The sequence below is a fragment of the Lolium rigidum genome, chromosome 4, assembly GCF_022539505.1.
Source record: "Lolium rigidum isolate FL_2022 chromosome 4, APGP_CSIRO_Lrig_0.1, whole genome shotgun sequence".
In the NCBI taxonomy this organism is placed as follows: Eukaryota; Viridiplantae; Streptophyta; class Magnoliopsida; order Poales; family Poaceae; genus Lolium; species Lolium rigidum.
The window spans coordinates 115,572,848-115,644,936 of NC_061511.1; the positions used below are offsets into that span (position 1 = coordinate 115,572,848).

The 72,089-nt window shown below is 46.3% G+C and overlaps 2 protein-coding genes across 2 annotated transcripts; both read right to left on the reverse strand.

The window, feature by feature from the left end:
• Positions 1–1,518: 1,518 nt before the first annotated feature.
• On the reverse strand, positions 1,519–2,247 carry LOC124648953 (uncharacterized protein K02A2.6-like; the record flags this gene model as incomplete). Its single annotated transcript, XM_047188632.1, has 1 exon — positions 1,519–2,247. A coding segment is annotated over one exon (729 nt), but the record flags the coding sequence as incomplete, so codon positions are not given.
• A 49,374-nt stretch (positions 2,248–51,621) lies between these two features.
• Positions 51,622–52,494, reverse strand: LOC124647429 (glycine-rich cell wall structural protein 2-like). The gene has a single exon (XM_047187378.1). It carries the CDS (start codon positions 52,492–52,494, stop codon positions 51,622–51,624), a length of 873 nt encoding a protein of 290 aa, XP_047043334.1.
• Between the last annotated feature and the right edge of the window lie 19,595 nt (positions 52,495–72,089).

Here is a 72,089-nt window from a genome sequence, read left to right on the forward strand (position 1 = left end):
CGCCAGTCTTACTTTAGAGCTTCGGGATCTCCATCTTCAGGCTGGGGGCAGTCGGTTCTTGCCGGCTGCCGCCAGTTTTTCTTAACTTCGAAAATTTGCATTTTTCTGTCTTCGATGAGCTTCTAACTTGCTTTTTCCTTGCAGCGGCCTTCCCTGAGGCGCAGGATGCGGCGCTAGCGGCAGCCGGCAGGGCGCGGGATGCGCGCCGGCAGGCTACCGGGGAGGAGAGCTCGGCCTGCTTCTCCATGGACGACTATCTGGCGTCCATGGCCGCCCGTGTCGAGCCTATCACGAAGCTCGGCTGGGAGCTCCGGAAGGCGGCGGAGGAACTGATCCGGTTGTTGTGGCCGACTGAGACGCTGCCGCAGGACCTCGCCAACCTCATCAAGTGGTTGGAGACGGCGCCGGATCGCTTCGCTGACTGGAAGGAGTCGGCTGCGCGTGCCGGTGCAGACATGGCTCTCTCCTTCGTGCTTTCCTGGTACGACGAGGTTAACCTGGATCAGCTGGAGAGCCGGCGAGCCGGCGTGGAGGAAAACCTTCCGGCGGAGAACAAGACCGCTCGGCTTGCCCGCGCCTGCGCCATCGCCGACTTTGTTGACAAGCGCATCTTCATCGAGGACCCGAACCCGGCGTCGGGCGACGAGGAGGAGCTTGAAGACGAAGAAATCGAGATGGAGTCTCCGCCACCTGCTGTTGATCCGACTGGTCCTCCTCCAGCCGGCGCTTAGGCTTTCCTGTTTATGTAATCTTGCTTTTGCAAAGACAAATTGTTAAATCCCCGGGATGCCGGGCGCGCATGTAGTGACAATATTATCGCCTTTTTATTATGGTGCACTTTTAATGTGTTTGTTAATCATTTGTGTACCGGCTTGCTTTCTTCTGGCTTGCTCGCTTTTTCCCATCCGCCCCACTCTTTGGCGTTGCCCTTGCCGATCGTACGTCCGACTTGCGGTCCGTCGCCGGATCAAGAGCGTGCCGCTGGGTGAGGCCGATAGTATTTCAGTCGAACGAGCCGAGTTCGGCAATCCGGCACTTTTATGAAGAGTTGTGTAAATCAATTCGCTTTCACTCTTTCTCTTAGTCGTCTTTCGCGTGCCGGCTCCCTAGGCTCTTACCCCCGCCAGCCGGACAGCCGGGTTGCGGTCTGTAGCTGGTCGGAAGTCGGCTGTCGGAAACCGGATCACGTTACTGAGCCGGCCGCGTGAGAGGGTGTTAGCCAATTGGCGAAAACAAGAGTATGCGAAAAATTTGTCGAAATCGGCGCTCTCAGCGCTTGCCTTTTCATAGCTTACAAAAGGAGTACAAGGGATACATACATTCCTGCTCTCAAGTGTAAAATGGTCGAAGCAACCCGACATTCCGGGGACGTTTTGTCTCCTCGTCGGCTTTGCTCGCCTTGTTCTTTTTGGCCTCTTGGGCATCTATGAGATAGTAGGAATCATTGCCTACTGCCTTGCTCACGATGAAGGGACCCTCCCATGGGGATGCTAGTTTATGCTGTCCGGCTGTCCGTTGGATCAGCCGGAGTACTAGGTCTCCTTCTCGGAATGCTAAGGGCTGCACCTTCCGGCTGTGATAGCGTCGGAGGCTTTGCTGGTATATGGCTGATCTGGACTGAGCCAGCAGCCGGGCCTCTTCGACCAGGTCGACTCCATCTTCACGAGCTTCTTTGGCTTCAGCTTCCGTGTAGAGCTTGATCCTTGGCGCGTCGTGCTCGATATCGGTCGGCAGGACGGCTTCGGCCCCGTATACGAGGAAGAATGGCGTGAAGCCGACGGAGCGGTTTGGCGTGGTGCGCAGACTCCAAAGCACGGAGGGCAGCTCTTCTATCCAGCAGCCGGCTGAGCGCTCGAGCGGCTCTACCAGCCGGGGCCGGATGCCGGCTAGGATCAAGCCGTTTGCCTTCTCCACTTGGCCGTTGGTTTCTGGGTGCGCCACTGATGATAGGTCCATCCGGATCCCCATCTCCCCACAGTAGCGCTTGAATATGCCTTCGGCGAAGTTGCTGCCGTTGTCGGTGATGATGCTGTGGGGGTAGCCGTACCTCACAATTATCTCCTTGAGGAATGTGACAGCTGTGGAGCCGTCCAGCTTCTTGATCGGCTTGGCTTCAATCCACTTGGTGAATTTGTCAATCATCACCAAGAGGTGGGTCATGCCGCCTCGGGCTGTTTTGAACGGGCCCACCATGTCCAAGCCCCATACGGCAAATGGCCAGGTAATGGGGATGGTCTTCAAGGCGGAAGCCGGCGTTTGCCTTTGCTTTGCGAAGCGCTGGCACCCGTTGCACTTCTTCACCAGATCTTCTGCGTCTCTTAGCGCAGTCGGCCAATAGAAACCGTGTCGGAAGGCTTTGCCCACTATGGCTCTTGAGGAGGCGTGATGGCCGCACTCTCCCCGATGGATTTCCCGGAGGAGTTCAATCCCTTCAGTTGGCTCGACGCACCGCTGGAATACCCCACTTACGCTGCGTTTGTACAGCTGGTCGTTGATGATTGTGTAGGCCTTGGCCCTTCTCTCAATCTGCCTGGCTTGAACCCTATCATTGGGCAGCACACCATCGGTGAGGTAGGAGAGGAATTCTTGTGCCCATGATGGTACGCATTTTATCTCGAATACGCTAACCATCAGGGCCTCCATCTTCGGAGCTTCCGGGTTCGACTGCGTGGTCGCCGGGTTCGGCTGTTGAGCCGGCGGGTTCGGCCGATAAGCACCCGACTTGGGCTGATGAGCCCCTGGGTTTGGCTGAGAAGCCCCCGGGTTCGGCTGTGGAGCCGGCGGGTTCGGCTGAGCCCCCGACTTTGACTGCGAAGCCCCCGGGTTTGGCTGTGAAGCCCCGGGTCAGCCGGCACGAATATGGAATCCGAGTCCGGGGAAGGTGTGATGGACGGCTTGCGCAGGTGCTGCAGGGCCACACCCGGGGGAATTGCCTACCGGGTTGAGCCTATCTTGGACAGGGCGTCAGCCGCCTCGTTGTTGGCCCTTGGCACGTGGTGAAACTCGCAGCCCTCGAAGAAGCCAGCCAGCTGCTGAACATGGAAGCGGTATGATGCCATGTTGGCATCCTTCGCGTCCCAGTCGCCAGACGCCTGCTGTATGACCAGGTCGGAGTCGCCGAAGCAGAGGATGCAACGGACGCCTATTTCTTTGGCCAGCTTGAGCACATGGATGAGCGCTTCATACTCCGCCACATTGTTGGATGCGGCGAAGTGGATCTGCAGGACGTAGTCCAGCCTGTCCCCCTTAGGAGAGGTGATGACGACTCCGGCTCCCAAGCCGGTGCGCATCTTCGAGCCGTCGAAGTGCAGCTTCCAGTGCGTGGAGTCCGGCACAGGCGGCAGATATTGCATCTCGGCCCAGTCGACGAAGAAGTCGGCTAGGATCTGCGACTTGATGGCTGTTCTTGGCTCGTACTAGATGGCATGGGCCGCCAGCTCCAGCGCCCACTTGGCGACCCGGCCGTTGGCGTCTTTGCTGCCGATGATTTCTGCCAAGGGCGCTGTGGCCACCACCTTGATGGGGTGTTCTTGGAAGTAGTGCTTGAGCTTCTTGGCTGCCATGTACACGCCATAGGTGACCTTCTGGTAGTGGGGGTAGTTTTGCTTCGACTGGGAAAGCACTTCACTCAGGTAATAGACTGGGCGCTGGACCGGCTGCTCCTTGCCGGCCTCTTTGCGCTCCACCACCAGGACAACGCTAACCATGGCTGCGATGTATAACAGCATCGGCTCTACTGAGGCCGGTGATGCCAAGACGGGCGCAGTCGAGAGCATGCACTTCAGATCGCGGAAGGCTTCATCCGCCTGCGGCGTCCAACTGAAGGAGTTTGTCTTCTTGAGCAACTGGTATAGGGGCAGTGCCTTCTCCCCCAGCCGGCTGACGAAGCGGCTCAAGGAGGCCAGGCATCCGGTGAACTTCTGGACGTCCTTGAGGCACTGCGGCAGTTCCATCTTCTCAATGGCACTGATCTTCTCCGGGTTGGCTTCGATTCCTCGCTGAGATACGAGGTAGCCCAGGAGTTGGCCGGCTGGCACGCCGAACGTGCACTTGGCCGGGTTGAGCTTCATCCGGAATCTTCGCAGATTGGTGAAGGTTTCTCTCAGGTCATCAAGGAGGGTAGGCATCTCCTTGGTTTTTACAACGACATCATCCACATACGCGTGAACATTTCTGCTGATTTGATCTTGCAAACACTTTTGCATGCACCTTTGGTAGGTGGCGCCTGCGTTTTTCAAGCCGAATGGCATAGTCGTGTAGCAGTAAGCCCCATACAGGGTAATGAACGAAGTCTTTATTTGATCAGCCAGATTCAAAGGAATCTGGTGGTAGCCTGAGTAGGCATCTAAAAAAGACAACAGTTCACAGCCGGCAGTCGAGTCTATGACTTGATCTATGCGCGGCAGGGGGAAGGGGTCCTTCGGGCACGCCTTGTTGAGGCTGGTGTAGTCGATACACATGCGCCAGGAGCCGTTCTTCTTCAACACCAGGACTGGGTTCGCCAACCAGTCCGGGTGCAGCACTTCCATGATGAAGCCGGCAGCTAGGAGCCGGGCGATTTCTTCACCGATGGCCTTCCTTCGTTCTTCGGCGAAGCGCCTGAGTGGCTGCTTCACCGGCTTGGCTTCTGGCCTGACGTGGAGGTGGTGCTCAGCCAACTCCCTCGGTACACCCGGCATGTCCCTTGGAGACCATGCGAAGATGTCTCGATTCTCACGGAGGAAGCTGGTGAGCTCGCTTTCCTATTTGCTGCTCAAGCCGGCACCGATGGTGACGAACTTGTCCGGCTGCGCCGGGTCGAGCAGGATCTTCTTGGTGTCGTTGGCCGGCTGGAAGTGAGTCGTCCCAGCCGGGTTGCCTACAGCCGGCATGTCCGCCTGCGCGGCCTTAGCCAGGGCGACGGCGTCGTGGATGAGCTGCTTCTCGGTGGCGATGACCAGCGTCTGGGCCATCTTGGAGCTCTGCGTGGCGCAGTCCATGGAGCGGCGGTAGTCGCCGGCTACGGTGATGACCCCCTTCGGGCCTGGTAGCTTCATCTTCAGGTACCCATAGTGGGGCACCGCCATGAACTTGGTCAGGGCCGGCCTGCCCAGGAGCGCGTGGTAGGGACTCACGAGGTCCACCACCTCGAACTCCATTCTCTCGGTGCGGAAGTGATCCGGCTTGCCGAACATCACCTCCAGCGTGATCCGGCCGATCGGCTGGCAGCAGTGTCCTGGCACGATGCCATGGAAGACGGTGGGGGTGGGGCGCAACTCGGCCTCCTGGATGCCCATCTTGCGGGCGGTGTCGCGGTAGAGGATGTTGATGCTGCTGCCCCCGTCGATGAGGACACGCGAGAAGCGCACGCTGCGCCGGGTTGTGCCGATGGTGGGGTCGAGGACCATGGCGTAGCTGCCCGGCTTCGGCAGGACAGCCGGTGTGTCGCGGCGATCGAAAGTGATGGCCTGCTCTGACCAGTTTAGGTACTGGGGGACCGGCGGTATGACCGCGTTGACCTCGAGGGAACGGCTCTGCTGGCTCGTCTTGTCCTCGGGCTCGGAGGTGAAGATGATGTAGGCGGCGTCCTGGGCCAAGTATCGGCCGCCATGGTGCACTTGGTTAGCCTCGTGGTGCTCGAGGTTGGCGTTCTCTACCCCGGCTTGGCCACCCGGCCCGCCGGCTGGTGGAGGCGGGGGTGGAGGCGGGAGAGGTTCACCGCTTGTCAGCCGCCTCATGAAGTGGCAGTCGCGGGTGGTGTGGTTGGAGGGGTTCTTGCCGCTGTGGTACTTGCACGGCGAGTCGAGCATCTGCTCGAAGGTGTACTTCGGCTTCCAGGGCCGGTCTGTTTGCTTCTGGCACCGGCTTCCGCCAGCCGCCGCGTGGTCTGACACGGCTGCCACATGGGCGGAGCCGTACCGGCGGTCCGGCTGGTCACTGTGCCGCTTGCCGCGGTAGTTATCCCGCCGGCTGCTATGCGAGCCGCCCTCGGCCGGCTTATCGTTGTTGTCCCGCCTGGCGGGGGCCGGCGAAATCTCAGCCGGCGCCTTGTCGGCTTCCTCAGCCAGCGCGTACTTGTCTGCGATGACCATCAAGGCGGCCATCGACTTGGGCTCGCTGCGGCGCAGCTTGTGCCACAGCATGGTGTTGGGCCGGCAGCCTCCCATGAAGAAGCTGATGGCTTGCATCTCGTGCACGCCCTCGCAGGAGTTGCGCATTTCGCACCAGCGCGTCAGGTACGCGCGATCCGTCTCGTCCGGGCCCTGCTTGCACATTTCCAGCTGTTGGGGCCGACCCGGCCGGCGGTAGGTGCCGGTGAAGTTGCTGATGAAGGCGGCTTCGAAGTCCAGCCAGCCGTTTATGCTGCCGGCTGGCAGGTTGTTGAGCCATGTGCGGGCGGAGCCGAGCAGCATGAGGGGGGAGTAACGCACAGCCCAGCGCTTGTTGCCTTTGGCGATGCCGACTGCGGTGGAGTAGTCCAGCAGCCAGTCTTCCGGCTTGGCAGTGCCGTCGTACTTGGGGGTGTCGCGCGGGAGCTGGAAGCCGTCGACCATGGGCTCGTTGAGGATCCGCGGCCCGAAGCACTTTGGGCCGGCTGGTTCTTCTTCTTCCGCGATGCGGGATTGAACCAGCCGGTCGAGGCGGTCCCGAGCGTCGGTTGGCTCGATGCGCGGGCCCAGCCGGGAGTGGGCCGGCTGGCGGTAGCCGCTTGCCTCTGGGGCAGGTCGGTGTTGGCGTCGGGGCTCGGAGTCTTGCTCCTGATGCCGGCTTGGAGGTGGGCGGCTGCGGCCACTGATGCCACTCGGCGGGCGGCTCGGCCGGCTCGAGTTGGTGTGCGTGGCCCGGGAGTCGCGGTGCCGGCTTGGTGCTGGGGAGGCGGACACGGCCGTGTCCTTGGCGCCCTCCCGGTCGTTGCCTGCAGCGCCACGAGCGTGAAAGCTCTGGGGGCATGGGCGTACCTGGGGTCTTGGGCCTGTCGGTTGGCCGCCTTCAGCAGCTCAGTCACCCGCTCAGTTTGGCGGCGTAACTCTTCGCCTTCAAGGCGGTGCAGCTCTTCCGCGGCGGCTTCGGCCGCGAGCATGTTCTTGTCGGGGGTATTGTAGACGGGTTGCTCCGCTGATGGAGCCGGCGAGGGGGCGCCGTCGCGGGCGATCTCGGCGCCCAAGTCACGGCCCCTGCGGCGGATCTGGCCGGCTCGGCTAGGGCCGTCGCCGCCTGGAGTGAGGCCGTGGGCGCGGTTGAACTCGCGCTGGGTGATTTCCCACTGGCGCTTTGTAGCAGCCAGTTCTTCGGTCTGCTTGAGGAGGAGCTGGCGGTGCGCCTCCAAGTCCGCTTCGATGGTGGCGGGGTCAGCTCCAGGCGTGAGCGGGGTGCTCAGCTTCGCCCGGACTTCCTCCAGCCGGGACGGTGGTGGCGGTGCCTTTGCGCCCGAGGCGGACGCGCCGGCCGCGGCATGGCGCTCCAGCTCTGGGCCGCGGACGCGCGTGGACTTGGCCCCGGCGTCGTCGCCGGCTGCCATGACCTCGTGCATGACGCAGGGGCTGGCGGTGTTGAGGCTGGCGCCGGCTCCGGGAGGGGGGCTTGCGCAGCGCAGGATCTGGCGCGGATAGCGCGGTGGTGCGATGGTGGCGACGTAGACGTCGAAGCCGCCGAAGCTGATGATGTTGCCGCCGGCAGGGAACGGCCAGTCGGCGAAGCAGCCAGCGTTGTCGCTGATGCAGTCGAGGGAGCCGAATCTCCAGATCAAGCCTGAAGCGACCCGCTCGCCGGTGGTGATGGTGAGGCCCGTCCGGATGAAGACACCGGCCGCGGACGCTGAAGGCCCCACGGTGGGCGCCAAATGTCGTGGTATCGTCACGGCATATGCCATAGGGTGGCTAATCGAAGTGGTTCCTAGGTGGTCTCACGGTGGTATCCGGATGCGGGTATGGGCACGAGCGACACGGCGACGTACCCAGGTTCGAGGCCCTCCGATGGAGGTAACACCTCTACTCCTGCTATGAGTGTATATGATGGTATCACAATACAATGGTGCTCCTAGAGTTGTATCCGGCTGCTCCTGGGAGGCTAAGGTAGACGAAGGTCTCTCTCACAGGGCAGCGCTAAGACTAGAATGAATGAGAAGTGATCGATCGTCCCCCGCACGAGGGGGGTAGCCCGGCTTATATAGGCACCGGCACTTTACATATAAGTCCCTATAGTCTAGTGGCCGGCTTGCCGGCTCCGGCTCCCGCTCCTTCCCGAGGCGTTGACGTCAGGGAGCCGTTGAGCGTAGTGGCACGTCCCATCCGCCTGCTCAGGTCAGCGGTATGGCGAGGTGGTGTCGCTGTCGCCATCATGCTCTGTAGCTGGTACGGACCGACGTACGCCATGATGGCCTGTCTAGCGCGCGGCACCTGCTTGCTCTACGGTGCCCCGTGCTTTACGGGAGATGAGGTCGGCGTGGACCTTTGAACCCGGACCACCTACCCGGTTCCTTCCGAGTGCAAGACTCGCCAGCCTCGAGTCGGTCCGAGGTACAAACCCCAGTTGGATATGGCTTGTAGAAGCCGGCCCAGCTACAGCGTTGAGGGCCGCAGCCAGGCCGACCAGGATTTAGAGCTAGCCGGCTCCCGAGGCAGCCGGCCACGGCTCCAGCCGGCTGCTCCTCAGCCGGCCTTTGCCGCGAGCCGGCCGACCTCAAGCCGGCCGCTCCGCGTCCATTGCCCTACCCGGGGTCTTCCCCCCGACATATATAGGTACAGGGGGCAGCCATAGGCGGAGTTGTTGAATCTAGTCTAGTTCTAATCCGCAGATTGCGGTGTCTAGGCGTGTTGCCTCTAAAATTATGTTTCTGATTGTGCTTGTCTAAGGGGTGCCCCTACCTGGCTTTATATATCAGCCAAGCTAGGGTTTACAAGAGTCCTAGTATGATTCATGTTGGAGTCTTCTTTCCTTGTAGTCCAAGTTGAGGCGCGTGCAGGTCCAGCTCGTCGAGTCCTTGTGCTGGTCCAGCTTCATAGTTTGCACCGGGTATGGCAATGTCGAGTACCCGAAGGGTTATGCCCACGTCAGTAGAGCAATAACAGTTACCTGAAAGGTAATGCCCACGTCAGTAGCCCCCGAGTGTCTAGCCGAAGATATTTCGGGTAGAGACTAAAGCATGCCTCCACCGAATGTTCTCCTTTCTTGATAAATCTTGTCCTTCTTGTAACAGCATCATCTTCTTCTATCGGGTGCACGTTCAGCGCTCCCGATGGGAGTAGCCCCCGAGTTTAGGTACGGATGCTTGCAACCGTGCGTAGACTCAAGTTGTGCCACTCGAATGTTTTCTTTTGTCGAAGCTTCCTGCAGGCCTTAATAAGTCATCCGATACATTTATATCGGGGCTTCAATTTTTCAAACGAGGTTTAATGCGTAAAGGATATCGAGTAACGTGCCCAGCTTTGCTGGTTAACTGCCGATGGCAAAACAACGCTATCCTACACAGAATCAAGTCCCCGGGCATGATCCTGGAGTACAAAAAAGTTTCGTCGGGTGCGCAGTCGGCACTCCCGATGGGTGTAGCCCCCGAGTCTGGTCGCGGGTGCTTGCAACCGAGTGCAGACTTAGGCCAAATGATTCGAATATTTCAATCTTTCTTCAGAAACTTCTGTCACACTCTTCCTTGCAAGAAAGTCTTTGAGTCTAAATTTATCGGGTGCGCGTGCAGCGCTCCCGATGGGAGTAGCCCCCGAGTCTAGGTACGGCTGCTTTGCAACCATGCGTAGACTCAACTTGATCCACCCGATGGTTTTAATTTTTCTTCGGATGCTTCCAACGCCCTTTATGACATCACTGATGACGTAACTACTGTTGCAGTTTTGACTGACGGGACGTGACCTGACTGGCCCATCCTACCTCTGCGTGGTTCTGTTTAGGAAATGACCCCTACTTCCGCTCAATTACCAAGGTGACTCCTCGATTTTTTATAATCTCAGAGGGTAAATTCTCCCCTTTCCACGCTTTCTTCTCGTAACCTCTCTTCCTCATTCATCCTCCCTGTTCTCAACCGCTGCGCCACCGCCGCCGTTTTCTAGATCTTCTTCAGATCTCGCAATGGTGAAAAAGAAGAATCCTATTCTCGCCACCAGTGGCGCCGCCACCAAGACTCCTCCAAATTCATCGAGGAGAAGCGCATCAGATGCTCCTCCCCCAGCTCTGGCGCCGCCTGCACCGGAAAACTCCACAGTTGGGCCTATGCCTGGCGATTGGCCAGTTTCTACTACCACGAAGCGCGACGAGAAGAAGGCCCAAAGCCTTGAAATAATTTCTTCTGATGAGGGGAACGTCATTCTTCCAGGTGCGACTTCGCGGCCCAATCCCCCTGCCGGTTTTACTGTGATGTTCTTATCCTTCTTGTATCGAGGTCTTTCGCTTCCTGCTCACAAATTTCTCCATCACCTCCTTCGCGTGTATGAGATCCAACTGTGGCAGTTGACTCCCAATTCAATCCTTCATCTTGCCAGCTTTATCACCCTCTGTGAAGTGTTCTTGGGCATCGAGCCTCATTTTGGTTTGTGGAAGAAAATTTTCTTCGTAAAGAGATACAACTGCAGTGGTGGGTCTTTCGTCATTGGCGGAGTTGGGTTTGTCGTCCGTAAAGAAGTTAACTACTTCAACTTTCCAATGAAAGAATCCGTTCAAGGGTGGAGGCTGAAGTGGTTTTATATCGGAGACTCATCAGCAACCGACACCTAGCTCCCCCAATTCTCTGATGTTCTAGAAGCTGAGCCTAAGAAGTCTTGGAAGAACATCCTTTCACCCGATGAAAAACCAACAGTCGATAGATTATTCGAGAAATTCCTTCGAATCAAAGAATCCGACGGCCAAACCATGATAGGTACTGAGGTAGCTGCTGTGTTCTTAAAACGTCGAGTCCAGCCGATCATGTCTAGGGCCCACCCGATGTGGTTGTATTCGGGCTCCAAGGATGAAACCAGAGTAAATGTTGCCGAGTTATCCAAGAAGGAGCTGCTTGATGCGTCTTACTCTTTTTAGCCAAGAAGACTCGATCCCACTCATATCTCCCCAGCAGCCATTTGATGCTGACCACCTACCAATCGAGGTAAATATTTTCCTTCGTGTTCTCGTTGACCCGTTTCTTTCGGTCTTTTCAGTTTTCATTGTTCTTACTTGATTACTTCGACAGATCCCTACAGCTTCCGAACGTTTGCAAGACCTGTCGAACGATGCTTCCGAGAAAAAGAGATTCTTCGATCCCCGTGGGATCCCATGCTGAAGGAAATATAGACCCAGAAGATGAACACGAAGATCCAATGAATCCTGAAGCTTCTTTCATCAATCCTCAATCCCCTGCCGATGATATAAGTGATACAGCGGGGTCGATCCATGATGACGACACTGATCGTGCTGCCTTTGTTGATGCAGCTGCGGAGAAGGCCGACGTGCTACCTTCAAAGAGATCATCCGGCGCCTTTGCCGATGAAGACGATCTTTATGATTTGTAAGTCCTTACTACTTTCTCTAAAATTAGATTCTGATGATGCCCATCTGTGCTCGATTTTTTAATTTATCAATTTCTCACTCTTGTAGTGAAGAGGGTTTCGTCGAACCTCCGTCCAAGAAGGCTAAAACTTGCACCAACAAGCCGAATCCAGCAGCCTCCAAGGCTTCGACTCCTGCTACAGCCCCCGTGGCTCAAATTTCGACAGCTTCTTCCCTCTCCAAAGGGAAGGAGATTCCTTCGATTGCCGCAGCTACAGCTCCTCCTGATAAACTTGTGAGCCTTTCCTGCTTCAATAATATATCCATCTCTGGTATCTCCTGAGTGGGTCTTTATAAGCTTTATGATGATTGATTATTCGTTTAATAATAATCATCTTTTACTTGTTTACCCCAGGATTTTTTCGAGTTGTTATCTCTTCTCTGGAGGCCTTCGCCTCCCAGTATACTTCTCTTGAAGCTGATAAGACCCGGCTGCAAAAGGAGGTCGAGTCTTCTTCTTCAAAGCTGGAGGGTGCAATTAAAATTGTTGCCGAGGCATGCCAGGAGATCGACTCCTTGAAGGTTGAACTCGAGGAGCTGAAGAGGAAGCTGAAGGACGAAGAAACATCTAGGCTTGCTACCGAAGCTCGAATGATCGAAAAGGATGATCTTCTTCGCAAATCTGCTTTGGCCTTGCTCCGTAATTATCATGTGGCTTTCTTTTTGATTTTCACTTTATTGATTCAATTTTTAGTTAGTGAACTCTTCCTTTTCGTTCCTTGCAGAAGCTGCCGATATTCCTGCTGAAGCTTTGGACAAGCTCCCGAAAAATTCTCCGGCAAATGCTTTGTCATTGACCCTTGAGTCTCACAAGCTTGTTCAGGCCCTTCTCCATAAGGGCAAAGGAGCCATGCCGAGGATGCACTCGATGATCTTTCCCAAGATTGACCAGAACAAAACTTTGGGACAGCTGATCGATGCTTTTGTTGTCAACACGAAGGAGGTTATCGAGGTATTCAAACGTACTTCGCGCACCTATGGTGCCCTCCTAGCTTTTCAGCTTATGATGGGTCACTGTTTCAAAGTCGATATCGAAGAAATGTCCAAGGAACTGCCGAAGGACCAAGATGGACGATTTGTTGACTTGGGTGACTTTAAAACCTAAGCGCTTAAGTGTGCTCGCCAGCTTCTTGAATTGGTCTCGGCAAAGAAATCATCCACTGGACCAAGCTTGTCAAACCAGACCCAAGCTCCTTGACTTGATTTTTGTAATCTTGCTTGATTGAAACAATTTCTCGTCATGAGACTTTTGTGATTGTACCAAATTTCGTACTGGCAATGTTGCTAGTACCCTCTTGTTATAACACTTTTACTTGCACGCTCCCAATGGGAGTGAATTCCAATGCTGAACCCATATAATCCATCATGCTTCTGAATAACTTTTTGCAGGTTTTTCCTGTGCCTTCGTTTACCGATGATTCTTTGGGTGCTTGTTCTGAGAATGATCGACTCCAACGCATGAAGGATCGAATTGCTCAGATGGAGAAGGATATGCGCAGTACTTATGCTTTGGCTGCTATTATCAAGAAGAAGAACGAACTGGCGGCTGACGCAGAACGCTATGCTCTTGCTGAATTGCATAGAGCCACGGAAAGTTTGAACTGTAAGTGCCCTTAACTTCCTGCTCCTTATCTTCCATAAAAGGTATCTTCTCATCTTTCTTCGTTTCTCCTTCTAGTCATAGCTTTGAACCCAGCGGAGGAAAACACGCGTATCCATGAACGCGTAAATGTGTTGACTCAACTATCATCTTTAGATGAGGTTTTCTGGAAGAACCAATCAAAGGCATCTACTGTCGCGAAGTTCCAAGATCGGGTTCAACAGGTCGACCGATTCTTCGATAAGTGCTATAAAGGATTGAGAATAATCTGGAAGACAATGTTCCCTTTGAACGAGGTTCCTCCCACGTTGTTGACTTTAATGTCAAACTTCAGTAATACCAGGAAGGTCCGCAACTTGATTCGAGCACAACTTGTCGCAGGAGCTAAAGCTGCGTTTGCCCTTGTTCTTGTGCGTCATCCCTCGACAAACTTGATGACAATTTCCAATGTTGACGGTGAATTAGAGCCGCTTTACCCAAAGGTGGAGGTTCCTGCCGCCATTGTTATCGAAAGGCTTGAAGAATCCTCAACAGCAGCCGAAGAAGTGGAGGCTCCGCAAGAGTAGTTCAGAAATATACTCCCGTTGTAAAGAAAATACCCGATACTTGCTGCATCCGAATGTTCGGATGATTAGGGTTAAACTAATTTATCGGCAGGTGTATATATGTACCTCCTTTTTGGTAATGCCGTTGGCAAAATTTGAAGGAGTAAATCTTAATTACTCGTTTTACATATGTTTGTCGGTAGCAAATTATTTGAGTGATCAGCTCGTGTTGCAGGTTTTGCTAAACCTGTTGTATTTGCAACTTTGCTTTCAACCGATGCATGTCTTGACAGCAGCTCCCGAATGAATCGGTGGAACTAGATCTGCCGATGACTCCGTCGCTCTTTAGTACTTCTGTATTTTAAAGTACCAGACATGAGTCGTTTCCGTACGTGTTTCATGATCCTTGCTATCTGCGGCACTCTTTGAGGCATCTGTAGCGAAGGATAAAAAAGCAAGATTCCTGTCGATTTTGCATCATAGCGCCCGTAATTTTAGAGGCTTTTTAGAGTGCAATCTTTGGGAATATTTTCAATTAAACTGATGTTCGCTGTAATATACGAACAAAGTTCTTGATGGTGTTGTTCGGGTGTCCCGAATTACTGCAATACAGAGAAACGAAACTTGAGTCTTCATTAATATAATAAGTGAGAACTAAGGGGCTAGAAGACGAAAAGTGCTTTTGACTTCCGAGCTCCAATGCTCTCGCTATTTTTAAAAAAATTAAAAATATTTATTAGTTATCAAAAAATCTGAAAAAAAAATTCTGTAGATTGTTAGTGATACATCTCACAATCATGAAAAATCTCAACCCAAAATTTTTTTTTACTTTGAGCCAGACAAAAATAACAAATCTGACATGTTTTTGTAGATTTGAAAATGTCTACTTCAGATCTGCATTTTTGTCTTTTTTGTGTAGCTTAAAATATAAAGTATTTGAAATTAATATTTTACACGTTTGTGGGATACATTATTGGCTATATGCACTTTTTTAGAATTTTATAAAACTCAAAAATATGATTTTTAATTAATTTTAAAAACGAGATCACTAGTGCCCATGTGCACCAAATCTCTATCTGCTAGAAGTAGGGCTGGACAAAAAGCTCGAAGCTCGGCGAGCTAAATTAGTGCTCGTTTGCTCGACTCGTTTGAGCTCGGCTCGTTTTGTTAACGAGCCGAGCTGAGCAGCAATTTTTGCTCGTTAAGGTTAACGAGCTAAACAATCAAGCCGACTATATTCGCGAGCTACTCGTTAAGATCGGTAACAAGCTAGACTTCACAAGTTTCGACAGCGACTCACTTTAGTTATCTCAAACATTTGACAGGAAGGGGCCAAGCAAAATAGTGCTCTTTAGCCATGCTTTAAACTTCTACAGTAGGATCTAAAAATCTATGATTCCTCTATTTCTCACCAGGCAATGCACACATGTTTGCTTTGCATTGCCTCCTTAACGATCCTTAACGAGCTGCTCGTGAGCGCTCGTAACAACATAACGAGTCGAGCCGAACAATGGTTTCAGCTCGTTATTCTTAACGAGCTTAACGATTCAAGCCTTAACGATCACAAGCTTAACGAGCCGAGCCTTAATGATCCGAGCAGCTCGTTAGTCCACCCCTAGCTAGAAGGGCCCTATTAAAAAGAGAAAAAACTAAATATAATGCTACCCATCCTTTTAAACAAGAGGAGGGTTCTTCTTATCTTCGAGCTTATCCGACGTGCCAGTGGCTTTGGAAGCGTCACTGGTTTCATCAGGAGTTCTTGCGGCGGGTGCCGGAGTTTTGTTTTCTTCTATAACGGTCTTGCCGTCAGCTGCCGAAGGTTTTGCTGTCGAAACTTCCAGGGCAAGATCAGCCGGTTTCTTCTTCAGTTTCTTGACGCGTTCATCTTCCTTAACATCAAGTGCTAACGATTTTGAAGGGAAGTCGTCAGGTTCTTGCTTTAATCCAAACTTGGCAGCAATCCTCTGAAACTCGCGATCACAACTATCTGAGCGTGAAAAACTTCCATAGACTGTGATGTTTGTTCCATTGTTCCCAGGCATCTTGAGCTTGAGGTACGCATAATGTGGCACAGCCATGAACTTGGCATAAGCTGATCTCCCGAGTATAGCGTGGTACTGTGATTCCCAGTTTACTACTTCAAACTCGATCTTTTCCTTCCTGAAGTTGTCGGGTTTCCCAAAGACAATGTTCAAGTAAACTTTGTCAAGAGAGTACGCCGGTAAGGTGGGGAGAATCCCGTGGAAACAAGTATCTGTTTCTTCCAGCATCCTCATTGTAATTCCCATGTCTTTGATTGTGTCGAGGAATATCAGATTTAATCCGTTTCCACCGTCCATGAAGACCTTGCTCATTTTAAACCCTCCAATTTGCGCTTTGACCACTAAGGCAGCGTGCCCTGGCTTTGGAATTGTCATCGGGTGATCTGCTCTGCTGAACAGAATGCTCTGAGATGACCAGTCGATGTATTCAGGAATATTAGCCATGATACTTTCTGCCAGGTTGATTTCTTGGGTGAGCTTCTTCATCTCTCTTCTCGAAACACCAGTTCTATGAATCATACTCATTTGTCCACGTGGTGGCGGACAAGGCTCGTTAGAGTTGTGAGGCTGGACCTGCTGAACTTGGTGCTGAGGTGGCGGTGGTGGTGGAATTGGCTGGTGCTGCTGCTGGATGAGCTTCTGCATCTCGATGAACTGTCGACAGTCTCTGAGGAGATGACTTGATTTCTTCTTGTTGTCTTTAGAATCGATGTACGCGTGCAGGTAACAAGGGGCGTTTATCTGTTCAGCAAAGGGTAACTCGGGGGTCCTCTGAGGTCGTGGTGTGTAGTTGCCACGGTTCCCAGAAATACTCCGATTGCCGTCCTGTCGATCGTCTTGCCTATCATCGTACCGATCATCTCGTTGATCAGAATATCCTGCGGCTACCAAGTTGCTGTCATCATAACTGCGGTCTTTCCTTTTCTTACGACGATCTCTTCGACTACCCGAATCATGCCTCGGCTGATCATCGTCTTCATCGTCACTGCGTGGTCGAGGCCTTCGCACGTTATCTTCGCCATCAGCCCAGCTGTTGGAAATTTCCAATAACTTGGTTATGGTCTTCGGCTTCTTGCGCCCAAGCTCCTCTATGTAGGTTTCGCGTCGAATACCATCGCTAAAGGCATCGATTGCTCTGTCGACGAAAACATCTTCGGCAGCGTTCAGGAGTTTATTGAACCTCCCAATGTAAGCGCGCATCGACTCCTTCGGCTTTTGCTGGCAATGCCGTAATTCTTCGATCCCAACATGCCTTTTGTATGTTGCTTGGAAGTTTTTGATGAAAGCGTCTACCAGATCATCCCAAGACTTGATGGAACCCTTCGGCAGGCCTCTCAACCAGGACCGTGTCGAATCCTTCAGGTAGAGTTGCAAGCACTGCATCGCTGCTATCTGATTTCCTTTGTGTAAGATCACAGTCTGCAGGTAATCATATATCCAAGACCTCGGCTCCTGTTGTCCGTCATACTTAGCGGCATCAGTAGGAGTGGGTTTGAACCTTTTGGGTGGCATTGTCTCGCGGATCTTATAACTTAAACAATCAGCTCCCCTCATCTCCCCATCGTATTCCTGGCTTTCTTCTGAAGCGTCACTATCGTACTCCTCCCTTTCAGCTCGCCATCGCCTGGCTTTATCGATTCTACTGTGGGTGATTTTGTCTCGGGTGTCCCTTGAACGGTGCTTCGAGCCGCTGGCTTGAAGCGTGGATTTTTCCTTTCAGGGAACTAGACTGTCTCCCAGGATCGCCAAGCTTTCCAGCGCACCCCGATGAGCTTGAGCCATAGAACCTTCGGGTCGTTGGTTGATGAGGTAAGCCGCAAGGTTGGCGGTTGCGCCTTCAACAGTTTTTGCCCTTAACATACCCGCAGTGTCCGTGGTCATGAAGGATTTGGATAGGTTTGATGTTATTTCTCTAGCATCATCCTCCGAAAGTCGGGACAACCTTGATCGATGCTTTCCTGCGCCTTGGATGCTTCGGGACGCGCTTCCTCGTGAGCCCCTCCCTCGTTCGCTAGATTGATCTGCTGCCATCAGACGTCGTTCGAGGGTGGCCTGCTTGTTCGATAGTCGCTCCCGATTTTTCTCCAAGATAGAGCGATAGGCATTAAGGGTTCCAACCGAAGTTCCGGCGGGAAGCGGCGTGTTATTGAGTACAGCTGCCCGGGCTGCCACCCATTCTTCCTCCGCGATGGTGTAATCGCTGTTGTTGTTACTGGCACTATTTTCAAAGTTGCGTCGCCTGCTGGAGCGGGGGGTGTGATCTCCTTCGCCTCCTCTGTTACCCGCGTTTCCTATGGTAGCATAGACTTGATGACGCGCCGTCTTCCAGGTGGTTGCTTTGACAACGCTGTCGACGCTGTCCTCTCCCGACGAATATCTGGCGTTGCAGATGAACGGTGTGTCACTCGATCCCAATCTGTGCCTGATGTCGCAGTTCAGGAAGTAGTACGAGGTCATATCCGATGATATGGGATCATCGGATCCAACCGATATTGAAGACACCGACCGAGGGGTCAATAGTGAAGACGAACTCGTCGAGTCTGTTAGACCAGCCGAAAGATCAATCGACAAGGACATGATCGATCCTGCGGCCGGTGGGGACAGTTTCCTTGCTGATCTGGGGACGAACGGCTCCAGCAACCGAAGAACTCCCTCTGCGTTGACGTTACAGTGGACGCTCCCGAACGTCATGCCCAGGTTTCCTTGCAGATCCGAGAAAGTTGAACGGGAAGAGTCGCTGTGCGGGGTGAACTCGTAGGAACCGAATCCGATCGGACTCCTCGACCTTGGTGATGCCGACGATGTCGACGAAGCTGCCGCCGACATAGCTGGATCTGCCGATGATGGATCTTGTGCCGACAGGGTTCCCACAGACGGCGCCAATTGTCGAGAGTACTCCTCGGCAATGCCCTCCGTTTGGGGCTTAGGGTAGATGGAATCCCGTAGGCTGACACGAGACATCGGTTATCAGACAAGCAGGGAAAGCGATTTACCTAGGTTCGGGGCCCTCAATGAGGTAAAACTCTTACGTCCTGCCTGTCTGATCTTGATTATGAAAATATCGGGTTACAATGGGGTGCCGAAGGTTTCGGCTGTGATCTCGTCGATAGGCTAAGTTCTGCAGGGACCTAGCTCTAGACTTATTGTGGCACCCCCGGGATCAGGGTTAGACAAATACCAGATCTTCGTCTGACATAAGCCTAACCTAGAGCTCGAGAGACTACAGTGAGAGAATCGGTAACATAACAGTGACTCTACGACTCAAGAAGTAATACAAGCTCATAAGTGAGCGAAGAACCAAAGTATTACAAGCGAGAGGTCAACGACCCGACATACATCAATCAACGGAAGCAAAGTTATGCTATTAGACATAGCAAGATAGCAAAAGGCCTAAGAGGCCGGGAGCATAACGGCGACGTCCCGGCCCATAGATTCCGGGCTGCCACACGGGAACCCCAAGCTACTCGTCGATGTCGACTAGAAACCACCATCCGTTGGAGCGACTTCGTCCGAAACAAAAGCATGCAAAGCTGAGTACGGGGACTCGGCAAGACTTAGTACAACCTTTTAGCAAAGCGGGTATGCGGGCTTTACGTGGAGCTTCTTTTGCGTAAAGCCGGTTTTCCTTTGTAAGACAAGAGAGAGGAGAAGCTCGACTACTCAGAATCTTTAAAAGGGGATAAGAGAGCGACATCTCTATCTCTATTGATCATCATCTTGTATCCACCAATCTTCATCATCTCGAACCACTATCCTCGGATTACCCCCTCAACACCCGAAGAAGGTATCCGTAAGCACACATTGATTGCCAAGCTTTACGATCAGGTTCAAGTTGTCTATGATCACAGAATCCATTCCCAAGTCATCCGTAACCGTGGACACGGCTTTTCGAAAAGATTTAACCCTGCAGGGGTGCACAACTTTACCCACACGTGCCAACCGATTCTTAGTGCCAGAACATTAGCTCTCTTCCTTGGAGAGCCGGCAGAGAGTGGTTGACCACGACCTTTACCTTGCTTGTCGCCGAGACCATGAGTCACGCGCTAAGGATTGTTCCGCCGTAACGGGTCAAGTCCCGAAGTCGGTCCTTAACGATGTGAGGCGAGGTGGGTTTCCCCAGGGACTCTAACCCCAGCCACCACGGCCACGCTTACCTACCTGTATGCTATGCACTTTTCACAAACGTTTTCGATGCATATGTCCGGATAACACGCAAACTATGTGACTCATGGAATCTACTAGGCAAGTTAGTGAGTCGAGAGGGTACCATAATAGGGCCTCGTGTGGTTGTACGCTCGGTCTTGGTTCAAGAGGCGAGAACTCGGTTCCTAGGGTCGGCAGAAACGAAACAACCCACCACATCCCAATGTGGCCTCTCGTCTGAGCCTTTAATCATGTTTAACAACATCTCTATACTTACCACGTCAACCTGCCATGCTAGTTCATTTCATCGTATGGCTCCAGTCCGAAGACCGGAGTAGTAGCGTAACAAACTAAGCATGGATAAGCATAAAGATATAAAGGCTCTAGCGATGCACACATGCCAAACCTAGTTATGCTAGGAGCAGTGGATCAGGTATTTGAGGCTACAAGGGTGGAACATGCAATAGATAGGATAACTCTACCTATCGATAAAAGACAGTTGAATCGCATGCAATATGAAGGAACCATAGTAAAAGCATTTCGAAATTATATATGAACCAGGCTAGGGCTTGCCTTTGTCCCTGACAAACCAATGTGGATCTTCGAAGATCCCATGCTTGACTTGTTCGTCGGTGGACAATTATTGAACTTCGGTGTTGTTGATCTTCGTCATCTCAGACTCGTGCTCTATCGGTCGCGAAGAAGCAAACACTAGAAATATACAAATAACATTCAATACATGGCATAATGCAATGCACATTCAAAGATGATGATATGCCAAATTAATGGAATTGAGTAAACCCTAGATGCATCATCAGATTAAAGGGGTTCCGGCATCGGACACCGCCATATGAGAGGGGTGTATTAGGGTTTTCTACTAAGCTCCACATTTAATGGGTTCAAACATGTATGAGACATGTATAAACGAATAGGAAATGTTTTTCTGATCAATTTGATATATAAATTTGTATTTTTCTGAATTTATATGAATTATTAAACAATTACTGAAAATAACAGAAATAAAAAAAGGAATTATGGCGTCACGCTGACGTCAGCATGACGTCAGCGCGGCCATCAGCTCACTGGGAGCTCGGGCGGAGCTGCAATCGGGCGATTTAGGCCGCGATAGGGCCGCGCGCGAGGGGGAAATGAGGCAGGGCGATGCGGGCAACCATTTGGCGGGGGCGCCGCCCGCCAATTGTCGCCGGAGCAACGCCGGCGACGAGCTCAGGCGGCGGCCGGGCAGGTGGTGCGTGGCGGCGGCGCTAGGGAGGGCTAGAGAGCGAGGCGAGGCCACCAGAGGAACCGCCCGCTCACCGTGATGCTCGTGGTAGCGACGGCGAGGCGAGGGGAGGCCGGGAACGCCGGCGAGCGGCGGGGACCTGCGGCACGGGCGGGGCCCGGTTCGGCCGATTCCGGCCCCGTCGGCTTGCGGCTGGCCGGGCGGAGGAGGTAGAGGGCGTCGCGGCGGAGCTCGGGAGCTTCTCGGCGGGCGCGGGGTGGAGCGGAACGGCGGCGCCGGCGAGGTCCGCGGGGGCTAGGGTTTCGGCCCGAGGCCGGAGAGGAAGAGAGGTAGAGGGCCGAGAGAGAGGAGAAGATAGGGACGAGGGGGACGTCGAGGGAGGGAGGGCGCGGGACGTCTCCTCGGCCGTGGGCGGCGACAAGCGAGGAGGTGGCGGCGTCGGGCGCTCGGGCGCGGCCACGCGAGTGCTGCTCGGGCACAACGAAGAAGACAAGGAAGATTTTGTGGAAAACCCCCTAGACTTCAAAGATTTCCTGGCAATTTTTAAAACAGGGCTAAAACAACTCTATTTTGCTATTTTGCAACCTTTGGAAGATCCAAAATAACTCAAATATTTTAGGCAAAATATTTTGTGGCCTTCCTAATCATAATTGAAAGTCCACATATTTTTGTTTTGAAGTTTTCAAACATTGAATACATTTCAAATCGAGAAGGACTTGCATAAACCTAGTGTTTTCCATTTTAATTTATTTGAAATTTTTTTCCTAATGCAAATTATATGATGCTCATGATGCACAAAACAACTCCTAATTTTGTTTAGCAAAACAGGGATGTTACAACTCTATCCCCCTTACAAGAATCTCGTCCCCGAGATTCCTATAGTAGGAAAAGAGAAGGTAACAAGGGCTAGACCAATCTTCAACGAGCTTGTTGATACCACGATGATCTTCTTTGTTGAAGGAGTTGATCCACGACATCATGAAGAAGTTGACCCACATCACCATGAAGAGCTCTTCATTTCGCTTTCTTCACTCTAAAGAAAAGAGGGAATGACACTAGACAGTGGATCTTCACAAAGATCGAGTATCTCATGGTCAACTCATGGAAGGAGTATTAAAAAAAAAAAACAACTCTTGAGTTAACAAACATGAAACACGCCAAGGTAACGGAGGAGATGAAAGAATTTTCAAATTTTGGTAGGCAATTGCTCCACGCTTGACAAGATTACGAAGGGACAAGGTAGCGAGAAGTTAAACTGCCTTTGATACCATGACGAGGCACTCTTAGAGGGTGACTCGTAGAAGTACAAGTGGTTACCCAACGAGAGAAACTTTGGATTTCAAAATCATAGTCACTTTTCTGGCAAGGGTACATGAAATGATTGTTGTCTACTCAAAAGGCTATGGCCTAGATGACTGACGAATTCACACAACGTGTGAATTGATTAGAATTTCAGGTAATGACCAACGGAAAGGGAAGGGTACTGGCTAGAGAAGTGCCAAGGATCAGCGGTGAGTGAAATTTCTCCGAACGAAGTTGTTGTCACCGGAGTAATGATTTCGAGGGATTGACCGAGAGATATTTAGCAATTCAGTTTGTAAGGTTTTCCTTGATGTTCTAGACACCAATATTATGCTATTGACTAGCCTTCAATAGGTCGTCAAGCGGAGGTCAAACTTCGGAATTGAAAAGACATCATAAGGGCAACTCCTAGAATAAGTCGCACAAGATCCTTACGGGGAGTGGTTATTCTTGATGATTCAAGAGATTATGGCATTAGTCCTTCCGACTAATTGTGTTAACCACGACATCAATCTTGCCAGGATTACAAAGAGACCTATGGCATGAATCCTTGAGAAACACTAACCATCATTGCCGCTTGAGATTCAGCTTAGGTTAGGGGTAAAGATATTTCAGACTCAAAATGTATGAATATAATTTGCAACAACTACCACCAAGGTAAAGTTGCTAGATTCTCAAGATATGGACCACAATGTCAAGCTCCAAAGGATTGAGCTAGATTGCATAATACATGTGGTTGAGATTGTCAAAAGGCAATTGCGTGCATATGAATTTGCAATGTAACACAGTTGAGTCCTGGTGGGGACATCAAAGAAAATATCAAAGCTATTAAGCTTCTTCTCCTTTTTTTGAACAAACCAGTCAGTGGCTTAGTGTGCATAGAGGAACGTTTCAAGGAATGGAGGTAACAACCTTCCATCTCAAGAATACTTTGCACTTGCCTGACCAACTTGTGATGATTCCCGAGGGAAACAAAAGGGAACTCTACTCTGATCCACGGCGACATCTTTCAGCAAGTGCACGTGAACTAGAGAAGGTCACTTCCAACATCCAGAACACATACTTCATGATGACACAAGGATGGTTCTCAAAAGTTTTCAATATTAGTGCCAAATGTTCAATATGAATCTCTTTAAACATGGAGGAAATAAGAATGTCATCGATGGGCTCAATAACAAACTTATCAATATACTCCAATGAGGGACTCATATTCTATATGGACTCGACAGAAATATTGGTCAGACCAAAGGACATGAAGGTATACTCGGACGAGACACCATGAGTATAAACATCATCAAGATAGTCCTTGAGACTGAGTTTGATTTGAAGATAGCCCAAACTCAAATCAAATATGGGAAAGATAGCATATCCATAAAGGAGATACTTCCTGACTTCAACACGAACAAAACTAAACATCCCTTTATGATGGAACAAAGTTGGATAGACCTTTTGTCTTTCAACTCTCCAAGTTGTTGATTAAGCTCAACCAACTAGTCCAGGGATATCCAGTACGGTTTTCTTGGAGAAAGGAGTAGTTCACATGCATAACTAACTTACTCATGAACTCGATAACACGGTCATGTAGGAACATGGTAATACTTCTAGAAAGACAACTAGAATATCACGAACCACCGGTATATCACTGAATCCAAGAGGGAAACTTGCTTTACAAAGCAAACGATATGGTCTTGAGAGCTTTGGGATCAACCTAACTCTTTGACCTAATATGTGCGCCTGAGCAAAAGGACTTGGTAGCACAATCAAAGTTCGCTTAATAATTGGCGAATCAATTATGCTAAGAATGACATCAATGTCATTAGATCTCGAAGCAATAAAAATTGCTAAGAATCTCAGATTGACACATCAATAGGTACACCCCAACATTCCCAAGCACGAACAGCTCGGAGGAAGGGCGAGTAAAGATATGTAAGAGCATCACTTCATCAATAAGGCCATGATACAAAGCACGACCTCATGATATAAAAGAGGGTGATACTCTAAGGTAGAACATAACATAAGCTAACGAGGCCTCTTAATCTGCGGATTACAACACTTTGACCAAGTCTTTTAAATGGACAACGTACCGGAGTTTGTTTTTCCTGACATACCGAAGTGGAATGTCCTGATGAACCACAAGAGTAATATGCACTGTAAAACACCAATGCACATTTAGAACTTGGTTGTTAGCTAGTAGACAAAGGTAGGAAAGCCACGGAAGAGGAGGAACACAATCGGGATCAAAATTCTCGAGATGTAGATGCACAAGATAACACTTTAGGGAAACTCATGCTAAAAAGGGAGGTGTGGTGGAGTCACCGACATAGATATGAGACTCTTAGAGAGCACTCCTGTCGTGATCCGTTTGGTTCGATGAAAGAACCTCTTCGATAGCTACTGTAAGGGGATGACCTTTATTGCCACAGTTCAACACTACAATAACCACCAGCTTAAAGGATAGCTTGATTTGGACTGAGCCATCCCGATGTAATGTTTGAACATTAACACCAGTGTTCAATGCCATGGATCTTGGGTTAAAAGGCCAGCTTCATGTACTAGGATTCATACACTAGAATCCAGCACAATCGGGGACCTTCGGTTCAAGTCCAAGGGTTTAAAAACCGAGAAAGGAGTAACTACTAAATGAGTGACACAAAAGACACTGCGAGGTAGTAGTCACGACGTACCATCTAAAAGCAATGCATAGCTTCTGAAGTACCCAAGAAAATAGAAAGGAGGCATTCAAGGCGAAAGGAAACCTCGAAGCCTAGAACAGAAGGATGTGGAACCCACAAAATAGAGAGATCATGATGGAAACGAATCTCTCTGTTGAACAAAAACAAAACAAAGAGGAAGCACAGAACACACACGACTCTAGAAAACTCTATACTAGGTCAACTGGTTTAGGAACGACATGCCCTTGAGGCACCTAAGTTTGAAAGACTAGAAGAGATAGAAAAACTTTCAAATCAATACAAGGTAGGGCACCTTAGAATTAGAGCGATACCAGATAAGGAGTAAAAAGAAGCCTAATCAGATTTTTCGCAAATACTTTTAGCTTTCAAATAGTTTTCACAAACACTAGACTCAACATCGACCGGTAGAAAGGGTTTCCTACAGGCAGTCCTGCTCTGATACCAAAACCTGTGGCATCCCCGGGATCAGGGTTAGACAAATACCAGATCTTCGTCTGACATAAGCCTAACCTAGAGCTCGAGAGACTACAGTGAGAGAATCGGTAACATAACGGTGACTCTACGACTCAAGAAGTAATACAAGCTCATAACCGAGCGAAGAACCAAAGTATTACAAGCGAGAGGTCACCGACCCGACATACATCAATCAACGGAAGCAAAGTTATGCTATTAGACATAGCAAGATAGCAAAAGGCCTAAGAGGCCGGGAGCATAACGGCGACGTCCCGGCCCATAGATTCCAGGCTGCCACACGGGAACCCCAAGCTACTCGTCGATGTCGACTAGAAACCACCATCCGTTGGAGCGACTTCGTACGAAACAAAAGCATGCAAAGCTGAGTACGGGGACTCGGCAAGACTTAGTACAACCTTTTAGCAAAGCGGGTATGCGGGCTTTCCGTGGAGCTTCTTTTGCGTAAAGCCGGTTTTCCTTTGTAAGACAAGAGAGAGGAGAAGCTCGACTACTCAGAATCTTTAAAAGGGGATAAGAGAGCGACATCTCTATCTCTATTGATCATCATCTTGTATCCACCAATCTTCATCATCTCGAACCACTATCCTCGGATTACCCCCTCAACACCCGAAGAAGGTATCCGTAAGCACACATTGATTGCCAAGCTTTACGATCGGGTTCAAGTTGTCTATGATCACGGAATCCATTCCCAAGTCATCCGTAACCGTGGACACGGCTTTTCGAAAAGATTTAACCCTGCAGGGGTGCACAACTTTACCCACACGTGCCAACCGATTCTTAGTGCCAGAACATTAGCTCTCTTCCTTGGAGAGCCGGCAGAGAGTGGTTGACCACGACCTTTACCTTCGTCGTCGCCGAGACCATGAGTCACGCGCTAAGGATTGTTCCGCCGTAACGGGTCAAGTCCCGAAGTCGGTCCTTAACGATGTGAGGCGAGGTGGGTTTCCCCAGGGACTCTAACCCCAGCCACCACGGCCACGCTTACCTACCTGTATGCTATGCACTTTTCACAAACGTTTTCGATGCATATGTCCGGATAACACGCAAACTATGTGACTCATGGAATCTACTAGGCAAGTTAGTGAGTCGAGAGGGTACCATAATAGGGCCTCGTGTGGTTGTACGCTCGGTCTTGGTTCAAGAGGCGAGAACTCGGTTCCTAGGGTCGGCGGAAACGAAACAACCCACCACATCCCAATGTGGCCTCTCGTCTGAGCCTTTAATCATGTTTAACAACATCTCTATACTTACCACGTCAACCTGCCATGCTAGTTCATTTCATCGTATGGCTCCAGTCCGAAGACCGGAGTAGTAGCGTAACAAACTAAGCATGGATAAGCATAAAGATATAAAGGCTCTAGCGATGCACACATGCCAAACCTAGTTATGCTAGGAGCAGTGGATCAGGTATTTGAGGCTACAAGGGTGGAACATGCAATAGATAGGATAACTCTACCTATCGATAAAAGACAGTTGAATCGCATGCAATATGAAGGAACCATAGTAAAAGCATTTCGAAATTATATATGAACCAGGCTAGGGCTTGCCTTTGTCCCTGACAAACCAATGTGGATCTTCGAAGATCCCATGCTTGACTTGTTCGTCGGTGGACAATTATTGAACTTCGGTGTTGTTGATCTTCGTCATCTCAGACTCGTGCTCTATCGGTCGCGAAGAAGCAAACACTAGAAATATACAAATAACATTCAATACATGGCATAATGCAATGCACATTCAAAGATGATGATATGCCAAATTAATGGAATTGAGTAAACCCTAGATGCATCATCGGATTAAAGGGGTCCGGCATCGGACACCGCCATATGAGAGGGGTGTATTAGGGTTTTCTACTAAGCTCCACATTTAATGGGTTCAAACATGTATGAGACATGTATAAACGAATAGGAAATGTTTTTCTGATCAATTTGATATATAAATTTGTATTTTTCTGAATTTATATGAATTATTAAACAATTACTGAAAATAACAGAAATAAAAAAAGGAATTATGGCGTCACGCTGACGTCAGCATGACGTCAGCGCGGCCATCAGCTCACTGGGAGCTCGGGCGGAGCTGCAATCGGGCGATTTAGGCCGCGATAGGGCCGCGCGCGAGGGGGAAATGAGGCAGGGCGATGCGGGCAACCATTTGGCGGGGGCGCCGCCCGCCAATTGTCGCCGGAGCAACGCCGGCGACGAGCTCGAGCGGCGGCCGGGCAGGTGGTGCGTGGCGGCGGCGCTAGGGAGGGCTAGAGAGCGAGGCGAGGCCACCAGAGGAACCGCCTGCTCACCGTGATGCTCGTGGTAGCGACGGCGAGGCGAGGGGAGGCCGGGAACGCCGGCGAACGGCGGGGACCTGCGGCACGGGCGGGGCCCGATTCGGCCGATTCCGGCCCCGTCAGCTTGCGGCCGCCGGGCGGAGGAGGTAGAGGGCGTCGCGGCGGAGCTCGGGAGCTTCTCGGCAGGGCGCGGGGTGGAGCGGAACGGCGGCGCCGGCGAGGTCTGCGGGGCTAGGGTTTCGGCCCGAGGCCGGAGAGGAAGAGAGGTAGAGGGCCGAGAGAGGAGAAGATAGGGACGAGGGGGACGTCGAGGGAGGGAGGGCGCAGGACGTCTCCTCGGCCGTGGGCGGCGACAAGCGAGGAGGTGGCGGCGTCGGGCGCTCGGGCGCGGCCACGCGAGTGCCTGCTCGGGCACAACGAAGAAGACAAGGAAGATTTTGTGGAAAACCCCCTAGACTTCAAAGATTTCCGGCAATTTTTAAAACAGGGCTAAAACAACTCTATTTTGCTATTTTGCAACCTTTGGAAGATCCAAAATAACTCAAATATTTTAGGCAAAATATTTTGTGGCCTTCCTAATCATAATTGAAAGTCCACATATTTTTGTTTTGAAGTTTTCAAACATTGAATACATTTCAAATCGAGAAGGACTTGCATAAACCTAGTGTTTTCCATTTTAATTTATTTGAAATTTTTTTCCTAATGCAAATTATATGATGCTCATGATGCACAAAACAACTCCTAATTTTGTTTAGCAAAACAGGGATGTTACACTTATGGTGGCTATGATTGCTAAGATTGCATGTGTCCTCGGCAGCCCTTCTCCTGGCCCTTATATAGGGAGCCAGGTCTCAAGAGATATGTCCGGGTACGGCTAGATTACAAAGGGTCCTAGTCCTAAACTTTCCTTGTATTCTTCGTTTCTTCGTATTGTTCTTCAAGGAATCTTCTTCGGCACCGACGTAGTAGCCCACCTTGCCATCGAGTGTCTTCATGGGCCTCTAGTTGGGCCGTATAGGGTAGCGCAATAACAGTTACCTGAAGGGTAATGCCCACATCAGCCCCAAACAAAAGAAGTTATAAAATAAATTAATAAAATGAATTAAAGAGACAAATGCAGATGACAATTAAATAGAAATTTTAAAATGAGCCTAAAATAAGATTTAATTGGTTTATTACAATATCCATTGAAGAGATGTCGAAACCTAAATAATTTATAATCCAATTGAACTCGGCCCTGTGTTTCATTAACATGCCCTGTGTTTGCAAAAAATATAGAAGAGCAATGAAAATTAATTAGAAAGAAGAAGTTCACGACGCGTGGCGAGTCATGGTGGATGTTCGTGGGCATGATGGCTTCCGCTCCGTAGACTAGGAAGAAGTGCGTGTAGCCCGTCGACCTATTTGGCGTTGTGCATATGCCCCAGAGCACCGAAGGTAGTTCTTCCGCCTAGCATCCGGCGGCGCGTTCCAAGGGAACCTCCAATCGCGGCTTGATTCCTTGAAGGATGCTCTGGTTGGCTCTTTCCGCTTGGCCATTCGACTCGGGATAAGCGACTGAAGCGAGGTAGAGTCGGATCCCGTTTTCTTCACAAAATTCCGCCATTTCTTCTTTGGCGAAGTTCATGCCGTTGTCGATGATGATGTTGTGCGGGTACCCGTAGCGGTATATCAGTTCCCGCAGGAACTTCGTCGCTATTTTGCCGTCGCACTTCTTGATGGGCTTTTCTTCAACCCAATTTGTGAATTTGTCGACGATGACGAGTAGGTGAGTGTAACCGCCGGGGGCTGTTTTGAATTTGCCCACCATATCCATTCCCCAAACGGCGAAAGGCCACGTGAGGGGGATGGTCTTGAGCGCGAAGGCTGGCATGTGCGATTGGCTCGCGTATTTCTGGCACTCGGCGCATGCGTGGACGAGTTCGAATGCGTCGGCGTCTGCGGTTAGCCAGTAGAAGCCGTGCCTGAAGGCTTTGGCAACTATCGAGCGGGCTCCTGCGTGATGGCCGCAGTCGCCTGCGTGTATGTCGCGTATGATTTTGCGACCCTCCTCTACGGTGACGCATCGCTGGAAGATTCTGGAGATGTTGCGCTTGTACAACTCCTGGTTGATGATGGTGAAAGACTTGCATCGACGCACGATCATGAGTGCTTCTGCTTTGTCCATGGGCAGTACCTACGGCTCGGGGTAGTTTAGGTAGGGCTCTGTCCAGTCCCCGGCATCGGAGGCGACTGCGACCATCACGAAGTCTGGTGCTTGTGGCTCGGCAATGTCGACCTCGCGGGGTGGCCGTATCGACGGGCAAGTGAGGATGTCGAGGAAGATGCCCGGCGGAGGAGGTTGCCGCTTGGAGCCGAGCCTGGAGAGCGCGTCGGCCTCTTCGTTCTTTCGCCTGTCAACCCACTCGACGAAGTACCCGGCGAAACTGGCACCGGCCTGGTCTACCGCCCGTTTGTAGGCGATCATGTTGGCGCAGGTCCCTGAGGTTTGGCTGGCGACTAGGTCGGAGTCGCCAAAGCAGCGCATGCGTGATGCGCCCATTTCCTTGGTGATCTGCATGCCGTGGAGAAGTGCTTCGTATTCGGCCACATTGTTGGTGAAGGGCTCGAATTGTAGCTCCAGGACGTACCGCATGGTGTCTCCTTTCGGGGAGATGGGGACGATGCCTGCTTCGGCCCCTTTGAGGTTCTTGGAGCCGTCGAAGTAGAGGGTCCAATGCTTGATGCATGTCCGCCGGGGAGGTTGGCTGCTACGCTTCCTCCCAGACGACGAAGAAATCTGCCAGCTGATGGCGTGTATTTCACACGTTCGTTGGGCAACCCCAAGAGGAAGGTATGATGCGCACAGCAGCAAGTTTTCCCTCAGAAAGAAACCAAGGTTTATCGAACCAGGAGGAGCCAAGAAGCACGTTGAAGGTTGATGGCGGCGGGATGTAGTGCGGCGCAACACCGGGGATTCCGGCGCCAACGTGGAACCCGCACAACACAACCAAAGTACTTTGCCCCAACGAAACAGATGAGGTTGTCAATCTCACCGGCTTGCTGTAACAAAGGATTAACCGTATTGTGTGGAAGATGATTGTTTGCAGAGAAAACAATGAAACAAGTATTGCAAGCAGATTTGTATTTCAAGTATTAAAGAATGGACCGGGGTCCACAGTTCACTAGAGGTGTCTCTCCCATAAGATAAAAGCATGTTGGGTGAACAAATTACAGTCGGGCAATTGACAAATAGAGAGGGCATAACAATGCACATACATGACATGATAAGTATAGTGAGATTTAATTGGGCATTACGACAAAGTACATAGACCGCCATCCAACCGCATCTATGCCTAAAAAGTCCACCTTCAGGTTATCATCCGAACCCCTCCAGTATTAAGTTGCTAAACAACGGACAATTGCATTAAGTATGGTGCGTAATGTAATCAACAACTACATCCTCGGACATATTGCCAATGTTTTATCCCTAGTGGCAACTAGCACAACACAACCTTAGAACTTTCCGTCACTCGTCCTGGTGTCAATGCAGGCATGAACCCACTATCGAGCATAAGTACTCCCTCTTGGAGTTAAAAGTAAAAACTTGGTCGAGCCTCTACTAGAAACGGAGAGCATGCAAGATCATAAACAACACATATGTAATAACTTGATAATTAACATGACATAGTATTCTCTATCCATCGGATCCCGACAAACACAACATATAGAATTACGGATAGATGATCTTGATCATGTTAGGCAGCTCACAAGATCCAACAATGAAGCATAATGAGGAGAAGACAACCATCTAGCTACTGCTATGGACCCATAGTCCAGGGGTGAACTACTCACTCATCACTCCGGAGGCGACCATGGCGGTGTAGAGTCCTCCGGGAGATGATTCCCCTCTCCGGCAGGGTGCCGGAGGCGATCTCCTGGATCCCCCGAGATGGGATCGGCGGCGGCGGCGTCTCAGTAAGGTTTTCCGTATCGTGGCTCTCGGCACTGGGGGTTTCGTCACGGAGACTTTTTATAGGCGGAAGGGCAGGTCAAGAGGCGGCACGGGGGCCCCACACCACAGGGCCGCGCGGCCAAGGGGGGGGTCGCGCCGCCCTATAGTGTGGCCCCTCCGTGGCCCCTCTTCGTCTCTCCTTCGGACTTCTGGAAGCTTCGTGAGAAAATAGGCCCCTGGGCTTTGATTTCGTCCAATTCCGAGAATATTTCCTTACTAGGATTTCTGAAACCAAAAACAGCAGAAAACAGACAATCGGCACTTCGGCATCTTGTTAATAGGTTAGTTCCGGAAAATGCACGAATATGACATAAAGTGTGCATAAAACATGTAGGTATCATCAATAATATGGCATAGAACATAAGAAATTATCGATACGTCGGAGACGTATCAAGCATCCCCAAGCTTAGTTCTCGCTCGTCCCGAGCAGGTAAAACGATAACAAAGATAATTTCGAAGTGATATGCCATCATAACCTTGATCATACTATTTGTAAACATATGTAGTGGATGCAGCGATCATAACAATGGTGATGACATGAGTAAACAAGTGAATCATAAAGCAAAGACTTTTCATGAATAGTACTTCAAGACAAGCATTAATAAGTCTTGCATAAGAGTTAACTCATAAAGCAATAAATCAAAGTAAAGGTATTGAAGCAACACAAAGGAAGATTAAGTTTCAGCGGTTGCTTTCAACTTGTAACATGTATATCTCATGGATAATTGTCAACATAGAGTAATATAACAAGTACAATATGCAAGTATGTAGGAATCAATGCACGGTTCACACAAGTGTTTGCTTCTTGAGGTGGAGAGAGATAGGTGAACTGACTCAACATAAAAGTAAAGAGAATGGTCCTTCAAAGAGGAAAGCATCGATTGCTATATTTGTGCTAGAGCTTTTATTTTGAAAACATGAAACAATTTTGTCAACGGTAGTAATAAAGCATATGAGTTATGTAAATTATATCTTACAAGTTGCAAGTCTCATGCATAGTATACTAATAGTGCCCGCACCTTGTCCTAATTAACTTGGACTACCGGATCTTTGCAATGCACATGTTTTGACCAAGTGTCACAATGGGGTACCTCCATGCCGCCTGTACAAAGGTCTAAGGAGAAAGCTCGCATTTTGGATTTCTCGCTTTTGATTATTCTCAACTTAGACATCCATACCGGGACAACATGGACAACAGATAATGGACTCCTCTTTAATGCATAAGCATGTGGCAACAATTATTATTCTCATATGAGATTGAGGATATGTGTCCAAACTGAAACTTCCACCATGAACCATGGCTTTAGTTAGCGGCCCAAAGTTCTTCTCTAACAACATGCATGCTCCAACCATGAAGGTGGTAGATCTCTCTTGCTTCAGACAAGATGGACATGCATAGCAACTCACATGATATCCAACAAAGAATAGTTGATGGCGTCCCCGTAAACATGGTTATCGCTCAACAAGCAACTTAATAAGAGATAAAGTGCATAAGTACATATTCAATACCACAATAGTTTTTAAGCTATTTGTCCCATGAGCTATATATTGCAAAGGTGAATGATGGAATTTTAAAGGTAGCACTCAAGCAATTTACTTTGGAATGGCGGATAAATACCATGTAGTAGGTAGGTATGGTGGACACAAATGGCATAGTGGTTGGCTCAAGTATTTTGGATGCATGAGAAGTATTCCCTCTCGATACAAGGTTTAGGCTAGCAAGGTTATTTGAAACAAACACAAGGATGAACGGTACAGCAAAACTCACATAAAAGACATATGGTAAACATTATAAGACTCCATACCGTCTTCCTTGTTGTTCAAAACTCAATACTAGATGTTATCTAGACTCTAGAGAAACCAAATATGCAAACCAAATTAGCAAGCTCTAAGTATTTCTTCATTAATGGGTGCAAAGTATATGATGCAAGAGCTTAAACATGAGCACAACAATTGCCAAGTATCAAATTATCCAAGACATTTTAGAGTTACTACATGTATCATTTTCCAATTCCAACCATATAACAATTTAACGAAGAAGAAACTTCGCCATGAATACTATGAGTAGAACCTAAGGACATATTTGTCCATATGCAACAGCGGAGCGTGTCTCTCTCCCATAAAGTGAATGCTAGGATCCATTTTATTCAAACAAAACAAAAAAACAAAAACAAACCGACGCTCCAAGCAAAGTACATAAGATGTGGCCGAATAAAAATATAGTTTCAGGGGAGGAACTTGATAATGTTGTCGATGAAGAAGGGGATGCCTTGGGCATCCCCAAGCTTAGACGCTTGAGTCTTCTTAATATATGCAGGGGTGAACCACCGGGGCATCCCCAAGCTTAGAGCTTTCACTCTCCTTGATCATATTGCATCATACTCCTCTCTTGATCCTTGAAAACTTCCTCCACACCAAACTCGAAACAACTCATTAGAGGGTTAGTGCATAATAAAAATTCACATGTTCAGAGGTGACACAATCATTCTTAACACTTCTGGACATTGCATAAAGCTACTGGACATTAATGGATCAAAGAAATTCATCCAACATAGCAAAAGAGGCAATGCGAAATAAAAGACAGAATTTGTCAAAACAGAATAGTCCGTAAAGATGGATTTTATTAGGCCACCAGACTTGCTCAAACGAAAATGCTCAAATTGAATGAAAGTTGCGTACATATCTGAGGATCATGCTCGTAAATTGGCGTAATTTTCTGAGCTACCTACAGGGAGATAGACCCAGATTCGTGACAGCAAAGAATTCTGGAACTGCGCAGTAATCCAAATCTAGTACTTACTTTTCTATCAAAGACTTTACTTGGCACAACAAAACATAAAACTAAGATAAGGAGAGGTTGCTACAGTAGTAAACAACTTCCAAGACACAAATATAAAACAAAAATACTGTAGTAAAAACATGGGTTGTCTCCCATAAGCGCTTTTCTTTAACGCCTTTCAGCTAGGCGCAGAAAGTGTGTATCAAGTATTATCGTGGGGTGAAGCATTGACATTACCTTGGGCTTTACCCTTACCTTTCTTATCCTTACTCTTTGGCTTAGGAAATATATGACTACCCCCGGGTGTAGAGGTGAATTTTATGGTGCCTTCTCTCACGTCTATGACTGCTCCCAATAATTTCAGCAGGGATCTTCCGAGTGTGATTTGTCCTGTTCCTGCGCATTCAATGACAAGGTAATCAAAGGATATTGTTATCCCAAGAATGGTTGTATGCACACCCGCAGCTATCCCTTTTGGAATTATAACAGAGTTATCAATAAGAGTTATTCCTTCGCCCCCTTCAGTGAATTTCCAAAGCTTCAAAGATTTATGAATCCCCTTAGGCATTAGGCAAAATTCAGTCATAATATCACAATTAGCACGAAGAGTTTGGTTACCTATGACAATTTTAATAGTAGGTTTCCACAATGAAGGTTCAGAGTTCACTAAAACTTGATCAAGACGGTTACGAATGTATCCATAATTTTCATTTAAGCGAGATGCACTTGTCTCAAGAGTATTTAATCTATTATGAATGCCGATAAGGGCTGAATCAAAATTATTAGATGAATCATGTGATGCAACCAACTTCTTTATGGCATTAAAAGCTTGATCCCCATTACAATGGAGGAAATCTCCTCCCACTAGAGCATCCAAGGCATATCTATAGCGAATCATAAGACCAAAATAAAAATTACTAAGGAGCAAACTTAGAGTCATTTGAGGTTCAGTTTTGCGATAAGAAGTAAAAATTCTAGACCAAGCATCCTTAAAACTCTCCTCATCCCCTTGTTTAAAAGTGAAGACTAATTCTTCAGGCGAAGAAGTAACAAGTTCAGAGCTAGACATGGTAACAAAAGTAACTAAAAAAAATTTTGTATTTTTAATATAGAGTGCAAGACAGTAAATAAAGCAAACTAGATAAAGTAAATGCAAGTAAACTAATTTTTTGTGTTTTTGATATAGCAAACAAGACAGTAAATAAAGTAAAACTAGCAACTAATTTTTTTGTGTTTTGATATAATGCAGCAAACAAAGTAGTAAATAAAATAAAGCAAGACAAAAACAAAGTAAAGAGATTGAGAAGTGGAGACTCCCCTTGCAGCGTGTCTTGATCTCCCGGCAACGGCGCCGGAAAAAGAGCTTGATGGCGTGTATTTCACACGTTCGTTGGGCAACCCCAAGAGGAAGGTATGATGCGCACAGCAGCAAGTTTTCCCTCGTAAAGAAACCAAGGTTTATCGAACCAGGAGGAGCCAAGAAGCACGTTGAAGGTTGATGGCGGCGGGATGTAGTGCGGCGCAACACCAGGGATTCCGGCGCCAACGTGGAACCCGCACAACACAACCAAAGTACTTTGCCCCAACGAAACAGATGAGGTTGTCAATCTCACCGGCTTGCTGTAACAAAGGATTAACCGTATTGTGTGGAAGATGATTGTTTGCAGAGAAAACAAGTAAAACAAGTATTGCAACAGATTTGTATTTCAAGTATTAAAGAATGGACCGGGGTCCACAGTTCACTAGAGGTGTCTCTCCCATAAGATAAAAGCATGTTGGGTGAACAAATTACAGTCGGGCAATTGACAAATAGAGAGGGCATAACAATGCACATACATGACATGATAAGTATAGTGAGATTTAATTGGGCATTACGACAAAGTACATAGACCGCCATCCAACCGCATCTATGCCTAAAAAGTCCACCTTCAGGTTATCATCCGAACCCCCTCCAAGTATTAAGTTGCTAAACAACGGACAATTGCATTAAGTATGGTGCGTAATGTAATCAACAACTACATCCTCGGACATAGCGCCAATGTTTTATCCCTAGTGGCAACAAGCACAACACAACCTTAGAACTTTCGTCACTCGTCCCGGTGTCAATGCGAGCATGAACCCACTATCGAGCATAAGTACTCCCTCTTGGAGTTAAAAGTAAAAACTTGGCCGAGCCTCTACTAGAAACGGAGAGCATGCAAGATCATAAACAACACATATGTAATAACTTGATAATTAACATGACATAGTATTCTCTATCCATCGGATCCCGACAAACACAACATATAGAATTACAGATAGATGATCTTGATCATGTTAGGCAGCTCACAAGATCCAACAATGAAGCATAATGAGGAGAAGACAACCATCTAGCTACTGCTATGGACCCATAGTCCAGGGGTGAACTACTCACTCATCACTCCGGAAGCGACCATGGCGGTGTAGAGTCCTCCGGGAGATGATTCCCCTCTCCGGCAGGGTGCCGGAGGCGATCTCCTGGATCCCCCGAGATGGGATCGGCGGCGGCGGCGTCTCAGTAAGGTTTTCCGTATCGTGGCTCTCGGTACCGGGGGTTTCGTCACGGAGACTTTTTATAGGCGGAAGGGCAGGTCAAGAGGCGGCACGGGGGCCCCACACCACGGGGCCGCGCGGCCAAGGGGGCCGCGCCGCCCTATAGTGTGGCCCCTCCGTGGCCCCTCTTCGTCTCTCCTTCGGACTTCCGGAAGCTTCGTGAGAAAATAGGCCCCCGGGCTTTGATTTCGTCCAATTCCGAGAATATTTCCTTACTAGGATTTCTGAAACCAAAAACAGCAGAAAACAACGAATCGGCACTTCGGCATCTTGTTAATAGGTTAGTTCCAGAAAATGCACGAATATGACATAAAGTGTGCATAAAACATGTAGGTATCATCAATAATATGGCATAGAACATAAGAAATCATCGATACGTCGGAGACGTATCACCAGCGCCTGCGACTTGATTGCGTGGCGGGGCTCGTACGTGATATTGTGGACGCCGAGTTTGATGGCCCACTTGGCGATTCTTCCAGTCGCGTCCCGATTGAGAATGATATCGGCGAGTGGCGTCGATGCGATGACCTTGATGGGGTGCTCGTGGAAGTATGGGGCCAGTCGCCGCTGGGCCCTGAACACGGAGTAGACCAGCTTCTGGTAGTGTGGGTAGTGTTTTTCGACTCGGTAAGGACCTCGCTGATGTAGTACACCGAGTGATGCACGACTTGCTCCTTGCCTTCTTCCTTGCGCTCCACTACCATGACCGCGCTCACGGCGCGATTGGACGCAGTGACGTAGAGGAGATATGCACAAGGGGTGCATCATCAGTCTCACTCACCGCCTAAAACCCTAGTGCGACTGGGCCTAAACCGCGGGGTGGCGACTGGACCGGAGGCTAGGCGGCTAGAGAACAAGATTACTTGAGCATGGGATAATAGATACCGGATTTGTAGCAACTGATATGATACGGATATGATTTGTAGTTATCCTCATGTAACCCAAGATCGGGGGTGCATATATAAACCCCCGAGGTAGGCCTTAGAAGACACACGAGATCGCGTCTCACCTCCATAGCTCTCGGCGCTCTCGCCGACTGAGCCCCCCTCCCCATTGTAATTCTCCACCGAGCAATAGATCTAGCAGGATGTAGGCCTTTTACTCTCCGGAGGGGCTGAACCTGGGTAAAACCTTGCATCTTGTGCACCTCGCTCCGCAGATGGCTACGTCGCCTTGCTCCCGCATCAACGAAGTGCTGCACGCTGTAGCACCTGCCGTGGTCATATCCACGACAGCCGCCACTTCATAGTGAATTGCTTGTGTGCTACCTTTAAACTTTCAAACATTACTACTTGTTTTGTGTAATTTATAGCTCATGGGAAAGTAGTCTAAAAACTATTGTAGTAAGTATTATGTCTTATGCATTATTAGTTCTTATAAGTTGCTTGTTGTGTGATAACCATGTTGTCATGGGGAACACCATCAACATGCCTTTGTTGAATATCGTGTGAATTACTATGCATGCTCATCTTGTTTGAAGTAAGGGAGATTTACCATGAGTTGAAAAGATTGGAGTATGCATATTGTTAGAGAGGAACATTGGGCCGCCAACTAAAGCCATGTTCACATGGTGGAAGTTTCAGCTGGACAAAAGTCCAAACATCTGTTGTCCTTGTCTTTCCGGTATGGATGTCCAAACGGTTGAGATTCATCAAAATTGAGAAATCAAATGAGATACTTTATGGTGCTCATTGATGCATCTACAAGATGGTCTACTGTGTGTCTCATATGGACAAGGAACCATGCTTTTGCAAAGCTGATCACTCAGATTATAAAACTGAGAGCTAACCATCCTGAACACAGGATAAAATCTATCGGAATGGATAATGCTGCTGAATTTAGTTCATGAGCATTCAATGATTACTGCCTAGCTTTGGGCATAACTGTGGAGCATTTTGTACCATATGTACACACACAAAATGGTCTCGTGGAATCAATTATCAAGAGGATAAAGTTGATAGCAAGACCACTCCTACAGAATTTTAATCTCCCAACTTCATGTTGGGGTCATGCGGTGTTACATGCCGCGGAATTGATGCAAATTCGACCAACTGCATATCATACGGCCTCCCCGTTGCAGTTAGTACGTGGTAATCAACCAAGTATTTCCCACCTCCGAAGATTCGGTTGCGCTATGTACGTACCGATATCACCACCTCAGCGTACATCGATGGGTCCACATAGAAAGATGGGTATCTATGTGGGGTACAATTCTCCGTCGATTATAAAGTACCTGGAGCTCCTAACGAGGGATCTCTTTACAACCCGGTACGCTGATTGTATCTTCGATGAGGATAATTTCCCGGCATTAGGGGGAGACCAGAACCACAATGAATGCCAGGAGATAGATTGGAATGTTGAAGGCATCCAATCTATGGATCCACGTACTAATGAATCTAAACTGGAAGTTCAGAGGGTCATCAATTTGCAAAATATTGCAAATAATCTGCCAGATGCATTTACTGATTACAAAGGTGTCACTAAATCCTATGTTCCCGCTATGAATATCCCAGAGAGAGTTGAGATACCTAAGACCACTCAACCGCCCAAGAGGGGGAGAAATATGGACAAAAAAGACAAGGCTTCAAAGAAGCGTCCGCGGGACATGAGGACCCCTCAAACAGTAAATGTAGGTCAACCACGAGTTGACGTTCAACCTAGTGTTGAAGTAAGACACCTGAAGGATGTTCATCATCCAGGGCCCAGCACAAGTGCGCACACAAATATTGGTGTTGGGATATCGGAACACCTCAATTCTGTCGTTGAGGGAAATCACGATGAATCTGGAGGTATTGAAGAGATTTCCATAAACTATGTTGAAACAGGAGAATCATTCAACAGAAAGTCTACAAATGTCGACATATTTTTCTCCTCAAAAATTGCAAATGACCTAGCATTGGACCATGAACCTAAGACCATGGCAGAGTGTATGAAACGCTCGGACTGGTCCAAATGGATGGCCACAATTGAGGATGAATTGCGCTCGCTTACCAAGAGAGGGGTATTTACTGCAGTAATACCTACTCTGCATCACGTTTCCCCGTTGGGGCGAAATGGGTTTTTGTTCGAAAGAGGAACGAAAACAATGAGGTGGTGAGATATAAAGCGAGGCTTGTAGCACAAGGTTTTACATAGAAACCTGGCATCGATTACGATGAAATATATTATCCTGTGATGAGTGGAATCACGTTCCGATACTTGATATCTCTGGCAGTGCAAATGAATTTGTACATCCAATTGATTGATGTGGTGACCGCATATTTATATGGGTCCCTGGATACAGATATCTACATGAAAGTTTCCGAGGGAATGCAGATTCTGAATCTGAAGGCTGGCCGCAAAATGTATTGCGTAAAGTTACAGAATTCGTTATACGGCTTGAAACAGTCAGGCAGAATGTGGTACAACTGACTAAGCGAGTTCCTTTTGCAAAAAGGATACTTGAATAACAGTGATTGCCCAAGTGTATTCATCAAGAAATCGATTGATGGATTTTGTATAATCTCTGTGTATGTGGATGATTTGGATATCATTGGTACTACACAAGAGATACATGAGGCTAGTAATCACCTGAAGACGGAATTTGAGATGAAAGATTTGGGTAAAACCAAGTTTTGTTTCGGTTTGCAACTTGAACATATTTCTTCTGGAATATATTGGTTCATCAGTCTGCTTATATCCAAAAGATATTGGAGAAATTCAACATGGATAAAGCATACCCGTCCAAGACACCTATGGTTGTTAGGTCTCTTGAAAAGAGACAAAGACCCTTTTAGACCTAAGGATGATGATGAGCAGATATTGGGTCCAGAGTTCCCATATCTTAGTGCAATTGAAGCACTAATGTATCTAGCAAACTGCACGAGACCTGATATATCGTTTGCAGTAAACCTGTTGGCTAGATACAGCGCATCGCCAACAAAAAGGCATTGGGTTGGTGTGAAGAATATTCTAAGATATCTTTAGGGCACCAAAGATCTTGGTTTCTTCTATCAGAAAAATCAAAAGAGGACCATGGTGGGGTATTGTGATGCTGGATACTTATCAAATCCCCATAATGCCGGATCGCAGACTGGATTTTTCTTCTTACATGGAGGTACATCCTTCTCTTCGAAGTTGACAAAGAAAACTTTGGTGGCTACGTCCACGAATCATTCTGAAATAATCGCTTTGTATGAAGCATCACGGGAATATGTATGGCTTCGCAGAATGATGAACTTTGTCCAATGTTCAAGTGGGATTAGTTCACTGGAATCACCCACCATTATCTATGAAGATAATGTTGCTTGTATTGTACTGATGCAGACATGTTATATTAAGAGCAATATTACAAATCATATCGCTCCTAAGTATTTTTCCCCCACGAGCTGCAAAAAGGAGGGGAAATAAAGATTTTGCAAACGAAGTCATGTGATAACCTCGCTGATTTGTTTACCAAATCCCTACCAAGTTCATTATTTCATAAATATGTACATGGAATTGGTATGAGGAGGCTTCGTGACTTGCAAGATTCCCGGGGAGAAATCTCCCTAGTTATAACCTGTTGAAGATCATCAGATCTTCGATGTTGCACTTTTTTTCTTTGTGAGTTTTCCTAAAAAAATCCTCATGTAAGGTTTTTAATGAGGCAATATCGGTACAAGCATGGACGGCATATCATTTTCTCCTTATTTTTTCCACAGGGTTTTCAGAAGGAGTTTTCATGGCATATGGTATTCTTTCTTCTATTTTTCCCACAGGGTTTTGGAAGAGGCTATTCCCAGGATGATTGGTCACAAGGACAAGCAAGGATTAGGGGGAGTGTTAGGATTTATTTATTAGATAAATAAGAGGTTAATCCTCTGCTTAAAAGTAGGGACACTGTTGCTCTATGAGAACTGATGCGTGCGTTTTCTTCATCATGTTTCCACGCTCCCAACCCCCACGATCGGATGCGTCCGTTAACTCGCTTCCGCTCACCTTGTATTAATACGTTGATCATCGATGGAATAGACAATCAGTTGGAACATTTGTTTGATCTCACGATCCATCTCTAAACAAAAACCATCCACGAAGTTGATCTCGGCTGACCAAAATTCGGCCGCGGTTCTGGAAGAAATGAGAATGGAAAAAAGAGAATCGAAGGCAGTAGCTCACTGGGAGGCACTGGCATTGAAGGGGATGAGCCCAGGGTCGATGGAGTTGACCGGGAAAGGAAGTCGGCGTGCGGTGTCCTACGCGGAGAAGCTCCAAGTCGAGCTTGCCTTTGTCGACGGAGGGTGCTCCGGGACGCTCGAATTGCTGTGGAGGACGCGCCGTTGCGCGGGGAACCAGGAACGGGCTGTGCCTGGTTCGGAGCAATAACGGAACCCGCCGAGGATGAGCATATGCTGAGGGGACACGACGGTCAACACCGGCAGAGCAAAGAGAGAGAGAGAGACAGAGAGAGAGGGAATTGAGGACGAGGTCTGGGTGATAAAGGATATCACCATAACGCCTTAGATTCTCTCATTCGGGGCGGAGGAAAACCCGAACGACCGAGAGCTTCGCCGGAGCGCGGTGGCCGGAGCAAGGGAACGACAACCGTGACGTCAGTATGAGGTGCGCGCGCTCCGGGTCAATTCCTTGGACGAGGACGTACAACTCGACGAGGCGCTTCTTCCGGTGCTCTTGGATTGGCGTGGGGTGACCAAAATGACGGGGTGACGCGAACTGGAGGCAGAGGCGCTCATCGTTCTCAGGAAAGAAAAATCCTCTCCGTTTATTTGCACACGAAGAGAGGAGGGAGCAGGTGGGTTGGTGGTTGCGTGGTAGACGAGGGATTGCTTTATCAGAGAGAGGGAGAGGGCTCACGCGAGAAGGAAGGGGAGGACCACGCGCGGCCAGGTGAGCACGGTGGAGGAAGTGAGGAACGACAGCGACCTCCCTCTCCTTGACGTAAAATAAAGAGAAGAGGGGGCCAAAACGGTAGGGCTAGGTGGGCTGGGCCGGTTCTGGGCTGCTTGGAGGAAAGAAGTGGGACGGGAGGAAGAGAAGGAGTTGGTCTGCCGGGGAGAGATAGGGTCCAGTGTTATGTTAGATTAGACTAGTTAGATGCACGTGCGTTGCTATGGAATCCAGAAAAATAACAACACACTCTAATATGTGTCATAGAAACACATACTACACTCTTCTATGGGTATATGGACTGTGACTGTTTGCCACAACAATCGTTTCCCGCAACAATGCTTCAGAAAAAAGGACAGGTACTCCCTGAGATAAAATTAAAACCACGACAAGAATTATGTAGTGGAAGAAGTACATCTTTATGTGGTTCCTCTCGTCATTAAGCCCCTCACCCCAGTGTAGAAAACGAAGATGCAAAAGTAAAGAAATGGCAACAAATTTCAACATGATCTCATCCATCAACATTGGTGAAGGAACAACCGATCATGATGTGGATAATGAATGAAGGGTATGCAACTATGGTCAATGTCACAATGCAACCTCATTATTTAATAACAAATACAATGGGACCTCGCTGAAAAAATGACAATGCCTGACATAGACGGAAAATTGCCTTCGCCGCTAGCCCAGCTTAATTTCCCTTTACGATTAGCTTGGCTTCCATACCGTATACCTTACTTGTTTCATCGACCGCCTCCTAGCGCTTGACACCCTTCTATGCAATGCTCCATTTCAGCTAAGTGGGTTCCCCATTGTTCCCCATCACACGCAGTGCTATGGCCCGCCCACCATCTTCTCACACTCCTACACCCCTGTGATTAGGATCTGATTGAACTAACCTCATGCGTTGTTGTGTCCTTCCTTCTTCTCAAACTTCATCCTAAGATCAAATAAATGGAAAAGGGATTCATATACAATTAAGTGGAAGTAATAATAAAGTGGTACATTCTTTATCAAGCATAAAAGAATGGTGGTATGTACGCGGCTGGACAAGGCTTAGCCTCAAGTAGTGCCTGCCATCAGCTCGACCTCTAGAGATTTATCCGCCTGTCTACCTACATACCCCATTATCTTTATTCGTATTATCAACCCACTCTAGTTACTATGATGAGCCTTTATCGCTCCGATTGATGCAAGGAATTCAAATCGTGATATATATTCAAACCATAGGTATACTTGTATATAATTTATGACCCAAAAGTGGTATAGAAACCACCGAAGGAAAAAAAACAGATGATAGCAAGGAATTATTATACATGTTGCCTATAGTCCTAGATATGAAATTAGCAACAGCTACATTGTCTAGTATTAGCAGAGACTACAACCTAGCATTTCCAAATTGCATGGTTTAGGATTAGCATTTCCCACTTATCTACTCGTCGAGTACTACGGCGCACCAAAGTATAGTTTAAAACTACAAGCGTCATATCCCTTTACAAGTTGCAGCCTGATAGAATTCGGGTGATACATTTCATGGTCAGTGGATAGCCTTCTCACAAGCCAAAAGTTGATTCATCCTTAATATATGAGCATGTACCAAGGCAAAAACACTTCATGGAACTTGCTTTTTTTCTCCCGAATTGCACCGGAACTTCACCAACCAGCAATGAATTTATCTATTTTTTCAAGTATAGGTCAGTTAGAACATGAGTTATACAAGAATAAAATTGAATAGCGGGAAATAAAGGAAGAACCACGATACTGCAAATTGACAAGTAAAATACATGACCTATTTATCAGTTAACCACAGATGCGAGTGAAGCATTCAGTTAACCGTAAGTAAAGGCTTACCAGGTTCTTTGGATTGTGATTTTCCATGGGAGCCGGTATCAATACTTCCACAAGGAATACCATCATTTTTCTGTTCCTACATGCAAGCTTTCCGATCAGCAGTAATATCCTTATACCAGTCCCAAAAAAACAGTAATCTGTACATTAGATCTTTCACTTTTTAAAGAGAGGAAATATAATTTAGTTGTTTAGTCCAAAATAAATATTCTTCGTATATGATGAACATCCTATAAATATTCGCTTAATGAAGACTGTACTCCTTTATGTTTGCAGCTTCAGCGACACCTAAGTAACTCAGCAGATTACTCATTTCCACCTTTCAATAAACCCAGGTCTCCGGATGCAACCTGTTAATCATACATCATACATTTATTTTTTGTGAAATTGTAGATGCAGTAGAGAAAATTAGTTGCATGGATGAAACAACTAAGGGCTTAACTGTGACTAAACAACATGAAAACAACAAATATTTGCCATTGCCTCATCCCACAACATGTATCTGATCTTCCCTTGAACTATACTGCTCTGTAATTTCAACATTTATTTTTGACAAAAAAGTCGAGAATGTAAAATAAGTTGCAACACGAAGAACCCAAAACTTGATAGAGTATAGCCACCTCACGTGGATAGAAAAGAGGTGCTGCCATGCTGTGAAACAAAATCTTTCAATCCCCTTGCAATACCACAAGGTGCATTAAAAACTGTAGCCATTCTTATTATCTACTCTGTGACGAACGAAACAATTGTGCCCTGCGTACTTGGATGTCAACTGATCGGGTATCCCGAGCCCTATAAAAAAGTACCATCAGCTACTCTTGACCTTCAGCATCCTACGCAGCTTGACATCTACTTTTAAATGTTTATATCCAACTGATTGGACCTGGTACAAAATACATCTTCACACTCTTAGCAATTACACAAACTCCATTTACATCAACTGAATTTTTTTCTTTTCGACAGCCAGTACCACCAGATACAGCTAGGGTATCCCATAACAACAAGGAATGTGATTGACATGTAATGAGAGGGTGGTTACCTTGATGTTCAAGCGGATGTCAAATTTCATCAGTTCGTAGGGTGTAGATCTCCTCCCATACCATCTTAAGCGGCGTGAACCGGTGCCTCGACACCGGTACCATCCACCATCTCGCTCGGCATCAGCAGCTTGATGACGCCCTTCGCATGCACGAGCACCGGTGGCTGTCGGATCTCAGATGTGTCATGTTTAACTTGTAGCATGGTAGAAGCGGTGGCAAGAAGCTGAAGGAGTGGTGACGGGGGAGAAGGTAGCTGAGAAAGGCAAGGTGTGTGATGGGATGGGGGCACCCGCCTGCCATGGGAGAAGCGGATCGAGCATAGCTGGTTCAGATGGTAGGAGATTGCGTGGGGTAGGAAATCGGATCTGGCTGAAGAAATTATGAGAGGATAGGACCCAACAAGCATGCATCGTGAGCTCTCGTCAGAATTAACAAGGATCATAGGTACATTCAGCTGCCTAGTTCTAATCACTGTCGAGACGGAGCAAATTTGATATTGGAGCAATTATCTTTTGTTGCCGATACTAAGAAATTTATTCAAGAATAAGCTTGGTGGCGTTGCATTGATACCTAATTTCCTTCATGGAAAAGGCATGTCGGGATACCTATGCAGTACATGTGCATCAGCTCACATGATGCCAATTTTATTTGAAGCGTGGTTCACATGCCTGCTCCCTATGTGCATAATTAGATGGAGATAAAATGGCACCAACTTCAGAAAGAAAAAAAACGCTGAGAGATTAGACAACCCTCTAGGCACTTCTACTCCGGTGCTCCCCCCTTAGCAAATTTCAGGCTGTGTCATAAACAATAATGGTTGAGATTTTCTAATACTCCTTCGTAAGCGGGGATATGATCGTAAAATTTAAAAATCTGATATGTACGTACGACCCTCTAGAGGCCCGTATGGCCCGTGTTATCTTGTACGATTATTTTATGCGAATAGGCAGGACATATAAAAAAGGGTCATAGACGTCTCCGCGTACGTCATCCCACCAATTTTCCCACCAAATCAGGAACGGAAATACCGTATGTATACAGACGGACAAACATGGGCTGGATATGGGTCAGCGGGCCTAAGGTTGGAAAACAAAAAAAAAGAATATAACCTTTTAACTTGTGTTAGGGGGGAGCACCGGAGTAGGACTCCCCTCTAGGAGGATAAAAGGAACTAACAGATTGTTGAATCACCTGTCTGTAGGGAAAATAACGTCACAAAAGTATCAAGAATACCGTTCAAATCAGCATGTTCTGCTCCTGCGAGAACACAAAACAAAATCAGAAGAAGACAGAGCATTCATAGATAATAAAATGCGACAGAACGGAAAACAGTAGGAAAGAAAGAAAAAGAATGAATCACTGCGGTACCATCAAGCATATCTGCAACATGCCACTTCCAACTAAATGTAACATCTCCAATCGTCCACTTCAGACAAAGCAAGAATACGCCAAGATGCAGCTATTGTGGTGGACTTTTGGTGGTAGAAGCAGCGGCAAATGGCATGTGCTTGACGAAAGGGTAATGAGATTGTGACCGCTGTTCTCTTCTTTCTCTGGTGATCTTCTGGGCGTCCCTTGCGTCTCGATTCGGCTGCAAGTTTGTCATCTTCTTCTTGATCCAGCCACCGCAGTTTTCTTCCGGATCATGGTCTGCCGATGCCATCCGCCCTTGCTTGTTGGTCGACAAATGCTTCTCCGCCGCCACCAACTTCTTGTTCTGCCCTGAGGTCGCTGCCGCTTGGCCCTGCCTGCTCCAGCCCGAGGTCGTCGTCGGCGGCCCGCGTGCCCCGAGGATTGAAGAAAGACCAACATGGGGCAATGGAAGAAGGCAGAGCTCATCGCGGTCGTCAGCCCCTCCCTCCTGCCACCTCCTACCCCTGATCTCGTCCGTTCCTTTCTCCTCCCCCTTTCCCTTCTGGCGCCTGATCCGCCTACACATCAAAAGAGAGATAGAGAATTAAGAGCAGAAAGGGACGGGTCGGGTGATGGGAATGATCAAGTGAGGTCGGCAGCCTGCACAACCTAGAGGAGGGGCTCTGCCCATCCAAGGATTGACGACCTTGGGGGAAAGAGGAGCCAGGATTGGCTGAGCAACCGAGAGGGTCAAGCCTGGGGGAGAAGGAGAGGAGGCGGTGGGGTCAGATCGTGGAAGTAGAATTGGGCGAACCGTGATTGATACGTGATTGATGAATCAGTGGCCTTAACAAAGGAAAGAAACGGTGACTTACCATGAGAGTAGATCGGCACGAACTGAGAACTGGATCGGACGGATGAGTTTTGGACGGAGGCTTTGATATAAAATTGGATGGGCAGGATGCTCCGAATTTCCTTCATCAACGCGTTGTACGACCTACGACCAACTCCAATATAATAGAAAAGATAGCGTTTTTCTTTTGATTTAAAGTTTTTTAAACTTCTTTTGAAAAGGAAAATTCTTGCTGTCAGCCCACCGATCTAGCGCGAAAGATCGGTCGTCCCTACCAGTGCCCTGTCCCGCGTGGTGTGTCCAGACATTGTTCCTACTTTTCTACATGGGCGGACCCTACCACATACTGCATCCATGTAGCCTCTTGTAGCTAGTACTGGATGTGTTGTCTGTATGCCCGTATGCGATCTTTTTTTTAAATACCACTCCGTTCAACGACTGGATCACCGACGGGGAGGGGCTGTCCATAGCTATTTTATTTTTGAACACGGATATTGGTATTTTTGTAGATCGAGCACAAGTTTACATTTCGTAAGTGTTTTAAATCTATCATACGATCTTTTTAATTTGTAATTAAGTCGCATGAATTTTGTTGGGAAGTCAAATGCGAGATGTTGTAAGGTTAGCATTTGCTACAAATTTGTGTTTCTCTCAGATTTTTTGACCTTGCATACTTGTTTCTAAATTGTAATCAACTCGTAAGCCTTTTGTTATGAAACTACACAACATATGATGTAAGTTGGGCGCTTGTTACAAGGTTCCGTGTTTTCTCAGATTTTTTATGAAGTTTACGTGATTTTCAAAATGTTGGAAACACTATTTTTTTTGTAATCGTCATTGATTTTTGTTAAAATAGAGGGTGATTTTTTGTTGTAAATTAATCTCAAGATTTTTTTATTTCTATCCCTTACTTGTTATTGGTGTAAATAGAAAGATTTTTTTGTTGTAAGTGGCTTTGATATTTTGCGATTTTTTTTTATGATTTTTGTTGTAAATCTATCTATTGTTCTCGCCCGCACTTGTTATTGCTACAAACACATGTTCTTTTTGGTGTAATAGTCTATAATTTTTATAAAAAAATGTTGATGATTTTTGTTGTAAATCAATCTACACCAAAAGAACACTGCTTAACCATTTTTTGTAGCATTACTTTTAAAAATAATTATTGCCTTGAAATTGTTGTAATAATACATATTTTTTGAACCATACTAGTGAGATACTTGTAATAGTTTTTTCCATTTTTAGATCCATGAGTAACTCTACCCGTAAGATATCGTGTAGTGACAATAGAAATGGAGTCACCCTAGCTAGCCGCAACAGCTAGCACGCAAGGGTAGGCACTAGGTAGGAGAATCGATCCGGCTTCAAGCGCATGCATGAAGGGAGCAGCGCTACAGCAGGAGGGTGGGCTCCCCACATGTGACCAGCAAAATCATGCGAGCGTATGAAATACAACGATGGGTCCATGCGTGATAGGATGGAAGTGTTGTTTCCTAGTTCGAACGGTGAGCACATCGGACGGCACGTGCGACCGATTTTCCCTTCCAGATCAGTCGGCCGACGGCTAGCACGGCCACTTTTGAAAACGGAACAAAACAAACAAAGTTTTATTTTAAAAACATTTAAAATAATTTTATTTGTTAGATAGGTTTGGTGTTAGTGTTTTGTTAAAAGAAAGATAACAAGAGATTTTATACAGAACCCATATGAGAGGGAAAAACAAAATAGTTAGGGTTTATAAAATAATTTTATTTCATAAAAACATGGATGATATGATGCATGATGTCATGACGGTGCACAAAAGAAAAATAACAAATAAAATCTAATAGGGGCATTTTCCAGGGCGGTTACAATAAATTAATTTACATGTTTGGATTAGTGTGTGAAACTAATTATGTGTTGGAACGTTATAATATTGTTTGAATTATGGTTTAAAACTATATAAAATATTGTAACTTGATAAAAAATCTAAAAAAATGGGGCCGATTGTATTTGCTTCACCGGGGTGGGACACCATTTCATATATCAAGGAAGGTATAGCCGGCGCCCCCAATAGTGTTGTGGCAGTGCACCCACTAATACCTATTTAGGGATCACCGGTGAAGATGCTCATAGTCCCACCTTGGCGCGCCAGAGATATATTGACCGTCTTAAATACCCAATACCCGCCTCGCCCACTTAGTGGATGCACCTCATGTTAGTGGTTTGACCTAGGAGTAGTGTTCCTGGAGGACCGACCTCTCCACGCCTAGACTAATTGGCATTGGCTAGGATTGGCCCAACACGTCCACTTGTGAACTATATGAAAGTGGGGCATCGTCCGAGCCCTAGGGAGGAGGATCCCGATGTAGGGGGCCCTCGCCTAGGTAGTACATTTATATAAGTTGAAATTCAGATTTTTAGACTTCTTAAAAAATATAAAAGACCCATGTGTAGCCCATCTTGTTCACCACGCGCGGGAGAACACAACAAGCAATCGCGAATCAATCATCCGCCCGTTGTCTCTGTATATAGCCAAAAATTATCGTTGGGGTCATTCGTCGCTCCAGGTGACTCATCTCCTCCTAGCCCAGCTCCCAAAATTTTAGAATGGCGCCGCTGCCACCGTTTCTTTTCGGGGCTGCCACAGGACCCTGGTAGCCATTAACCCACTTCAATTCAAAATGCATGGTTCTTCACATTCCCCATCAAAACGTGGCATGGTCTTTGTTGGATATGAGAGGCCCAACATAAAGGACGAAATTAAATCACTTATACATTTGCTATTTCATCGTAGAGAGCCAGAATGCAGATATTATACTGATAAATAATATCTGAATTTCGACTTATATATTTCGCTTGACAAAGAAAAATAAATATTGCGTGCTGTGCTATATTATGTACTGAATATTTTTCAAATAGTGTGTTTTGGACCCTTGTTGTCATTTTGCACTTGGGTGGACCGGCTGTGTTAGACTTCGGTCGTACGTATTTCTCTACTTCGCCTCCTTGTTTGATTATTTTTTCCGCCTGTTTCTCATGAAACGTGCGTACTACGTACTAAGAAAACGTCATTGTGAATAGCGGATGGCTGCATTACTAGCTACTAGTAGCTCCTCCTATTTCAAAAAAAAAAAAAAAAAAATACTAGTAGCTCCTCCCATAGCTAGGCTCCATATTAGGCAGTCACGTACTGATCTCACCTTTCATAATCACTGCAACTCCAACAGAGAAGGTAGAAAGAGATACTAACCAGCACATACCCGAACAACGAAAAACATAATAAATAAATTATGACAAAAGATACTCGTAGATAGCGATTACATGATTACTTTCTCACTTGGTTGCTGCACTAACTACGCATTTGCACTAGTAGAATCATGCATGGAGCCCTTTATTAGGAGCCTACTAAAAACATAGAAATGAAGTGAACTTGACTGATGTGGAATAATGAAGTGAAGAGACTAAAAACGAGTGTTTGGACTCCGGTTCTAGCTTGTCCAAGAAAGGATATTTAAGGATATCCACCGGTACCAGATCCAGATCCGGTGCCTGAGCCGCCGCCTGTCCCGCCGTTGTCGCTGCTACCTGCGCCGCCACCGCCACCTCCACCGATTCCAGTGGCATAGCCTGAACCATCAGTGCCAGAGCTACCAGTCTGTCCAGCTCCGACGCCAGAACCAGACCCAACTCCAACGCTTGGACCTTGAGCGACACCTTCAACGATGCCACCACCGTTGCCGCTACCCTCTCCACTAGCATTGCCTGAAGTCTCGTCGCTGCCGGCCTGTCCAGCTCCTTTGCCGTTACCACCTCCATTTCCATTAGTGCCGCCGCCGCCACCATCACCACTACCGCCAGCATCGGAGTAGCTGACACCACCAGCAGCAGGAGCCGGCGCTTTTGCTACGCCACTCTCACCGTATCCTTTACCGCTGCCCTCTCCAGATCCTTTTCCACTAGACCCATCAGCACCGGCACCTTGGCCACCACCCGCACCATCACCTTTAGCACTAGCATACCCATCGCCGCTAGGGGCTGATGCCGTGCCACTCGCACCGGTGCCGGTGCCAGAGCCATACCCGTTGCCGGATCCGGCTCCACCCTGTGAGCCACCACCAGCACCTCCTCCTCCTCCTCCACCAGCTCCCTTGGCATAGTTATACTTGTTACTCCAATCCCCACCGTTCTCCCCATATCCTGTGGCACCACCTTGTCCGGACCCTTCGCCCCATCCAGTCGCACCGGCTACACCACCACCGCCTCCGCCACCCCCGCCTCCTCCTGAGGCGGAGGACGAGCTAGCGAGCATACGTGAAGCATTGGTGAAGCCAATGCTCACGAGGACCACAAAGCCAAGAGCTGCAAGCTTAGTGCTAGCGGCCATGGTGAGTGGGCTCGGTGGAGTGTGAGATGAGTTGGATGCTTAGCAGGGAGGGTTCCGTGGGTATATATAGTGGTCGGAGCTAGGTCTTGCATGCTGCGATATCTTGCACGCCGCGCGCGCGCGCTTGGCCATTGGGCTGTGGATTGAGTGGGGGATTCGATGGGAAGCTCTCTAATCACGGGTGTAGCATTGACTTGCACAGTTGCACTGCTGGCATCGATCTAGCAGCTAGACGGCATTAATTTCTTGAGTTAAGTAAGAAAATCTCTCCATATCTTAATTCAGTCGGTAGTTAATTGATTGGAAGCGGTCAACTGCTTGTTTCTCTCAAAGCCTAGCTAATTAGCTAGAGATTCCATCTCCTGACACAGATATACATTTTTTGGGCAGTAACCTGACATAGGCTGATTAATTGTAAGTTCTCCTCACATGATAGAGCGTGCCTTCTACTACTCGATACCGTGACCTAATGATCGATAGCACACAGGCGCCTGCATGCACATGAAGCCCAGGATACCATAGATCGATCTGGGCGGTTTAGATCGCGAGATTTCGGATCGTTTGACATTGCATTGCACTGAGTGATGCCGCTGCTGTTATCAATGAGGAACATGGGATGGGAAAGAGAAGAACATGATAAATTGATAATACAGCAAGTACGCATTGTACGTCGTGCTCTCTGAACAAGTATATACTCTCTAATCTTAAGGTGCATTCCCTACATTTACAGTACTTGTAGTATAGTTCTACAAGGAGATGCCGATCGATGAGCTGTGCTTCTTCTGTGCAGTTTGACGCGTTCTAGATCTATCTCTGCTCGATCGGCGAGTTGAGCTATAACTATACTATTACAGCATCAAATCTGTCATAAACGACGAAGCAGAGTGTTGACCTGGGATTAATTGCATGCAGTCAGCTAGCTGCGGCGATCTAGGTTTTAGCGCGACGCCGAGTTCCGGAAATTTGACCACGCAAGCAGAAACGACGCACTGTATAGTTGGCTAATTTAGCTTACGCCATCTTGGGATAGTTATGACCACGCAAACATCGAGATCCGTCTATCGATCGGAGAAAACTGCAGTACGTTTCGCTAGCTCGGACTTCGTCTTCGATTCTCTAGCTGGATGCATACGAGGCCCCAAAAAGAATGACATAAACAAGACGTGAGGTGACAGAACCTAGCTATAGCTAGCTAAGCCATATCTTAATCCAATCTCTAGTGGTTTACTATGAACATTAAACTTTTTATGGTTCATTGCTTAAGTAGATCTCTCAATACATTATATTAAAATTTGATTTTTAGGAAAAAGAGATTTCATTGCAAGGTACTATTAAAATTGTAGTTACGATCAGATTGCACAAGAAAGGAAGCTTCAGCCTTCAGGGGGTCGCGGTTCATCTAGCAACCATCAATCCGGGCTAGCCTAGCTAATTCATGGGCAATCAGAGTGCCATCTCTTTTCACAAAGTATCAGCAGGATAGGGTTGTAGCCAAAACAGTGACTAGTGACTACAATGTAGACCACATGGAGCTTCAATCTGTTAATTGCTTGTCGATTCTGGAGGGTCGAGATGACAGTGTGGTGCAGTCACTTTCCATTGACGATAGGTCGATGTATCAACCTGGAAGCCACCTGCAAGCCGTCCAAAATTGCATAAGCTTCAACCTCTTCTGCCTCTGAAATTCCTTTATCTGCATAGCAAAACCAGTAGAAGCCTGACATGTTTCTGTAATGAAGGAAGCATCATTTTTTTATCTTAATGTAGTCTCCAACCAGAGAGGTTCCAGTGTCTTTTCCTTCAAATCAGTCCTCTAAGATGATACTACTGATTTTTTGTATGTTCTGAAAGATTGCTACACTAGCCAATTAAAACAAAAGCCCGAACTGATGGAAAGAGACTAGGCAGTGTATTTATATTCAACACTCTCCTCAGGTCTAGGCTATTTTAGTCCTTAGCGTGGGTTCGGTGCGGTCCGCAGAATCTTTTTTCTTTTGTTTTTAAAACTACGTGAGCAGGATCTTGAACTTGAGACCTGCTGGCTCTGATACCATGAAAGATTGTTGCACTATCCAATTGAACCAAAAGTCCGAACTGATGGAAAGAGACTAGGCAGTGTATTTATATTCAACATGTTCTAGTGTTGTCGGTCACTTGTGCTGAATGGCGGTCCTCTGTCCTTTTCATCAGATTTTTCAGGGATTTCTGCAATTAGAATCTAGGTCTGGTTCTTGAGAAAAATGACAGATTTTTGTACTTCTGATTTCCCTTTCCATTTCCTACGAATAAGATCATATCGAACCACAGGCGGACGCAGCCCACCCCTATTACCTGGTGCTTTCCGTAGCTTTGTCGCCTCTCGCTTCTTGCTCGAGAACTGGTCTAGCTAGGAAATCCATTATTGAATGGGGCCAAATCTTTTTGGCATATGGTGGTCTTGGAAGCATTGGGCCTGGCGACTGGGCCGTAACTCACACACACGGCCAGGGTGCCTCTCGCTTCTTGCGCGAGAACAGAGCCAGCCCTTTTCAGGACCCCGATGGATCGGCGATGATAATTCGAGAGGGGGAAGAAGAGGAGCGCTCGAGACTAAGATGTGATGCCACACGTACAGCTTTGTAAAACGACATGAGGAAATGACTAGGGTTTCTATTACTTGATCCTCCCAGCCAACCACTCATCCTTTATCGAGCTCAAGCAAGATTACAGGTTTGTGGTATAGTTCGACAGAGATACCAAGTTTAAAGACAAAAGGCTGAAGCAATAAATGAACTAGGAGAAGGACAACGTCATTGATACGTCCCAAACGTATCTATAATTTTTGCTGCTCCATGCTTGTTTTGTTACAATTCTTATATGTTTTATGTGCACTTTTCCACACTTTTTAGCATTTTCTAGGACTAACCTATTAACGCAGTGCCGCAGTGCCAGTTCCTCGTTTTCTGCTGTTTTTGTGTTTCAGAAAAGTTGTACATGAAAGTTTCTGGGAATTGGACGAAACAAAAGCCCAGAGTTTTATTTTTCCGGGACGAAGACGGAGCCAGAAGGACACGCGCAGGAGAGCTGCCACGTGGCAGTACATAGGGCATGCGCGGACACACCCTTGGTCGCGCCTGGCCCATGTACTGGCGCCTCGTCGCCTTGTTTGCTCCGCCCTTCTGCCTATTTATTCCTCGTATCGGGAAAACCCCAGAGACGAGAGCCTCCATCCATGAAAAGTTTCGACGCCGCCATCAACCGAAACCCTAGTTCGGGAGGGTTCTGCAGTCCATCTCGGCACCTTGCCGGAGAGGGAAATCACCGCCGGAGGCCTCCACATCGCCATGTCTTCATCCGAGGTGATGCGTGAGTAGTCCTCCATGGGACCATGGGTCCATAGCAGTAGCTAGATGGTTGTCCTCTCCTTGTTGTGCTTCATGTATAGATCTTGTGAGCTGCCTAACATGATCAAGATCATCTATTTGTAATTGCTACATGTTGGTTTGATGTGGATCCAATTTATAGAGAGATTGCTTTGGTTGACATTATGTATTATGTTATTATGATCTTGCATGCTCTCCGTTTCTAGTAGATGCTCTGGCCAAGTAGATGCTACCTACTCCAAGAGGGGGTATTTATGCTCGATAGTGGGTTCATGCCTCTATTTAACCATGGGAAGTGACCTTGTTCTCTACGGTTGTAGATGTGTTGTTGCTACTAGGGAGAAAACAGCGGTGTTCTATTCAAGGGTAGTTTCATCGTTTACTTTACGCACGTTGCTTAAAGCGATAGTCTGTTGCTTGCAACTTAATACTGGAGGGTGTCGCGGATGCAATCCTGAAGGTGGATTATTAGTCATAGATGCAGTTGGATTACGGTCTATGTATATTGTTGTAATGCCCGCATACTTTCATAGCATGTATTTGCACCAACCATTAGCGTAGAATCTCTGTTTGTCAATTGCCCATCTGTAATTTGTTTACCCAACATATTTATTTTATTGGGGAGGCGCCTCTAGTGAACTGTGGACCCCGGTCCTTCTTCTTTTAATTGCAATCTTCTACAACATTTTCCTGTTCTGTTCTCTGAAACAATTCTTCTTCCACACGGTTCGTGTAATCCTTTGTTTTCAGCAAAACCAGTGAGCTTGACAACCTCGCTGAAAGTTGGGGACAAAGTACTTGGTTGTTTGTGTGCAGGTCTCCAAGTTGTTGCTGACGTCGGCAGTGCGCCCTGCCACCAGTTGGTTCGCAACACTGATGTCTACGGGTGCTTCTATTCTTGTAGACAGTGTTGAGCCTCCAAGAGCAGAGGTTTGTAGAACAGCAGCAAGTTTCCCTTAAGTGGATCACCCAAGGTTTATCGAACTCAGGGAGGAAGAGGTCAAAGATATCCCTCTCAAGCAACCCTGCAACCACAAAGCAAGAAGTCTCTTGTGTCCCCAACACACCTAATAGGTGCACTAGTTCGGCGAAGAGATAGTGAAATACAGGTGGTACGAATAAATGCGAGCAGTAGTGATGGCGTGTAGTTGATGGTGGTAATATGGTAGCAGTAGTAACGCAGCAGTAGTAACGCAGTAAAACAGTAAACAAGCAGCGATAGCGATATTTAGGAACAAGGCCTAGGGATTAGACTTTCACTAGTGGACACTCTCAACTTTGATCACATAACAGAATAGATAAATGCATACTCTACACTCTTGTTGGATGATGAACACATTGCGTAGGATTACACGAACCCTCAATGCCGGAGTTAACAAGCTCCACAATTCAATGTTCATATTTAAATAACCTTAGAGTGCATGAAAGATCAATTCGACTAAACCAAGTACTAACATAGTATGCACACTCGTCACCTTCACACTATGTAGGAGGAATAGATCACATCAATACCATCATAGCAATAGTTAACTTCATAATCTACAAGAGATCATAATCATAGCATACGCCAAGTACTAACACGGATGCACACACTCGTCACCATTACACCGTGCAGGAGGAATAAAACTACTTTAATAACATTGCTAGAGTAGCACATAGATAAATTGTGATACAAAACATATTGCAATCATAAAGAGATATAAATAAGCACTTCACTATGCCATTCATAACAGCGAGTAAGTATTCTGTGAAATATAGCCTAAGAGACCCACACGGTGCACACACTGTCACCTTTACACACGTGGGACAAGGAGTCTCCGGAGATCACATAAGTAAAACTCACTTGACTAGCACAATGGCATCTAGATTACAAGCATCATCATATGAATCTCAATCATGTAAGGCAGCTCATGAGATTATTGTATTGAAGCACATAGGAGAGAGATGAACCACATAGCTACCGGTACAGCCCCGAGCCTCGATGGAGAACTACTCCCTCCTCATGGGAGCAGCAGCGGTGATGAAGATGGCGGTGGAGATGGCAGCGGTGTCGATGGAGAAGCCTTCCGGGGCACTTCCCCGCTCCGGCAGGGTGCCGGAACAGAGACTCCTGTCCCCCAGATCTTGGCTTCGCGATGGCGGCGGCTCTGGAAGGTTTCTGTGGGTTTCGTCCTTCGTTATAGGGTTTTCGCGACGGGGGCTTTAAATAGGCGGAAGGGCATTCTCGGAGGGGGCCTGGGGCCACCACACCATAGGGCGGCGCGGCCCCCCTCTGGCCGCGCCAGGGTGTGGTGTGGGGCCCCCAGGGCTTCCCTCTGGCGGCTCTCGGGTGTTCTGGATGGTTCCGGGAAAAATAGGAACCCGGGTCTTGATTTCGTCCGATTCCGAGAATATTTCGTTACTAGGATTTCGAAACCAAAAACAGCAGAAAACAGGAACTGGCACTTCGGCATCTTGTTAATAGGTTAGTTCCAGAAAACGCATAAATATGACATAAAGTGTGTATAAAACATGTAGATATCATCAATAATGTGGCATGGAACATAAGAAATTATCGATACGTCGGAGACGTATCAGCATCCCCAAGCTTAGTTCCTGCTCGTCCCGAGCAGGTAAAACGATAACAAAGATAATTTCTGGAGTGACATGCCATCATAAACTTGATCATATTGTAAACATATGTAATGAATGCAGCGATCAAAACAATGGTAATGACATGAGTAAACAACTGAATCATAAAGCAATGACTTTTCATGAATAGCACTTTCAAGACAAGCATCAATAAGTCTTGCATAAGAGTTAACTCATAAAGCAATAATTTAAAGTAAAGACATTGAAACAACACAATGGAAGATTAAGTTTCAGCGGTTGCTTTCAACTTGTAACATGTATATCTCATGGATAATTGTCAACATAGAGTAATATAACAAGTGCAATATGCAAGTATGTAGGAATCAATGCACAGTTCACACAAGTGTTTGCTTCTTGAGGTGGAGAGAAATAGGTGAACCGACTCAACATAAAAGTAAAAAAGAATGGTCCTTCAAAGAGGAAAGCATCGATTGCTATATTTGTGCTAGAGCTTTTATTTTGAAAACATGAAACAATTTTGTCAACGGTAGTAATAAAGCATATGAGTTATGTAAATTATATCTTACAAGTTGCAAGCCTCATGCATAGTATACTAATAGTGCCCGCACCTTGTCCTAATTAGCTTGGACTACCGGATCTTTGCAATGCACATGTTTTAACCAAGTGTCACAATGGGGTACCTCCATGCCGCCTGTACAAAGGTCTAAGGAGAAAGCTCGCATTTTGGATTTCTCGCTTTTGATTATTCTCAACTTAGACATCCATACCGGGACAACATGGACAACAGATAATGGACTCCTCTTTAATGCATAAGCATGTGGCAACATTTATTATTCTCATATGAGATTGAGGATATATGTCCAAAACTGAAACTTCCACCATGAATCATGGCTTTAGTTAGCGGCCCAATGTTCTTCTCTAACAATATGCATGCTCCAACCATTAAGGTGGTAGATCTCTCTTACTTCGGACAAGACGGACATGCATAGCAACTCACATGATATTCAACAAAGAATAGTTGATGGCGTCCCCTGAAGCATGGTTATCGCACAACAAGCAACTTAATAAGAGATAAAGTGCATAAGTACATATTCAATACCACAATAGTTTTTAAGCTATTTGTCCCATGAGCTATATATTGCAAAGGTGAATGATGGAATTTTAAAGGTAGCACTCAAGCAATTTACTTTGGAATGGCGGATAAATACCATGTAGTAGGTAGGTATGGTGGACACAAATGGCATAGTGGTTGGCTCAAGGATTTTGGATGCATGAGAAGTATTCCCTCTCGATACAAGGTTTAGGCTAGCAAGGTTATTTGAGACAAACACAAGGATGAACGGTACAGCAAAACTCACATAAAAGACATATTGTAAACATTATAAGACTCTACACCGTCTTCCTTGTTGTTCAAAACTCAATACTAGATATTATCTAGACTCTAGAGAAACCAAATATGCAAACCAATTTAGCAAGCTCCAAGTGTTTCTTCATTAATGGGTGCAAAGTATATGATGCAAGAGCTTAAACATGAGCACAACAATTGCCAAGTATCAAATTATCCAAGACATTTTAGAATTACTACATGTAGTATTTTCCAATTCCAACCATATAACAATTTAACGAAGCAGTTTCAACCTTCGCCATGAAAATTAAAGGCTAAGAACACATGTGTTCATACGAACCAGCGGAGCGTGTCTCTCTCCCACACAAGCATTTATTCAAACAAAAACAAAAGCACACAGACGCTCCAAGTAAAGTACATAAGATGTGACCGAATAAAAATATAGTTTCAAGAGAAGGAACTCGATAATTTGTCGATGAAGAAGGGGATGCCTTGGGCATCCCCAAGCTTAGATGCTTGAGTCTTCTTGAAATATGCAGGGATGAACCACCGGGGCATCCCCAAGCTTAGAGCTTTCACTCTCCTTGATCATATTGTATCATCCTCCTCTCTTGATCACCCTTGAAAACTTCCTCCACACCAAACTCGAAACAACTCATTAGAGGGTTAGTGCACAATAAAAATTCACATGTTTAGAGGTGACACAATCATTCTTAACACTTCTGGACATTGCATAAAGCTACTGGACATTAATGGATCAAAGAAATTCATCCAACATAGCAAAAGAGGCAATGCGAAATAAAAGGCAGAATCTGTCAAAACAGAACAGTCCGTAAAGATGGATTTTATTAGGACACCAGACTTGCTCAAATGAAAATGCCCAAATTGAATGAAAGTTGCGTACATATCTGAGGATCATGCACGTAAATTGGCTTAATTTTCTGAGCTACCTACAGGGAGGTAGGCCCAGATTCGTGACAGCAAAGAAATCTGGAACTGCGCAGTAATCCAAATCTAGTATCAACCTTTCTATCAACGACTTTACTTGGCACAACAAAACACAAAACTAAGATAAGGAGAGGTTTGCTACAGTAGTAAACAACTTCCAAGACACAAATATAAAACAAAGTACTGTAGCAAAATAACACATGGGTTATCTCCCAAGAAGTTCTTTCTTTATAGCCATTAAGATGGGCTCAGCAGTTTTAATGATGCACTCGCAAGAAATAGTATTTGAAGCAAAAGAGAGCATCAAGAGGCAAATTCAAAACAAATTTAAGTCTAACATGCTTCCTATGCATAGGAATCTTGTAAATAAACAAGTTCATGAAGAGCAAAGTAACAAGCATAGGAATATAAAACAAGTGTAGCTTCAAAAATTTCAGCACATAGAGAGGTATTTTAGTAACATGAAAATTTCTACAACCATATTTTCCTCTCTCATAATAACTTTCAGTAGCATCATGAGCAAACTCAACAATATAACTATCACATAAAGCATTCTTATCATGAGTCTCATGCATAAAATTATTACTCTCCACATAAGCATAATCAATTTTATTAGTTGTAGTGGGAGCAAATTCAACAAAGTAGCTATCATTATTATTCTCATCAAGTGTAGGCGGCATAGTATAATCACAACAAAATTTACTCACCATAGTAGGTGGCACCAAAAGACCACTATCATTATAATCATCATAAATAGGAGGCAAAGTATCATCAAAGAAAATTTTCTCCTCAATGCTTGGGGGACTAAAAATATCATGCTCATCAAAGCCAGCTTCCCCAAGCTTAGAATTTTCCATATCATTAGCAACAATGGTGTTCAAAGTGTTCATACTAATATTACTACCAGCATGCAAATAAGATTCCATAGGTTTTTTAATTTTCGCATCAAACAATCCATGTTTTAAATCAGGAAATAGAATAAGAAGCTCATTGTTGTCCATTATGCCAAACTAGTGTAAACAAGAAACAAAAAGATGCAATTGCAGGATCTAAAGGAGATAGCTTCGAGCACACACACAATGGCGCCAGAAAAGTACTTTACCTGGGACCGGAGTATGAGTGCCTTTTACCTTTCCTCCCCGGCAACGGCGCCAGAAAAGTGCTTGATGTCTTCGGGTGCTTCTATTCTTGTAGACAGTGTTGGGCCTCCACGAGCAGAGGTTTGTAGAACAGCAGCAAGTTTCCCTTAAGTGGATCACCCAAGGTTTATCGAACTCAGGGAGGAAGAGGTCAAAGATATCCCTCTCAAGCAACCCTGCAACCACAAAGCAAGAAGTCTCTTGTGTCCCCAACACACCTAATAGGTGCACTAGTTCGGCGAAGAGATAGTGAAATACAGGTGGTATGAATAAATGCGAGCAGTAGTAATGGCGTGTAGTTGATGGTGGTAATATGGTAGCAGTAGTAACGCAGCAGTAGTAACGCAGTAAAACAGTAAACAAGCAGCGATAACAGTATTTAGGAACAAGGCCTAGGGATTAGACTTTCACTAGTGGACACTCTCAACTTTGATCACATAACGAGAATAGATAAATGCATACTCTACACTCTTGTTGGATGATGAACACATTGCGTAGGATTACACGAACCCTCAATGCCGGAGTTAACAAGCTCCACAATTCAATGTTCATATTTAAATAACCTTAGAGTGCATGAAAGATCAATTCGACTAAACCAAGTACTAACATAGTATGCACACTGTCACCTTCACACTATGTAGGAGGAATAGATCACATCAATACCATCATAGCAATAGTTAACTTCATAATCTACAAGAGATCATAATCATAGCATACGCCAAGTACTAACACGGATGCACACACTGTCACCATTACACCGTGCAGGAGGAATAAAACTACTTTAATGACATTGCTAGAGTAGCACATAGATAAATTGTGATACAAAACATATTGCAATCATAAAGAGATATAAATAAGCACTTCACTATGCCATTCATAACAGCGAGTAAGTATTCTGTGAAATATAGCCTAAGAGACCCACACGGTGCACACACTCGTCACCTTTACACACGTGGGACAAGGAGTCTCCGGAGATCACATAAGTAAAACTCACTTGACTAGCACAATGACATCTAGATTACAAGCATCATCATATGAATCTCAATCATGTAAGGCAGCTCATGAGATTATTGTATTGAAGCACATAGGAGAGAGATGAACCACATAGCTACCGGTACAGCCCCGAGCCTCGATGGAGAACTACGCCCTCCTCATGGGAGCAGCAGCGGTGATGAAGATGGCGGTGGAGATGGCAGCGGTGTCGATGGAGAAGCCTTCCGGGGGCACTTCCCCGCTCCGGCGGGGTGCCGGAACAGAGACTCCTGTCCCCCAGATCTTGGCTTCGCGATGGCGGCGGCTCTGGAAGGTTTCTGTGGGTTTCGTCCTTCGTTATAGGGTTTTCGCGATGGGGGCTTTAAATAGGTGGAAGGGCAGCCTCGGAGGGGGCCTGGGTCCACCACACCATAGGGCGGCGCGGCCCCCCCTCTGGCCGCGCCAGGGTGTTGTGTGGGGCCCCCAGGGCTTCCCTCTGGCGGCTCTCGGGTGTTCTGGATGGTTCCGGGAAAAATAGGAACCTGGGTCTTGATTTCGTCCGATTCCGAGAATATTTCGTTACTAGGATTTCTGAAACCAAAAACAGCAGAAAACAGGAACTGGCACTTCGGCATCTTGTTAATAGGTTAGTTCCAGAAAACGCATAAATATGACATAAAGTGTGTATAAAACATGTAGATATCATCAATAATGTGGCATGGAACATAAGAAATTATCGATACGTCGGAGACGTATCAAACACCTCGGGAGAGAACGTTTTTTCCTACTGGTCGATAAACCTTGGTTTCTTACTGAGGGAAAACTTCCTGCTGTGCTCATCATACCTTCCTCTTGGGGTTCCACTCAACGTTGCGCATAAATTCTCCTTCCTCAACTCCGCGCTCAGCAAAGACTTTTTCTGGCGCCGTTGCCGGGGAATAATCGATACACTACATCAAGGCCCGTCAAGCACAATCAAGAATTTTCTAGCGCCGTTGCCGGGGAGAAAAGCATCTCTTCTGCGAGGGGAGCCTCTCACTCTCAACTCTTTTACTTTGTTATTGTTTTGCTTGCATACTTTATTTTTATCTTGTTTGAATTTCATATCGAAAATCCAAAAAAAAATTAGTATAATTTTTATTTGTGTTGTTTACTTTACTTTGCAAAATGAATGTCCCTAAAGTTGAGGTTCGTACTTTTAAGCAACAAGGGGGTGAAAGTTTGAAAGGTGCTTGGTATAGAATATGTGATGCTCATCATAGATGTACTAAGAAATATTCTACTATGATTATTCTTAGGAATTTCTATGTTGTTATTTCTACTTGGAATAGATATGTTCTAGATACTCTTATTGATTGTATTTTCCTAGGTGCTCCCGCTTCGGAAGCCTATGTTTTAATTGAAAGTTTAGTAGGAAGTCCTCCCATTAATGTTGCTAAAACTGAGATCACTTTAGAAGATTTGGTAAAAAGACAAGATTCTTTAGAGAAAAATTTGCCCAATTTACTTTTTGATCTATCCATACTAATGAGTTGATAGGAGGAATCAATAAAAAATTGATGTTTTGGAGGGTAGCATTGCAAATGATGATAGAACTATTAGAATTGGTAAACTTGAAGAAGCTATGAAAACTTTGAGTTCAACTTTTTCCTCTCTTGGTTTCAAAAAGGAGAGAGCTTTTGTTGGGAAAGAACAAAAAATTATGTATGTCCCTAAGGCACCCAAACCAAAAACCCGTGATATGTTTAAATTTGATAAAACCTTTAGTGCTACTAAGATTAAATTGCATGTCGAATCTTCAGAGGTGTCTAAGGTACTTGATGATACAAATGGTGTTTTGGAAGAAGTAATTGATCTTGATGTTTACCTCTTGATAATACTTTATTTGCACCCTTTCTGCGCCTAGCTCAAAGGCATTAAAGAAAAGCGCTTATGAAAGACAACCCATGTTTTATTTCTGTTATTTTTGCTTTGTTGTGTCTTGGAAGTTATTGCTACTGTAATAACCTCTTCTTACCGTTTTTATTTCGTTTTTGTGCCAAGGGTAGCCTCTAATAGAAAGAAAGCAGTGTTTGGGGTATTTGCAATTCTGAAACAGATTCTGTGCTGGTCACGAAAAAATTCTTAAAAATCCCCAGAACGTTATTTTGAGTTGCAAATTTTTGTGCTTATGCTACAGTATGTTAGATAATTTTCGTTAGTTTAGCATTTTTCGATTTGAGCAACAGAACTATTTCTTTAATTTCGATCTCTGTCTGCTGGTCTGTTTTGACAGATTTCTGCCATGTTTTGCATTTGCGTCCTGTGCTTCGTCTTTTTGAGTTCTTTTGTGAAAAAGAGCTTTGGAAAGAAGTAGCTACAGTAGCATATGTTAAAATGAGTGTTTGATATGTGCCATTACTGAAGCCTTGCTGGTTTGATATATTTTTATTTGCACTAATGTTGCTAATCAATTGTGCTAAGTTTTGTGTGAAGGAAGTTTTCAAGTGTAGGGAGAGAAGAATGATGCAATAAGATGAAGCATGGACAAGAGCTCAAGGTTGGGGATGTCCCCTGGACCCCCAAGAAATATCCAAGAAGTACAATGATGTCTACGGGAGCTTCTATTCTTGTAGACAGTGTTGGGCCTCCAAGAGCAGAGGTTTGTAGAACAGCAGCAAGTTTCCCTTAAGTGGATCACCCAAGGTTTATCGAACTCAGGGAGGAAGAGGTCAAAGATATTCCTCATACGTCTCCGACGTATCGATAATTTCTTGTGTTCCATGCCACATTATTGATGTTATCTACATGTTATATGCACACTTTATGTCATATTCGTGCATTTTCTGGAACTAACCTATTAACAAGATGCCGAAGTGCCAGTTCATGTTTTCTGCTGTTTTTGGTTTCAGAAATCCTAGTAACGAAATATTCTCGGAATCGGACGAAATCAACGCCAAAGATCTTAGAATCCCCGGAAGCATCCAGAACACACCAGAGAGGTCAGAGGGGGGCCACAGGCCCACCGAACCATAGGCTGGCGCGGCCGAGAGGGGCCGCGCCGCCCTATAGTCCGGCCCCCCGTCGGCCCTCCTGCGCCGCCTCTTCGCCTATATAAAGCCCCCGGATCGAAAACCCCGATGCGAAGAACCACGATACGGAAAACCTTCCGGAGCCGCCGCCATCGCGAAGCCAAGATCCGGGGGACAGGAGTCTCCGTTCCGGCACCCTGCCGGAGCGGGGAAGTGCCCCGGAAGGCTTCTCCATCGACACCGCTGCCATCTCCACCGCCATCTTCATCACCGCTGCTGCTCCCATGAGGAGGGAGTAGTTCTCCATCGAGGCTCGGGGCTGTACCGGTAGCTATGTGGTTCATCTCTCTCCTATGTGCTTCAATACAATAATCTCATGAGCTGCCTTACATGATTGAGATTCATATGATGATGCTTGTAATCTAGATGTCATTATGCTAGTCAAGTGAGTTTTACTTATGTGATCTCCGGAGACTCCTTGTCCCACGTGTGTAAAGGTGACAGTGTGTGCACCGTGTGGGTCTCTTAGGCCATATTTCACAGAATACTTATTCACTGTTGAATGGCATAGTGAGGTGCTTATTTATATCTCTTTAAGATTGCAACATGTTTTGTATCACAATTTATCTATGTGCTACTCTAGTGATTTGTTATTAAAGTAGTTTATTCCTCCTGCATGTGTGCAAAGGTGACGATGCGTGCACCGTGTTAGTACTTGGTTTATGCTATGATCATGATCTCTTGTAGATTGCGAAGTTAACTATTGCTATGATAATATTGATGTGATCTATTCCTCCTACATATGCATGAAGGTGACGAGTGTGCATGCTATGCTAGTACTTGGTTTAGTCTGTTGATCTATCTTACACTTAAGGTTACTAAAATATGAGCATTATTGTGGAGCTTGTTAACTCCGGCATTGAGGGTTCGTGTAATCCTACGCAATGTGTTCATCATCCAACAAAAGTGTAGAGTATGCATTTATCTATTCTGTTATGTGATCAATGTTGAGAGTGTCCACTAGTGAAAGTGTAATCCCTAGGCCTTGTTCCTAAATACTGCTGAGCTACTACTGCTTGTTTACTGTTTCTATCGCGTTACTACTGCTGCGTTACTACTGCTTGTTTATCGTCCCGGGCAAAGCACTGTTCCGGTGCCGTTGCTACTACTTATTCATACCACCTGTATTTCACTATCTCTTCGCCGAACTAGTGCACCTATTAGGTGTGTTGGGGACACAAGAGACTTCTTGCTTTGTGGTTGCGGGGTTGCATGAGAGGGATATCTTTGACCTCTTCCTCCCTGAGTTCGATAAACCTTGGGTATCCACTTAAGGGAAACTTGCTGCTGTCCTACAAACCTCTGCTCTTGGAGGCCCAACACTGTCTACAAGAATAGAAGCTCCCGTAGACATCAAGCACTTTTCTGGCGCCGTTGCCGAGGAGGAAAGGTAAAAAGGCACTCATACTACGGTCTCAGGTAAAGTATTTTTCCGGCGCCGTTGTGTGTGTGCTCAAAGCTATTTCCTTTAGATCCTGCAATTGCATCTTTTTGTTTCTTGTTTACACTAGTTTGGCATAATGGACAACAATGAGCTTCTTATTCTATTTCCTGAATTAAAACATGGATTGTTTGATGCGAAAATTAAAAAACCTATGAAATCTTCTTTGCATGTCTGGTAGTAATATTAGTATGAACACTTTGAACACCATTGTTGACAATAATATAGAAAGTTCTAAGCTTGGGGAAGCTGGTTTTCATGATATTTTTAGTCCCCCAAGCATTGAGGAGAAAATTTTCTTTGATGATACTTTGCCTCCTATCTGTGATGATTATAATAGTGGTCTTTTGGCGCCACCTACTATGGAGAGTAAATTTTGTTGTGATTATACTATGCCTCCTACACTTGATGAGAATAATAATGATAGCTACTTTGTTGAATTTGCTCCCACTACAACTAATAAAATTGATTATGCTTATGTGGAGAGTAATAATTTTATGCATGAGACTCATGATAAGAATGCTTTATGTGATAGTTATATTGTTGAGTTTGCTCATGTTGCTACTGAAAGTTATTATGAGAGAGGAAAATATGGTTGTAGAAATTTTCATGTTACTAAAACACCTCTCTATGTGCTGAAATTTTTGAAGCTATACTTGTTTTATCTTCCTATGCTTGTTACTTTGCTCTTCATGAACTTGTTTATTTACAAGATTCCTATGCATAGGAAGCATGTTAGACTTAAATGTGTTTTGAATTTGCCTCTTGATGCTCTCTTTTGCTTCAAATACTATTTCTTGCGAGTGCATCATTAAAACTGCTGAGCCCATCTTAATGGCTAAAAAGAAAGAACTTCTTGGGAGATAACCCATGTGTTATTTTGCTACAGTACTTTGTTTTATATTTGTGTCTTGGAAGTTGTTTACTACTGTAGCAACCTCTCCTTATCTTAGTTTTGTGTTTTGTTGTGCCAAGTAAAGTCTTTGATAGTAAAGTAAGTACTAGATTTGGATTACTGCGCAGAAACAGATTTCTTTGCTGTCACGAATCTGGGTCTAATTCTCTGTAGGTAACTCAGAAAATTATGCCAATTTACGTGAGTGATCCTCAGATATGTACGCAACTTTCATTCAATTTGAGCATTTTCATTTGAGCAAGTCTGGTGGCCTAATAAAATCCATCTTTACGGACTGTTCTGTTTTGACAGATTCTGCCTTTTATTTCGCATTGCCTCTTTTGCTATGTTGGATGAATTTCTTTGATCCATTAATGTCCAGTAGCTTTATGCAATGTCCAGAAGTGTTAAGAATGATTGTGTCACCTCTGAACATGTTAATTTTTATTGTCCACTAACCCTCTAATGAGTTGTTTCGAGTTTGGTGTGGAGGAAGTTTTCAAGGGTCAAGAGAGGAGGATGATATACTACGATCAAGAAGAGTGAAAAGTCTAAGCTTGGGGATGCCCCGGTGGTTCATCCCTGCATATATCAAGAAGACTCAAGCGTCTAAGCTTGGGGATGCCCAAGGCATCCCCTTCTTCATCGATAAATTATCGGGTTCCTTCTCTTGAAACTATATTTTTATTCGGTCACATCTTATGTGCTTTACTTGGAGCGTCTGTGTGCTTTTGTTTTTGTTTTTGTTTGAATAAATTGGATTACATCATGCTTGTGTGGGAGAGAGACACGCTCCGCTGGTTCATATGAGCACATGTGTTCTTAGCTCATAATATTCATGGCGAAGTTTCCTCTTCGTTAAATTGTTATATGGTTGGAATTGGAAAATGATACATGTAGTAAATTGCTATAATGTCTTGGGTAATGTGATACTTGGCAATTGTTGTGCTCATGTTTAAGCTCTTGCATCATATACTTTGCACCTATTAGTGAAGAATACATAGAGCATGCTAAAATTTGGTTTGCATAATTGGTCTCTCTAAAGTCTAGATAATTTCTAGTATTGAGTTTTGAACAACAAGGAAGACGGTGTAGAGTCTTATAATGTTTTCAATATGTCTTTTATGTGAGTTTTGCTGCACCAGTTCATCCTTGTGTTTGTTTCAAATAAGCCTTGCTAGCCTAAACCTTGTATCGAGAGGGAATACTTCTCATGCATCCAAAATACTTGAGCCAACCACTATGCCATTTGTGTCCACCATATCTACCTATACTACATGGTATTTTCCCGCCATTCCAAAGTAAATTGCTTGAGTGCTACCTTTAAAATTCCATCATTCACCTTTGCAATATATAGCTCATGGGACAAATAGCTTAAAAACTATTGTGGTATTGAATATGTAATTATGCACTTTATCTCTTATTAAGTTGCTTGTTGTGCGATAACCATGTTTATCGGGGAACGCCATCAACTCATTGTTGAATTTCATGTGAGTTGCTATGCATGTTCGTCTTGTCTGAAGTAAGGGCGATCCACACTGAGTTGAATGGTTTGAGCATGCATATTGTGAGAGAAGAACATTGGGCCGCTAACTAAAGCCATGATTCATGGTGGAAGTTTCAGTCTTGGACAAATATCCTCAAGTCTCTAATGAGAAAAGAATTAATTGTTGTCAAATGCTTAAAGCATTAAAAGAGGAGTCCATTATCTGTTGTCTATGTTGTCCCGGTATGGATGTCTAAGTTGAGAATAATCAAAAGCGAGAAATCCAAATGCGAGCTTTCTCCTTAGACCTTTGTACAGGCGGCATAGAGGTACCCCTTTGTGAAACTTGGTTAAAGCATATGTATTGCGGTGATAATCCAGGTAGTCCAAGCTAATTAGGACAAGGTGCGGGCACTATTGGTACACTATGCATGAGGCTTGCAACTTATAAGATATAATTTACATGATGCATATGCTTTATTACTACCGTTGACAAAATTGTTTCATGTTTTCAAAATCAAAGCTCTAGCACAAATATAGCAATCGATGCTTTCCTCTTTGAAGGACCATTCTCTTTACTTTCATTGTTGAGTCAGTTCACCTATTTCTCTCCATCTCAAGAAGCAAACACTTGTGTGAACTGTGCATTGATTCTTACATATTTGCATATTGCATTTGTTATATTGCTTTGCATTGACAATTATCCACGAGATATACATGTTATAAGTTGAAAGCAACCGCTGAAACTTCATCTTCCTTTGTGTTGTTTCAATACCTTTACTTTGAATTATTGCTTTATGAGTTAACTCTTATGCAAGACTTATTGATGCTTGTCTTGAAGTGCTATTCATGAAAAGTCTTTGCTTTATGATTCATTTGTTTACTCATGTCATTACCATTGTTTTGATCGCTGCATTCATTACATATGTTTACAATATGATCAAGTTTATGATGGCATGTCACTCCAGAAATTATCTTTGTTATCGTTTTACCTGCTCGGGACGAGCAGAACTAAGCTTGGGGATGCTGATACGTCTCCGACGTATCGATAATTTCTTGTGTTCCATGCCACATTATTGATGTTATCTACATGTTATATGCACACTTTATGTCATATTCGTGCATTTTTCGGAACTAACCTATTAACAAGATGCCGAAGTGCCGGTTCTCGTTTTCTGCTGTTTTTGGTTTCGAAATCCTAGTAACGAAATATTCTCGGAATCGGACGAAATCAACGCCAAAGATCTTAGAATCCCCGGAAGCATCCAGAACACACCGGAGAGGTCGGAGGGGGCCACAGGCCCACCAAACCATAGGCTGGCGCGGCCGAGAGGGGGCCGCGCCGCCCTATAGTCCGGCCCCCCGTCGGCCCTCTGCGCCGCCTCTTCGCCTATATAAAGCCCCTGGATCGAAAACCCCGATGCGAAGAACCACGATACGGAAAACCTTCCGAGCCGCCGCCATCGCGAAGCCAAGATCCGGGGGACAGGAGTCTCGTTCCGGCACCCTGCCGGAGCGGGGAAGTGCCCCGGAAGGCTTCTCCATCGACACCGCTGCCATCTCCACCGCCATCTTCATCACCGTTGCTGCTCCCATGAGGAGGGAGTAGTTCTCCATCGAGGCTCGGGGCTGTACCGGTAGCTATGTGGTTCATCTCTCTCCTATGTGCTTCAATACAATAATCTCATGAGCTGCCTTACATGATTGAGATTCATATGATGATGCTTGTAATCTAGATGTCATTATGCTAGTCAAGTGAGTTTTACTTATGTGATCTCCGGAGACTCCTTGTCCCACGTGTGTAAAGGTGACAGTGTGTGCACCGTGTGGGTCTCTTAGGCCATATTTCACAGAATACTTATTCACCGTTGAATGGCATAGTGAGGTGCTTATTTATATCTCTTTAAGATTGCAACATGTTTTGTATCACAATTTATCTATGTGCTACTCTAGTGATTTGTTATTAAAGTAGTTTATTCCTCCTGCATGTGTGCAAAGGTGACAGTGCGTGCACCGTGTTAGTACTTGGTTTATGCTATGATCATGATCTCTTGTAGATTGCGAAGTTAACTATTGCTATGATAATATTGATGTGATCTATTCCTCCTACATATGCATGAAGGTGACGAGTGTGCATGCTATGCTAGTACTTGGTTTAGTCTGTTGATCTATCTTACACTTAAGGTTACTAAAATATGAGCATTATTGTGGAGCTTGTTAACTCCGGCATTGAGGGTTCGTGTAATCCTACGCAATGTGTTCATCATCCAACAAAAGTGTAGAGTATGCATTTATCTATTCTGTTATGTGATCAATGTTGAGAGTGTCCACTAGTGAAAGTGTA

Coding starts and splice junctions, on each gene's coding strand:
- LOC124647429 (XM_047187378.1), bottom strand. CDS start 52,494: ATGGCCGCTAGCACTAAGCTTGCAGCTCTTGGCTTTGTGGTCCTCGTG.